Below are 66,937 nucleotides of genomic sequence, written 5' to 3' on the forward strand. Positions count from 1 at the left end.
GGGAAAGGAGGCTTCGATGCCTTGTGATAGGAGACTGTTGTGTTCTGCTAAGCTCCTACTAAAGAAGAATGAAGGGTTGCAAAACCCAAATCATCATAAAAAGTCATGGGGACCTTAGGGACACAGCCCAACATCCCCAACAGATGGTTGTGCTATCGGGGAAATAAATGTAACTTTCAAACTGCAGAGGTCAGATAGACTAAGTTCATATGCCTCAAAATCATAGAGTGAATTCTAAGGAACAATGAGGTTAAGAGTAGGAAAACTTTATTGAGAGAGAGAGAGAGCTCCCAAGAGGCTAGAGGAGACCCAAAAGTGGGTTGCTATAGACCGCACTTTGCGGAGAAAGTTTTATGAAGCAAAATGATGCGATGGGTATGAAATCAGGAGGTGAGTACAACTTGGATCAAAACTATGATCAACCAAAGAGATTATAAGGGTGGCCGCTTAGTTATTAATGATCCAGTGAGGAAGCAGGTCACACAGGAAGTCTGGGAAGAAGAAGAACCATTTTAGGAAAAGATGAATCAGGAGGTCTTGCTTACCAACCTGGGTGACCAATGGCTATCCAGGATTTATTAGGCCATGTATTGCCAGTTATAGCACATTGTATATTCCTTGGGGAGGCATGTAGTCCTGGTCATTCCGACTTTTACTTGAGGCTTGGCCTTCAACATATGTGCCTCTAGCCACTGCTGTGATGTGTTTTCATCCTCAGCATGGAGTCCCTCAAGGGCCTGGCCTTATCTGTCTGCCTATACTTTTTTAAAATCAAACTTAGTTGTCTGTAATAGTTGTAACCTGAATAAATCCTGGGACTCCAGGTGGTTCTGAAGTAGGATAGGAAAAAAAACACAGTGTCTTGATCATGTTGTTTGTCACTGAGACAATACCTAACACTGACAGCTTAAACGAGGAGAGGTTTGTTCTGGCTTGCATTTTCAGTCTGAGGAAGGAGGCATGCAGAAGGGTCTGGGCAGCAGGAAGCTGCACAGGTCACAAGAGAAGGGATGAACCAAAGAGGGTGCTATGCCTTTTTCATCCACACCCCAGTGACGCCTCTTCCAATAGGACCCCAACTCCTAAGGGAAAGTCAGCTACAATGCCCCTAAGATTCCAGACGTTCTGCCTATGAGTGCAAGAGGCCTTTGGGGAAAATTCTTGAACTAAACTGTAATAGAGAAGTAGAAAGAAGACAAAAAAAATCATAATATTAAAATTGTACTTTTAAGAAAACTACGCTTCAGGCTGTTCATTCCAGAATTCCTAAGAGTATGCAACAACACAGTGAACCATGAACCGAGCCCGTGTTTTTCTTCTGACACTATAAGTTCACAAATTCCACAGACTGCCACCCCTAAGCAAATGGCACTATTAATCCAAGCCTCACACAGATACAAACAGCTTGAGTCCTCACCTAGTTCATTGATGGGTTAACTAGCAGACACTAGGAATACACATGTCTTAGGACACCCTAAGATCTCATAAAAACCCTCAATCCCAGGCCATAATACACCACACCCCTTGAGCTAAAGAAATCAAAGCAATTTATACGCCCATTCACAGGAAATTAGTTAATTTGTGCTCTATCCACAAAATGATATGCTATTTAGCTCTCAAAAATAGTAAGAGTTGGTCATGGTGGTGCTTTTCTGTAATGCCAGCATCATTGGATATTCGTGCATGAAGACTGCAAGTTCCGGCCCAGCTTTTGCAATTTGGCAATGCAGTAAGACAAAGCCTCAAGAATAAAAATTAGAGGGAAAATGGATGAAGATGCAAATCCGTGGGGAGACCTAGCTAAATCTTAAAAGGAGCTTAATGCCTATCAGTAAATGAATACATAAAGAAAATGTGATATTTACACGTAATGGAGAATTACTCAGCCATAAAGAAGCATAAATTTGAGGCATTTGTTAAAACCATGGATGCACCTTGAGACTACAATGCTAAATCTTTAGCAAACAGGAAGGGGATTTAGAGATGAAAGGGGAGGGGAGAAAAAAGAAGAAAAGAAAGGAAGGTGAAATGAATTAATATGTGTTATATGCATGTACCAACCCATTATGTATGGCAAATATGTACAAATAATTTTGTTTTAAATTCTCTTCTCTGAAATTCTGTCATAATACACATGACAATAAAGCTACTCTTTTTACTATTTTTCTCCTGAAATCTCCTACACACCCTGAAGAGTTGGTCATGAGGGTGCCTTTCTGTAATCTCAGAGCGTTCTGCTCTGACTCCTGCTGGCTGGCACCAGTTTTCTTCACCTCACCAAGCCTGCCGCCAGTGTTGCCTATGAGCCAGCACATTGTTAGAAGCATGCATATTATAAACCCTAAAGCATTAGAATATAAAACAAAAAGCCGTGACTTATAAGCCAACAAAGAAGATAAACTCCTATAATGGCTTTTTGATGTGTTACCTTTGCTCTACTAAAACTGTGAGCCCAGTACACACTCCTTAGCAATCTGGAAGAAAGGGTTAGGAGCAGCAGATACTTTGTAGCATACGTCTCCCAGTTATTTTGATCAACCAATAATTGGGTGGCCTCTGTGAGATTTTTCTCATGCAGCTAAAATCCCTAGCCAGTCAATTTATAAGTATCAGAAATTATGGTGGTGGTCCTAACCTAATCAGTAGAAGCATTCTAAAACAAGTTTAGGCATTCCTTGAGCCACACCCGGAATAGTATTTGGATCTACATTTGCTCTCACTTATGGGATCATTTACTCTGACTGCCTACAGGCAGAGTCTCTGAGGTTCTAGCCTGTTCATGATCTCCCCTTGACTGACAGACCTATAGATTTCACACTGGCTTGGTAACCTCCACACTCATGTAAGCCGATTGCTTAGGTCTTCCTTTTCTCCACCTATCTTATTCATCTACTGGTATGTACATATATCTCCTACCTTATTTCTGTAGCTTAACCTTGAATGATATAAACAGAATCATTAAAAATACCCAATCCAAAAAGGAGAAAAGTAATTTGGCAGGACCGGAGTGCTGAAGAGCAGCTTGACACACTGCAGAGCAGGCAGCGATTAATACTAATAAATTGGCCCAAAAATAAACTAGCTAGGCCTACCAGACTTGTGGCGAGACCCATGCTGGCTTATGGACAGGTTAATCTTCAAGCCAACGGCCCGAATTGGGACTAGCAAGTGGTCTGGGAAGCTCTAGTGCCTTTTTTAAAGCAAGACAATATGCAGCTGTGGGTGTGACTCAGGCAAATTCCTTCTAGCTCAGTAGTCATAGTTAGCAGGCAGTCAATTACTAGTTAACCATGATCTGTTCCTGTGTGCTTTTCCAAAACTCTATTATTGCTCAGTCCTTGAACCTTGACTGCATCAGCAGCTCACTTACATCGTTTTCTGTAGCCCACGAGCACAGCCCCCAATCAAGCTGTGCAGCTAACAAAGGCCAAGGATGCCAGGCTTTGGGGTCTTAGTCTTTATTGAGCTTTGACCGCCCAGTGCCCCTTCTAACTAACAAACTAACTAACTGACTAACTTCTTGCCTTTTTTCTTCTGCTGTCATTCCCCTGAACAGGATATCAGAGAGCCCTAACCAGGGCCCTGTTACAGTTGATTGAATGAAGGGCCTTTATATTCAGCTACAAATCCACCTTTTTAAAAATAGATTTTATTTTGAGTCGAGGTCTCACTAAGTTGCTAGATTACCTAGACCAAACTTGAGTTCGTGATCCTCCTGCCTCAGCTTGCCAAAGGGCTAGATTGCCAACACACCCAGCTGAAAATATTTTTTTTCTTAAAAGCTCAGGCATGTGGATCATACAACTGTATTCCACTCTGACATGGTAGTGTTACAGAAACCATAGACAATACATAAGCAAATAAATGAGGCTGAATACCAACCAAAATTTATACACAAAACAAGTAGGTGACCAAGGCCATGGTTTAACAACCCTTGCTTTACAGAAATCTACTGAAAAAAAAAGATAAATTACCAATGTAAAGAATGAGGAAAGCGAAAATGTGTCCACATTCTGCAGAAAATAAAAGTAAAGTGAGGTGCTATTAAAAACAAATTTATAGGGCTGGGGATTTAGCTCAGCGGCATAAGCGCCTGCCTTGCAAGTGCATGGTCGTGAGTTTGATCCCTGGTACCGGTTTTAAAAAAAGAAACAAATTTATATGTGTATTAACATGAAGTGGGAAAGTTCTCTAAAACACGATCAAAAGGCACTGGAAAAGAAATATGGAGACATGGCAGTTTGCTATGGTCTAAGTGTGAAGTGTGCACCGTAGAGTCTGTATGGAGGCTTGCTGACCGGATGGGTGTGAGGAGGCTGGGAACAACTGGAGGAATCAGAACCTCAGCACCCCTGAGAGGTGTGGCCACCCCGGTCACTTCCTCCCTCTCTGACTCTCCTCCTGCTCCCTCTGCCTCCAGCATGCTGTGACCCGAGTAGCTTTCCTGTGGCACATCCTTCTGCCGGGACATTTTACCGTAAAGCCAGCCAAACATGGGCTGAGACCCCTGAAACTGAGCGAAAATAAACCTTTTCTCTTTTATGTGTGGCAAGTACAGGAATAGAAAAGCTCACTAACACACAGCTCTGTGAATATTTTAAGAAATTAAATTCATTGTTTGAAACATTCTCCTAACAATAGGTTCAAAAGTCTTCAATGTTTAACCTGTCAGAGTTCACAAAGGGTGAGATGTGGTGGCACATACCTGGCATCCCAGCACTCAGGAGGCTGAGACAGGAGGGTCAGTGTAAGTACAAGTCCAGCTTGGACTGTGTGGTAAGGAAAGCCATCCTTAGCTACATATTGAGATTCTGTCTCAAAAAGGAAAGGAAAGAAAATCACAGAGGAAGAAATATTTCTGAATTCTTACCTTGAGGGCAAGCATTATTCAGCTATAAAAACCTAAACCATTATAAGAAAACTATATACCGATGTTCCTTACAATCATAGATGTAAAAACTGTAAATAAACTTTCAACAAATCAAATCCAATAATATAGACCAAAAAGATACATCATGATGAGATAGCACTAATTCTAAAAATGTGGGATTGGTTTAATGCTCATACAATAAACACTGTCACTCTTCATAGTAACAAACTAAAACCAAACAATATTGTCATCTTGATAGTTGTTTGGTTTTGACAAAATCACTATGAATTCCTTATTATATATAAATATACATAATTATATCAGCTATAAATATATAAAATATGGATACCTATAATTATAGCCTCATATATAAAAATATACACACATACACTCTCAGCAAAGCAAAAAGTGGAAGAAATTTCAACAGCTTAATTCAAGAAAAATGTATAGTAAATGCTAAAATTAATGGTGAAAGACAAAATAGTTTTGTACTGTGATTCAGAGTGAGCCAAGGGTATATATCCTCGCCGCTGCTGTTCAACACTGAATTAAAGGTTCTAGCCAGTGCAACAAGACCAGAAAAAGAAATAAGGATCAGGGCTTGAAGTCAAGAAGTAACAATGTTTATTTATGGATGACATGATCGTCCCCATAAAAAACACGATAGACTCAAAAAAAGTTAACTAAATTTATTAGTGAGTTAAAGTTACAGAGTACAAGATCAAAATACTAAATTTGTAGTTTCATGTGGTAGGAACTTAGAAAATAAAAATTTTAAAATGCCTCTGTAAGAATATCAGAAATGCAAAATATTTAGGGATAAATCCGATAAAATATAGGAAGATCTGTACAATGAAAACTCAAAACATCAATCAGTGAGGGAAAATGAGAAACCTAAATAAATAATGAGATGTCCTTGTTTATGAATCAAGAGACTCAACTTTATCAAGATAAGAATGTCCCCAAATTTTGTTAGTCATAATTAAAATTCCAGGAATAGTGGTAGGAACTGGCAAGGTAATTCTAAATGTCAAAGAAACACAAAGGGCATTGAACAGCAAACCAAACTGTGAACCTGTAACACAGAGTTGGAAGAATTGTCATTTCCTGATTTCATGACTTACTATAAGTCTGTCATAAAACTGTGTGTTTGGGCACTAGAATAGATAAATAGACCTGAAGAAAACAATGAGTGGCTAGAAATAAACCTAAACATAAATGAACACTTGACAGTTGCAAAAATAGAAAGGAAATTTACAGAAAATTGTTACACACACACACACACACACACACACACACACACTCTGATCCATGTCTCACATCATACACAAAACTCAGATCGAAATGAACTACAGATCTAAATGTAAGACCAAAATCTTCAAGTTCTAGGAGAGAACATAGGAGAAAGTTTTTATGATTTTGAACTGGGTAAAGATTTCTTAAATGCAAACACCAAAAAACATAATTTATGCAATTTTTAAAAAACATTGGTCAATTTGGCTTCACTGAAATTAAAATCCTCTGCTTTTTGAAAGACACTGTTGGAGAAACTGAAAGACAAGCAGAGTGGGAAAAATATTTGTAAGTGTTCAAAAATGGGCTTGAATCCACAATAGATAAATGAAGCTCAAAACACTCAGTTAAGAAATGAGCTGACCAAAAAAAAAGGGAAGAAACAAGAAAGAGCCGGAGGATTTAGCTCAGCAACATATGCACCTGCCTGGCAAGCACAAGGTTGTGAGTTCGATCCCCCATACAAAAAAAAGGAAAAAATAAAACAGAAGTGAGCTCAATGTTGTAGTCTTTTGCTATAATTCCAGCTACTCAACAAGCTAAAATAGGAGGTTCACGAGTTCGAGGCCAGCCTGCACAGTTTAGTAAGAATAGCCTCAGAACAAAAACAGAGAGAACAAAAGAGCATTTTCCTTGGCATGCTTGAGGGCCTAGGTTCAGTCCTCAGGGAAAATACAAAAAAAAGGAAATATTCAAATTGATAATTCACCAAAGATATACTGGTTGCAGATAAAAATACTGAAAACGTTCAACGAAATTGGTCACTCAGGGATACAAATTGTAACCACAATGATGCTCTGTTATAAATATATTAGAATCACTAAAATTGAAGACTGACCAAATACTGGCAAGACTGATACACTGCTGGTGAGGATAATTAATAGTGCAACCACTTCAGAAAACAATGTGACAGTTTTCTAGAAAGTTAAACTAACACCTGCTGTAGGAGTCAAGATTTTATTCCTAAGTATTTCCTAAAAGAAAAAGAAATATATACCCACGGAAAGACTTCTGTACCAAAATTTATGCAAACTAGAAGCAACCGTGGCACTTATTAATAGATGAATGGGCAATGCGGTACGTGACCCATGCAACGGAATGCTGCTCATTAATTAAACGAAATAGTAATGGTACAGAGTGGAGAGTGAGACCACCTCTGCCTCCGGCTCTCACAGCCACTGCAGTCCACTGAGCTTCAGGGAGACAGCACCGGGGCAAGTGAGAGCCAGATGGGCACTAGGTGACTGACTCTGTACCTGCCTGAGGCAAGCGAGTAAACATGGGCAAAGGGGATCCTAAGAAAACAACAGTTAAAGATTGCATTCTTGGTGCAGAGTTGCAGAGAGGGGCACAAGAAGCACCCCATGCTTCCCTGAACTTCTCCGAGTTTGCTAAGAAAGGGCTTAGAGAGGTGTAAGACCATGTCTGCTAAAGAGACAGGGAAATCTGAAGACATGGTGTCGTGGTTTATGTCTGTGGTCCCCAGGCCTCATGAATTTGCATTGTGCATTTGTGATTGGTTCATTGTCTAGTGCTTGGATTGATGGTGTCAGTGCTCCACCCACAAAGGGGTGGAGCCAGGATGTGATGTGATGGCAGGAAGAAGGCGTGTCTTGCTCTTTGCTGGTTCCTGCTTGCTGTTTGCAGAGCTGTGACCCAGCCACGCTCGCCTGTCTTGGATCCAACTGAGTGTGGACTGAAACCTCCCAAAACCGTAAGAAATAAACCTTTCCTTTCCCAACTTGGGCTTCAGGTATTTTGTCTCAGCAACGAGTAAAAAGTAACTAAGACACATGGAAAAGGTAGACAGAGCCCATTAAGAAAGAAAAATGAAATTGTATATCCTTCCTAAAGGAGAAACAAAAAGAAACCCAAGGATCCCACCGTGCTCAAGGGAGCTCCTTCGTCCTTCTTGTTCTGTTCTGAGTATCATCCAAAACGTCAAAGGAGAACACCCTGGCCTCTCCACTGGGGATGTCGCCAAGAAACCTGGAGAAGAATGGAATGGTACAGCAGCAGGTGGCAAGCCCCGAGCGAGAAGAAGGCTGCCAACCCGAGGAAAAGTATACAAAGGACTCTGCTACCTACAGAGCTAAAGAAAAACCTGATGCAGGATGAAGAGGATGGTGATGAATAAGTTGGATCTAGCATGGTTTTCTTCTTGGCTATCAAGCATTTAACCCCCGTGTATAACTCAGTCTTTTTAAAGAAAAAAACTGAAATGTAAAGCTGTAAAGATTTATTTTTGAACTGTACAGTGTCTTTTTTTTGGTATAGTTAACACACTACCAAATGTGTCTCTGGCTAGCTCTATCCTGGTGGTATTTTCAATGGTCCCTAACTTTCCCTGGTATAGTACAGGGGTTGTAAATTGGAATGGAAATTTAAAGCAGGTTCTGGTTGGCGCACAGCACAAATTAGTTATATGGGGACAGTAGATTTTAATCTTTAGTTGTCTCTGACGCAGCTTATATGACATAATCACTGTGTTAACTGAATACCACTCTGCAAGTGCAGAAAAAAAAGGGGCAGCTATTTTATTGACATTCTGAATGCTTCCAAGTAAACACAATTTTTAACTTTAAAAAATGAAATAAAAGATTGGTAGGCTCCACAAATTTATTTTGAAACAATAAAACACATGGAATGAATTTTAAAAATATATTTCATTTAGCCCAATAGATGTAAAATATTTTCGTTTTGACACACACTAAGCAAAATTACTGTATTTAAATCGAATGTAAATTAGTAGTAACTGAAGTTGAAAACTTCCTCATTCACCTGAGCCACTTTGCACAACAGCCACATGTGACTGGTGGCCACTGTGTGGGAAAGAGCAAGACCACACTGCTGAACTGACCATGAAGATTCCCTGGGGTCTGCATTTATACAAAAAGCAAAGGTCAACCAATTCCACCAAATACTTGCAAGCCACCTACCACAGACCACTAGAGTGTCCATAGATAGCAACCAAAAGGGAGACAGTCCTCTCTTTTCTCCTTTCCATGTCTTAACACTTCATTTTAGAAAGAGATTACCAGTGGCATTTAGGAAACAGCTGGGTTGCACTCAAGCAATCCTAGTTCTTTGGACCCATTCTCCCTGGCCACTAGAAAGCCCCAGAACTCCCTCAGAATAGTCATTTATGCCTGTAATCTCAGATTCCTCAGTCTAAAACGCATCTCCCCTGCATCGTGTGAATTTGCAATCTTAGAGCAGCCTTCCCACCTCCATTCCAAGGTAGTTGTCAGCAAAAAGCTCCCCAGACCTCCCCAGCTCTTCTTGAGAACCCTTTTTACTCTCTGTAATGCAGACCTCTGAAACTTCCTCTAGCCGAAGGATAGATTAGGTAAGATTAATAAGAAAAAGGAAAAGAACAATGGAAAAGGAGGTTTATAGCAAGAAATTTCCTTTCGTAGGGTGAAAAGTGACTGTGATTGTCTAAAGAAGTCCAACAACCAGAAGCCAGTGTTAGATAACTGATTCATCCCAGGGCTAATGGATTAAAACTTGAAGTTTGTTCTTTGGAGTTAAGCTCATTTCTTTAGTTTGTATTGGATGAGTAGTTATATTATTATTACTGCACATACCCTGATTGAGAATCTTTCCCTCTCCTATTTTCTAAAATAAAATAAAATAAAATGTTGCCAGGCACAGTGGCACATACCTGTAGTCCCAACATTCTGGGAGATTGAGACCGGAGGGTGACAAAAGTCCAGTTTGGGTAATTTAGCAATTTAGCAAGATCCCATCTCAACATGCAAAAATAAAATAAAATAAAATAAAATAAAATAAAATAAAATAAAATAAAGGGCTGAGGACATAGCTCAAAACAAAGGCTCACTACAAAAGTGAAAACTTTCTAGTGCTTTGAAGTAGAGAAAGAAATCATTGTAATTAGATCCTGACTTGCTGTCTGGGTTATGGGAACCACCTCTGTGGAGTTCATTTTCTAGGAATTTTTTTTTTAGTACTGAGGAGGAACCCAGGATGTTACTTTTATTTTGAGACAAGATCTCGCACTCAATCACCAAATCTCATTGCTTGGTATTCTGTTGACCGTGACAGAATTAAATGTATAAATACCAAGGGCCTTTTCTCCCAACTCAGACTAATCAATGAGAAGCCACTTCCCCTTTTTTCCTAAGACAAGTCTCTGGGTGCTCCCTGGGGACTAGACGAGGCTAAGGGCGTGACTTCATTGCCAGCCTGTGCCAGCCTTAGTGCCCATCCTTAATGAAGATCAGTCCTTCTCTGTACTGGTCTGTGCCTCCCTCTCAAACAGCAGGAAACAGAGAAGGCTGTGGGTGACAGCCACTCAAGGCTGTGACGATCCACCTGCTGTGAATGGCCAGCTTCTCACTGCAAAATATGGACAGTGGGGCAGTCAGCCTCCAAGACAGACAGGAGGAATCCCAAATTCCTGGGTGCCTTCAGGTCAGCTACCAGGCACCAAGGTCAGGGACAGAATTCAGGGATCCTCCTGCTCTGGGGTCTGGAAACAGAACACATTTATTTTGTATATTTTGACCAAAAAAGAAAAATATCTTGTGTTTAGTACACAAATAAAGCTGGCAGTAGAAAACTTAAGAAAATAAATTCTGTTCAAAATATCCTTCATTTATTAGTTTTAAGTTACATAAAATAAGGGAATAAAGCATCCCTCCATTCTGTTGCCCAAACAAGGGCTCCCCCAGCTGGAAATGTTTCTTGAAACGTACGTTGTAAGTAACGCTTTCCCAATTACTTATTTTGTAGTGGAAAAAGAAAAAATCTATAATTTAAACTTTTAAGACTGATATTACCTAACTGCATAGGTAATAAAAGTTTTTATTTCAATGCTTCTAAAGCTAACAAATGAAAATAAATAAATGCTTTTGGATAATCAGTATGAATATAGATGATGCTTCATGTCTCGTAAAAATGCTTTTCACTGTTGTTCTTATTAGTCTGAATTTTGAAGAGTCATAGAATTATCCTGGGAAACATCTAAAGGAGTTCAAAACAGCAAAAGAGTAAAGGGAATAATTCTTCAGCCCCATGATGCATAGTTAGGAAGTGTCTCTTGGCTGAAATCTACCTGAGATGTGAGATTTAGCATCTAACTGATCATGCAGATGCCAAAGGTGATTCTCAGACCTCTGCAACTCTTAAACTTACACATCTTTATCAATATGATTGAAAGGATTTTGCCCTAGATAGGACACTACAGCAGTGAGAGGCGGGACCAAGGGATGTTTACCTTGAGGTCATTTTCCCCACCCCTAGGCCCAAAATGAATTCCAATGGGCTGCTTGTGCATCAGCAATGCCCCTTGGGCACCACTCCAGTCCAAAGCTCTATGTATGCCCCCCATACCACGTGTCCAGTAGAAAAAGCCAGACCCCCAGTGGTCATGGGGTTCTCTCCACATTCTTAAGACCACCTTTACTTTATATTTCCTGTCTTCTAATTGTACCAAAAATCCTATCAGTTGACCGGGAACAGCAGGCAAGTGACTCCTGGGGTCTTCCCAGTGTGAATTCCCCTGCCGATTCATGGTGTGGACCACATCCTGGGTTAATTCCTCATTTCTCAACATGCAGGTGCTGCTCAGCTTATCGCTGCTGGTCTGCAAACAACATCAGCCTAATTCATTTACTGCAGGTGAGCCAACCTCTGTCCAAGGGTTACTCCATGATTGTGGGCCGGGCCCACACTGGATCTTGCTATTTCCATCCCTGGACTGGGGTAGCGGTTCTCACGTTCCTTGGGCAGCCCCAGAGCCATTCTGCTGGGACTCCACCAGTGCCTTTTGGTGATGGCCAGAGGGCACGAGTTGGAACCGATTAACCATGGGTCCAACAGATTAGGTGATGACCTTCTTCTGGTTAGCCAAGTCCAGTTTTGGCTCATCTTAATTTAATTCGATCATGGAAAATACTTTTTCCTCTCCTCCAAAAAATACACCTCTGGGGTACCTGATTTGTAACCTTGGTACACTTGGCCTAAAGAAAACCGTAAGAATTAAACAATTAATCTTTTACTGCCAGGAGGCTTGGCCAACCTACGAACTTAATGGCAGCCCGTGGCCTAAAGAGGGGATGTTTGATCCCTGTATTCTCAAAAATTTATATGACTTTTGTTATACTGGTGACAAGTTAGCAGAAATTCCTATGTACAGGCTTTCCTTACCCTAAGAACATGCTCTTCTCTCATTTCCTGTCTGCTAATTGCACTAAAAATCCTATCAATGATAAGGATTTTACATTCTAAATTTGTGTTGTAATAATAAAACTCGGGCACTTAATATTTTTATATTACCTTAGAATTTTTTAAAAAGAGGGAACAGTGTAAACCCTAAACAGCATCATTTGAAACATTGAACTTGGATATTTGCAGGTTGTAATCCACAGATTAGACTGTAAGTAATACAATCTAAAAGACTGTCAGTAATGTCACATCACTACAGCAATCCCCTGTGACAAGTCATACAGGCTAAAAATTGCCAGGTAGATAAAAAGTGCCTCTTCCCACACAGTGGTCAGCAAAACAAACTGACATTTTCTCCCCACTATTAGAGTCTGAGTACACACCAAATATCCACGTTCAGTATGTGAACGTGTGTGCACACACATACTAACATCACTCGTGTAGTCTAACCAGCTAAGAAGCTTGAGCATCAAAACAAGGATTCAACACTCACAAGTACTTTCTGAGGACTCTATGTAAGGCATGAAAAAGGCAACACATGTAAAAGATGATAAAAGGAAAGAGTGTAGTATGTTCCTGAACTCTCTGAGTTTATTATGAACTTCACTCATTTTCACAATGAACTGGAGATCCATGGCTCTACTAACACTTAGAGTTCTCTTTTAGTGGTGTGAACTCCCTCACAGAGAAGGTAACCTGTTCATTGATGGATCCACCAAAGCCCACCAGTACTGTAGATAGCAAAAGTACACTAAGTTGAAATGTAAAGTGTATTGAATCACTGTTTCATGGCATGCACTTTTATTTTACTATGCACTGTAGTTATACATTTCAATTTTGATAAATATTATACAACCTGTTTTTGAGACAAGATCTCACTAAGTAGCCTAGGCTGGCCTCAAACCTGTCACCCTCCTAGGTCAGCTGCCCAAGTACTGGGATCATCAAGTGTCATGGCTTATGTCTGTGGCCCCCAGGCCTCATGAGTTTGCATTGTACATTAGTGATTGGTTCATTGTCTAGCGCTTGGATTGATGGTGTCAGTGCTCCACCCACAAAGGGGTGGAGCCAGGATGTGATGTAATGGCAGGAAGAAGGTGTGTCTTGCTCTTTGCTGGTTCCTGCTTGCTGTTTGCAGCCTCCATGGACTGCGGCCCAGCCATGCCACCCTGCCTTGGAGCCAACTGAGTATGGACTGAAACCTCCAAAAACTATAAGAAATAAACCTTTCCTTTCCCAACTTTGGGCATCAGGTGTTTTGTCTCAGCAATAAGTAAAAAGTAACTAAGACACCAGGCTTGCACAATCATATCTAACATGGGACTCTACTATATTTTTATGGTTGCCTTGTATTCTATTTATGAATGAATCATTTATTTAATCTTTTATTATTGTTTCTAAATCTGAGCAAATCTGAAATGAATCTATTCAAGTCAACTAAACTTTGTAGGTGGCTTTAGTTATTTCTTAAGAGTAAGATCTCAAAGGTAGAATTGTTAGGTCAAAAGATATTTTCATATTTAATAATTTTGATACATATTAACCAAGAAACTATGTAAACTTATAATCCTATACTAATATCTACTCCAATTGGTAAACGAAAAAGAATCTCGTTTTTAAATATGTATTTAGCATGTTTTTAAAGTCTTTATTTGCAAAGTGGCTGTTGATGTTACCTGTTTTTCAGCTAGTATGTTCACTACTTCTAACTGATTGGCAAGAAACCTGTATATACAGTATTAAAGATGCAACTCAGTGATAATGTTTTTGAAATATTTGCCCATCCAAGTATGTAGCAAATATTTGTCAAATGTATGGAGTAAACTCAGTGAAATCACCGTTCTGAGTTCATGGCCTCAGTTGTGTCCCGATTTTTCCTTAGAGCCTAACTAATAATTGTCCTCAGAAACCCCTTCAATATCTCAGAAGCCTTCAATACCCTCTACAACTGTTTTATTTATTTATTTATTGGTGGGCAGGGTGATTTGCCCACCCAAGAGTATTACTCAGCTCTCCTTGCTGCTGATTGGCTGTTTCCTTGTAACCCATCTTGGCATTCCCACATCCTAGCAAGTTGATCTACCGTATGTAGTGATCTCGAGGATTCTGTTTTGTTCTTCTTAAAGTCCTAAGATTCCTCAAATGCAACCAAAACTTCTTGCATCTTCCAGCAATGAACCTTAGTACCAGAAGAGCTTCAAGACACTCCAGAAGAAGGTTGAATCACTGTACAGGACTTTTATTACACTAAGTTATTACAAGACTGGGTGTAGTATTTTAGTAAATTACATTATATGACTGCAAAAATACATCATATATTTAAGGCTTAAATGAGAAAAACAGGCATTTATAGGAATTGTTCTGGCCATATCTGAAATTTGTGTATTTTTCACAATTCATAGGTGTTGGAGGAACATAACTTCCATGAATTTTGGGATCCGCTATACTACATAAAGATATATAGTAAACTCCATAAGCATAGCTGGGGAAAAAATGAGGTAATTTTTGAAAAAACAAAAATATAACCAGACTGAGCACCAAAAAGTGATAAATCACCCAGCATTTCAAAGAGGAGAGTTGTGAGTCAAGTATTTTATATCCAACCAACTTATGTATTCAAGATACAATGGCCATTCTACTTATTTGAAGACCCAGAAAACACTACATCCATATTTTCTTGAAAAATTGGCTGCAAGTATCTTCCAACAAACAAAAAACAAAGAAGAAATGGAGGAGAAAAACAATAGGTGAGCCTGGGGGTGTGGATTAGTGGGGGAGCACTGAGAAAGAGAACAAGAAAATTGGGGGCAAATAAAGAGACAGAGACAGTGACTGAGAAAGACAGAGAGAAAACAGAAGGAAAGAAGGGAGGGAAAGACAGAGGAAGAGAGAGAGTGAGGGAGTTGAGGGGAGGGAGAGAGAGAAAGAGGGAGGAGGGCACAAGGTAATCTGAGAGCCAGAAAACAGCCCCAGTAAACTATTTGCTGGTACAGTTACAAACTTATAGAATGATTGTAAATGTTAAAACCTATTTCTAAATTATCCCTATGTGATAGGGTGAAGGAGATGGTACCCCCAAATATGTCACCTCAGCATACTGAGAATTATACAATGAAGGAAACAGAGAAGCCTACAGACACAGGAAAGTCTCTCTGACTTCTTGAGGAGTCTCAGGTGACAAGTGCCCTTGGCCCTAGTCAGAGGGAAAGAGTCACCTTAGAGAGGCCATGAAGAATCTGAACAACCACCCTTGTAAGTTTCCCTAACTGTATCAGAATGAGATCACACCCCTTTTTCTCAAATCATACTTCTGCACCAACATTCCTTCTCCATCAAATCTCAGAATAAAAATATAGTTTTCCCTAGGTCTTTAGATTTTCATTTCTGAAGGTTTCTGTGTCATGTAAACTTAGGTTAAATAAATTTTCCATGCTTTTCTCTCATTAATCTGTCTTTGTTATAGGTGTATCAGTCATAAATCTTGCAATAGATAAGAATATGAACAATGCGTATATGAAAAGATGATACAAATTTTTTAAAATCCAGTCCCTCTTAAATAGCTTTTAGGGGAAGAGAAGTGAGAACAAAGTGAAAGCATATATGACACTGTTTTATTTCACAGAAATATGAAGATTAAATAAATACATATTTAAGAACTTAAAAAAATCCACATGCATTAACTGACAAAAGTACCCTAAAAACAAATATATATTAGAAGTAAAGACATGGGCACACAAACAATGCTATTGAAGAAAAGAAATGAGATGCAGTATCACACTGAAACAAAACAAAATCCAGTGGAATAAACATTGATTAGGACAAAGAGGGCCATATCACAGCCTCAGAGATACAAGCAAATATAACTATAATCACAGAAATTCTTTATATAATAAATATAATTATCAATACTAAAAATGCAAGAAACACTGAGAGGTCAGTGAATGAACAGGCAAAAATTAGTAAACTAAATGGAAGTAAGAAAGAAAAATAATAATGCTAATCAATTGGCAAAAGATATGAAAATAAATCTATCTTTAATAAAACAAGAGAAATAGCTAAGATTAATTTAAAAAGCTTAAAATGAGAAAACGCAGTTGCACAAAATAAACAACAAAAACACTGATTCTAGGGATTTAGAATAACTTTTAGAAATGCCTGTATAACTTTGAAAATAATTTGAAAGTGTGTAAAAATTCCTAGAAAATATGTAAACTATCAAAATAAATTAAGAGTTCAAATGCTTACATAAGACACAAATCATCAGACAAGTATTTGGAAAAAATGTCAGCATGGTGTTCTTTAGTTGGAGATTAGGTAAATCTCCAAGAGTTTTTTTTTACTTGCTGATTTCTATCAAATCATCAAAAACACAGATAATGCCCATGCTATTCATTTCCCAATTGATATTTAGTATAATTGTTTCAAAACACAAACTGAATTTTTATCTTCAAAATGCAAGGTCCTTACGGCCCCATGACTTACAGCAGATAAATTCATCTGGTTATCAGAAAATCAGGATACAACCTCCAAAACAATCAAAACACCTCATTTGAAAGCTTTGGAGGAAGATAAAGACGAAGAAAATCACTGATATGAACCCCAGATTCCCCTCACAGGAGCCTCTCAAATGTCTCCTTGAGGAATTTGCCCATTAGTATATAGCAGGATGAAATTTTGTCAGATAAAATTATGCTGAAGGCATACAGGGTCAGCTGTTCTATGCAACTCAAGAGATGGAGAGAATATTGAAGCTCAAAGCTACTAGGATTCTGAAGGACACAAGATTGTAGGTTAACATCCCAGCAGCTACTTCCCTGGGTACCTTTGTCATTTTGTGAAGAAAACCCTCCCAGAGGGGGAGACAGAGCCCAGTGCGGCTGCTCAGCGGGCAGTTGCTAATAAAAACTCCATCTCTATAAAATTCCTAAGATTGAAATATTTCTCAGAAGTGCTCAAGGATGGAAACTAAATGTCATCAAAACCATCCTTTGGGAAAACCCAAGATTCTCTTAGCGAAGAAATATATTAACTGTTCACTGCCAATAAATATCCTGTTTTGGTTTAACCACTCAGAGGACTAAAATAGCATCCTTTAAAAACTAAAAACCCAAACCACAGAAATAAAAAAGCATGCTTGTTTTAAACTTGATAGAACACAGTTAATGAGAAAACTGGGAACAGCTGGAACCAACACCTGTTTCTTTTTGTAACAGCTTTGCAGAGATAAATTCTCACCACAAATAGCGTGAGAATAAAGTTGGTTTTCTTAGGATATTCGCCTTTGTACAAAGATATGTAACTATCACTATAGTCCGTTTCAGAACTTTGTCATCATGTCTAAAGTAGCATCATCTTCCTTAGCTAGGACACTCTTATCCCATCTCCCAGCTTTAAATGACCACTAATCTAACTTTGGTCTCCAGAATACTCTGTTCTGGGCTTTCCTGCATGTAAGTAGCCTTTGTAACTGGGTTTTTTCAGTTAGCATCACACTTTGAGGGTCCACCCATGTTGCAGCATGCAGCAGTGAAGCATTCTTTTATAGCCAAAATATTCTAATGCATGGACATAGTACATTTCTCTCATTCATCACTTGATATACACTTGTGTGTTGTTTCTACCTCTGTGTTATTATGAAAGATGTTACTATAATATTGTTGTACAAGCTTTTGTCTAGACATACATGTTCTTTTTCTCTTGGATTTATATCAAGGACAGGAATTGCTGGATCATACGATAACTCTAATTTTTTGAGGAATTGCCAGGACTTTTTGCTAAGTGAACCCATGGTTTACATTCCCATCACTAATGGTAAAGGCTCTAGTTCCTTTATATCCTTACCAAAGTGAGTTACTGTCAGTTTTAGATTCTAACTGGCCCACTGGGTGCACAGTAATATCTCACTGTGGTTTTGATTTGATTTTCCTTGATGTCTAATAATGTCAAGCACTTTTTCATGTGATTATGTGCCATTTGGAAAAATGTTTATCCAGCTATTGTCCCATTTTTAATTGGATTGTCTCTTTATCATTGAGTTGTAAGAGTTCATTATAGATCTTAGCTACAAATCCTTCATCAAATGTATGATTTGCAAATATTTTCTCTTATTCAGTGAGTTGTCTTTTCACTTTCTTGCTGATATCTGAAAGACAATAAATATTTTTGTCTTGATAAAATTCAAATTTGTTGATGTTTTTCTTTTGTTGTTTGGGCATTGTATCTAAGAAGTCTTTAGCAAATCCAAGTCATAAAGATTTACCCCTATATTATCTTCTACAAGTATTATAGTTTTAGTCTTTATGTTTAGATTTTTTATTGAGTTAATTTTTGTGTATAGTGTTAGATAAGAATCTAATTTCATCATTTTGCATGTAGATATACAATCATCCCAGCACTGCTTGTTGAAAGATTATTCTTTCTACACTGGAATGGTCAAAATCAGAGTAAGACAGAGTTATATAATGGCAATTAGTGTTCAAAGTGTGGGTACAAAGTACCTCTGTGAAACTGCCCCAAAGTGGGAGTTCTGTAACAATCATATCTGAGTGAACTGGGAGCAGATACACTGTTTGTAGGTCATTGTTTTTACTTTAAAGCTCCTGTGTTCTTTCTGGACCCATAAGCCACACAGAGAAGGTAAGGCTCAGTGTAGTTGGGGATGTGGCTCTGTGGTACAGTGTTTGTCTAGCACACACGATGGCCCAGAACCGCACATACAGTAAAGCTCAACTGTAGAGTTAATGTGATTTTTCAAAGGACTAAGCGGGAAATACAAATTAAATTTCTGTAGGAAAAATAGATGTACCTGGTAAACGTAATGTCAAGTGAAATAAACTAGACCCACAAGCTTTAATACTGTATGGCATCTCTCAGTCGAGTGAGGCAAAGAACAAAGAAAATGACAAAGGACGGATAGAAAAGCACAAGATGGAGCTCTTGCAATAGAGAAGTGGTCCAAGGGAACAAGGATGAGGGGTGAGGAGAAGGGGAAGAGGAAATAAGAATAAAAATGTGCCATGCACAGGGACCTCATAATCCAATTAACATAAGCATTATAGATCATCACATGAGCAAAGGCAAACAATATCAAGAAGCAGGACAAATGAGCTAGAGGAACTGGAGGAGGGTAGGAGGGGATTAAAAAGAAAGAAACATGCTGTCATATGTACTCGTGACCGTGCCCCCAAGAGGCTTGTAAACTACATGAACCGCAAACATGTACAAAGAAAATTTTAAATTTTTTAAAAATAAGGCAAGGAATTTTTAAAAATTAAATTCCTAAACATATGCATTCTTTTTGTCCTGATAACATCTTTGCCAGGAATTTACCACTTAGGCATGTTTTAAAAATTCACAAATATCCATGACTAACCGAGTCCACTGAAATATTTTGGGTAAAAATAAAAATCAGGACACAAACTAAATTATCAGTGGGAGGTCGGGTAAATCACGGTTTTAAAGCTACCCAGATAAAACACTATGCCGAATTTTGAAAGAATGAAACAGATCTCATTTAAAAGAATGAAGTAGATGCTAAAACAAGAATGATCTCAAGCTTTTATTAGAAAACAAGATACAGAACAGAAGAGCAATCTGATTATTGTGAGGCTTTTAAAAATACATACATGAGTGTGTATGTATGAACACTGCTTTAATTCTTAGAAGAAATAAACAATGTCTCCTATTATATTTGGCAAAACTATAAGGCATAAATGAGTCATTTAGGTATGGTTAGGATGCTATAATCCTAAATATATATATATATATATATATATATATATATTTAAATTCCAGCAGGGTCACCTAAGTGGCCAGATTTGTAGTCTTATTTTTTTCTTCTTTTTATTATCTATGTTTTAAAAAAGTCACAGAAAGTCTAGGATACAACTGTATGTGTGCCCAAGCAAGTGTGTGAAATTCCTAATTTTTCAGTCATGCACTTTCACAGGCATCATGGCCACCTACACTACTCTAACTTTCCTGAATAAAAAAAAGCACAGCAGCTGGTCACTATTGAAAGCTCCAGATGGGACAGGTGGGACTGGCTCTTGGGTCACTGATGTTCAGGCACGAGAGCTTCAGGTGCCTTCAGGTGGTTTTTTCATGTCTCTTGTTCCTGAAAGCAACAACCATGGTCCATGGAGGGACCACTTTCAGCACCTCTTGAACACTAACTGGAAATGCACAATCCCAGGACTCACTCGGATCTGTGAGCCAGAATCTGCATTTTCCAGAGTTCCTTGGTAACAAGGAGCACATTAAAATCTGAAAAGCCCCAAATGAGCTGGGAGGTTTCAGCCATGGTTGCATTCTGTCATCACAATCATGGACACATGAAATCCAAATCTCCAGTCACCTCTTGAGTGAGAGATGCCAATGGGCAACCGGATATTGAAAACTTCCATAAGCAATCCGGTATCTTTTTCTTCTGTGCTCCCTCAAACTTTACTCTTCTATCCTTACAGAATTGTGTCACTCTTTCTTGGCTTTTCATTCCAACTTTGACTTATCAAAGTAGAAACTCCATAACTATTAAAGAATTTTAAGTGCATCATTACCCTCACTTATCACAGATGCACAATACAAAGTTGATGAGTAAAAATTACGACTCAGACACAGTCTGGAAACCTAGAGCTGGAAAACATACAATTGGTCTTTTCTCTCTTTCTGTGTTTGCAGGGAGAGGTGAAAAGCTTAGACCTTTCACATTATACTGCAAGGTTATATGTCTCTGCTGTTTGTGACAATTCTCTATATGAAAGCAGCTCATGTCATGCTTAGACATTCCTCACTACGGTCATCAGAGAGTATACCACAAGACAGAGGTTGAGCTAAATGAACACTCAAGTTCCTTCCAGTCAACTGACAGCCTCCATTTCAGCTACCATTCCTAGCTGTCTCTAGCTAACAGACATGTACAGAGACAACTGAAGGCATCATATGCTCCCTTTAACTTGTAAATAAGTGCAACTGGGCCCTTAACACCATACTTCAATCCCTAACACCAACTCAATCTCGCTTCCTATTGTAGCTCTTCAATTGACCCTAACATGTGCATTGTCCCCACACCCGCGTCCCACAAAAATCAAAGAGAGCTCAGTGAGTTACTCTGATGTTTATTTTAATGCATCTTAGTTCACACAGTTGGTATAAAATCAGAAAAAGCTAAGCAAAAAATGAAGGTCTGGAGTCTTAGCATCGAAAGGGCACCATATATACATCTACAGTTGGTGGCCGATACAAGTCATTGCCAGACAGTCCTTGGAGGCACAGAACATTCTAGACCCACCTAAGCCCTGGGCACTCACGGTCCCAAGGGTCTAGACACTTGTCCTGATGCTCTGACCATAAGAAAAATGTGGGAGTGATGAAGACTTTAAGATTTATTTATTATTGTAACAACAGCAGCCTTAGCTAGGTACAAAAGCAGTTATAAACCGTTTATATTACACAAAATTATCTAGGACTCCATTCTACCTTATGTCAGAAACTTGTTAATTGAATTTCCAGTGAGTCGTTTAGGTGATTAGTGATAATATAAGGAATGGTAAATCCATAGCACCATTTCACAGATTTGCTGTCATCGATTTTTCATTTAGACACGTGACCGAGATACTCTACCTGTGAGAGCAGGTTTTCCAATGCCTCAACCATGTTTTTGCTGAGGGCTCCAGTCTGGGCGTTTTACCTGTGTTTGCCTACGGCTTCACACAGAGGTTTAGGCAGTAGAAATTTCAGGTGGATACATTAGCTCACCCACAACTTAAGGGCTCTTAGCCAGTTGGGGTTTTGCCCCCACACTTTGGTTTTCTAGGAATGAGAGGGAGGTATCCTGTTTCAAATGAAGTGGACGGGGCTCTATCAAGTTATTTTATTTTGGGGAAAACCCAAAGATTAAGAAACAAAACAAAAACACTAAGCTTGATTATACTGTTAGGATGTAAAGTCCCTTAGCTACTTCTTTAAGGTTCAACACGAGGCTGATGGTCAACATAAAAAGCAAACAATACTATGTACATATATGTAAAAAGTGTTATAAATAGGTTTTATAAACCATAGATATTATATACATCTTCGATCAACAGCAATCCCCCCCCTCAACTGCTTTCTGTTTGGTTTGGCTGGAGTTTGGGTGTTTGGCTAGCTCTTTTTGTTGGTTTGGTTTCTCTCTTCCTATTTTCTTGGTTCCTTCCTCCCTTCCCCGCGTACACTCAAGAGCCTCAGACAGACGGTCAAGGCGCCTCATTCACGTTTCCGCAAGATCACATAGATGACACCACTGAGCAGGGCCAGGGGGAAGGCCACCCAGGCCAGGATGTAGGCGAAGCCGTAGGAGTACTCAGAGTTGGAATGCCACTCGGGGTGCCGCACCGTGTAGATGGCCGCCGCGCTCATCACGCATAGACCTGGGAACGAGAGGGATGAGTTGGTGAGACAGAGTTCATGGTGAGGTCCTCCTTGTCTGCCACTCCGGACACCTTGCGTACTGTGCAGGAAGTATAGGTTTAAGTCTGGAAGCAATCTTCTCACTGGACCAAAGCTGGGAGGAGGCAAGTGGTTGACATGGCAACAAGGCAAATGAATAGCTCTCCGCCTCTATATCCATCAACCTGTGATCTCTGAGGGTCCTCAATGCATTTTCTGCTCCATTTTTTTTTACTATCAATAATTCCCAGGCCACACAAAGTGACCAATTAATATTTAAGATGCAAGATAAGCCTGTCTATCTCTTTCTCAACAGGGTTGGGTGTAAAAGCTCCTGGGTTGCAGCCCTGAGAAGACAAGAAGACAGTGGGTTATAGGCAGGCCCCAGAGGATGGGGCCCCCTAGGGACCAACCCTCCGAGGCCAGCAGTGTTGTAACAGGGGGCTATGTGCAAGCTGTGGGTGGGGTGCTTTCTCTACAGAAAGGCAGATGCATGACCAGAAAGCAGTAGAAAAAAAGTGTGCATTGCTGGACTCACAGTACAGCAAAGGTCTTGGGTCCTGCAGTAAGAGATCCACCACAAAAGCAGGCAATAGCCATAGGCATTGCTAGGCAGACAAGGGACAGCACGAAGAGGTAACAAGGAAATGAGGAGGAGGAAGACATTCCAGGTGGGAACAAAGCTGTAGAGGAGACCATCAAGGGCCAGCTCTATCCTGATTGGTTCTCCAGGACTGGATCTGAAGCCCAAAGACAGGTAAAAAGGACATCTAACACCTACATACGTCATGCTGTCCTCCCTGGCCTGGAAAGGCAGCTCTTGGGTGGAAAGACCTCTACCTTGGGCCCTATGAGGCATTTAATTCAATACCAACAGACTATACCCATGTGACAATCAGTGTCCCTCCACAGAGAGGGGTTATGATGTCAGCAGCCCTGCCTGGAGCTGCACAAAGCCCGGTCTGTTTCCTCCTGAAAACAGGGTCTTTGAGAAACGCTGAGTGACTCTATTATAAACCCAGCATGCCGTGTGGGATTCATGTGGTTCCAAAGCTCCCCATGCCCTGAACCACCTACATCTAACCTCACTGCTATTTGAGCTGCTATCTTGGTAGACACTGCAACTTTGTTCGAACAAAGTGCAGAAGTGGGACTATGTCACGGTAACCACCCTGGTGAGACTGTCCTTTTGTAACTCAGGCAAGAAAATCACCCACTCCATTGGACCCCATCAAGAAAGCCACACAATAAAACTAGAACTACAGTGGGATGGAATCCAGGACCTGTTTCTACGTACAGAAAGTTCAGGAGACAGAGAAGGTGTCTATGTCAAAGGGAAACCACAGCTGAGGATTGTTACTCAAGAACAGGAACAGTTTTCATCTGTGGGAATGTATCTAATTTGCTTTAAGGTCCAGGGTCCTCAGTGTCTTATCCCACTGATCCCTGGGACCTCTCCAAAGGGCTTATTCTTGTCTTTTAAGCAACGTTGAAATTATCTTGTGCTGCATGTGACTTATCTAATAATGGTAGTGCTCTAAGGAGACAAAGATGTCCCTAAAAGACAACAACGTATTAACTGAAGACAAAGAGGACAGTACAATGCTTGTGTGAGCTTCTTTACAGGGCGTCTAACCCGCTGGTGGTATGAAAATTTGCCTTGGTGATCGTGTGAATGAGCTACATTCAGATTTCATTGGCAAAAAGAAAGAGCAGGTTCCATCCTTGACCAAGAGGGACCAGAAAAGGCAGAATTCACATGTACAGTAACTAACTAGGTGACTAGTACACCCTAACAGAACCTCAGAAATGAATGAAGTTAAGCTTCACTTTAAAAGCAATAAGCTTAGATATTTACAAACCCAAGTGATGATACATAACTTTGTTGTTGTTAGGAGGCTGCTGTTTTACCAAATACATTACTATCATTAGGCTCTGAGATACAGAAAGAAATGACTCTTGGACTGAGTGCCCTTTGTCTGCATCCCAAAGCATTAACATAACACAATAGCAATCCTCAAAAGTCAAACATTCTTCTTAAAAAGTGGATGTGATTAGCTTTCTCAGCAACCTGCAGATGGAGATGTGTCATCAAGGTCCCTATGAGTCAGTGAGGTCCTGAACAGAGTCAGGTGCTCTGCGGTCCTCACAGATTAGCAACCCATGCTTTGGCAGTGACTAAGACTTCTTGGGAGTGTCCCAATTACAGGAACGCAGGTCAGCTCTAAGTGGAAGGACAGGACAGTGACTCCATGCAGACATTAAGCTGCTGGGGATTCAGATTTCTACTTGTCTCAGGATACCTGGCTGTAACAAATGACTCAGCTTTGTCCCTAAAACCCTTCAAGCCACAGCAACCTCAGGTAAGTGACTGGAGCCAAGAATGTCTGGAAGGGGCCACCATGGACCAATACCAAAGGGCGCAACCCAGGGAACTCTCCATATTTACACAACATTTCCATGCCTCTGGGTTTACTAAACACAGAATGCTGTATGGAGGCTACATTCTAGATGCTGAGAGCACCACAATAAATAAAACGATGCTCTCATTTTCAAGGGTTGCCTGTGCAGGAGACATACCCATAGCCAGTTCTAATAAGGTGTAATATAATTTAGAGGGCAAGACATGCCCCAGATGCCTTAAGAACTCAGATGAGCCCTGAGTCCACATGCGTGGGAGCAGGGACACAAGCCTGGGGGAGATGGTATTTGAGCTGCATGAATAAGCACTGGCCAGGTGAAGAGAGGCAGAAATGCATGCCACATAAAAGGAAGAACAGGAGTGAAACTAATCCCTGAGAACACATGGTGACAACTACCTCACATGTTAGAGAGGCTACCTTAGAGCTCCCTGAGATCCATGAAGGAGAGCAGCTTGAAGGCACATGCAGGAGGCTGTGGCAGGAAGCACCAGGGGGCGCTTCAGCACGGGAGAAAGATGATCACATGCATGCCTCAGAAAGATTACAGCCACAGACAGGCAAGAAATGGATTTAGTGTCAGGTACAAGCAGCAGTCCAGAAGCAGCGTGAGGAAGCTTTTGTACAGCTGCACTGATGTCAGAGAGTAAAGAGAAAAGAAATAGGAAAGGCATCTTTAGAGCATGATACACAATGGGCATGCTTGGTGGACTGGACCCGGAGCAAGGGAGAGAAAAGACCCGAGTGGACTCCCACCCAGTGAGCATAGGCAGCAGAGAACACACGATGGCCAGAGAATTCAGTTTCAAGGAAGGAACAGTCAACAGTGTGGAAAGGAGAGCCATGGACAAGCCAGTTACAGACTCCAGTGTCCCTTGAGGACCTTGCACTTCTATTTGAAACACGGGTGGTAGCCAGAATGAGGTTTTCTAGAAAGGAAGGACCTGGAAAGACCACCAGAATGGTGGATGAGAGACACACACAGTCCTGAGGTGGTTTGATGAGTGTTTCTGCCTCACCCCAGCCTCATTCTCCAGGACAGGGCACCAGGTGGGCCTTGTGGCTGCTCAAACACCTGTCTCTTTGATAGCACAAGCTGGCGGGGCTACCTGTTACCTACATGGAGGTTTCTCTGTGCTCTGGCCCTACATCCATATCCAGTATCCAGCTGACCACCTCTGCCTAGAGGGTCACCTTTTGCACTACTGGACTCTTATCTGGGCACAGCCAGGGGAATTCCCTCCAGAGCAGGATTTCTAAACATGGTCTCTGACTCAAACAGCTAGGACAGAAAGACTCATAATGCTTTCATGAATCTCTACCCAAACTCTTTTGTTCTAAATGTCCTACATCTATAGCAATTTATTAAAATCAAGGCAACAAAACAAATGGAAAAGATTATATTCACTCAGGATTCTCTTTCTAGTATCTTATTGTTGTTCTTAATCACAGTGACTGTACATCTGACCTGAGCTGGATTTCACCATGGCAACACAATTATTTAATCATCCAACAAATAGTTATCCAAATAATCTTATTATGTGCCTGTATAGAGCTATTTTCTGGGTATAAGTAGGCAAATAAATCAGAACGTGCAAATCCTTCTTTCTAGGGCTATGAATTTCTGTAAGTTTTCCCATATAGTATGCAATCTTTCTGTAGTATGCAACCAAACAGAGTAAAGACAAGAATAATTACTCTCGCAGAACAGATGGCTACAGTTCTGAAAAATGAGTGACTCCAATAGCCAGGAAAAAGATCAAGATGCTGCTCCTCTGATGAAGCGATTTAGAGGAATCCACGGCTATGAATGGAACTAGCTGTCTGTGCGGAAATGAGCTAGACGTCCTTACAGAGAGACTGGGAACAATCCAATGACTCCATGAATAGTTCCCAAGCCTGGATGCACATCAGAGTCACCCAGGAACCAGCCCTGTCTCAAAGCATTGAAATGAAACTCTCCACGAACAAGGCCTGAATGCTGGCATATTTTTAAAATAGCACCCCAGCTGATTCTGATGTACAACTAAGGCTGACAAACTCTGAACTAGAAGGAGATGCCTTTAATAAGCCTCTGGAAGCAGGCAGCCTACGATATATGTAAGCAGCAAGATAGTAAATGTGAGACCTGTAGCTTAGTATGTCCTGGAGAAACAATTAATGACGCAAAGAGGACAGTTGTAATCACACAAAGATCTGTAATGCTACAGAAGGCAGAGATAATCCCACGCTAGCCTAGGAGTCCCCGTTCACCTCTAGTAAAGAGGTGCAACCTGGTGTGTGTGACTGATCCATATAGACCACAGCTGGTCTTACAGAGGGAAGCTGTACAGGCAGCCTACTCTGTAACAACATCTTCAGAAACCCAACATGGATTCTGGAAGTTTCCACTTAAGATGCTTCATTGCTTTGAGGAGGATTTGCCACGCAAGGAACATAGCTGCCGTGGAATTTTGCACGTGGAATTTGAGACACTCAAATTTTGCACCCCACCATCATAAGCTACTTTTCCCTTCCTCTTCTGCTCATTATCCCTCCTTCTTTTTTTCTCTTCTCTATTTTTTCTTTCTCCCTCCCTTCTTCTCTCTCCTGTGTCCTATTTTTGATACTACCTTTTTTTTTTTTTTTTTGGTCTTTTTCGTTTTTATCGGTACCAGGGATCGAACTCACGGCCTTCTTAATAGGTTATAAATTGGGAAGAAATGAGACAAGGTTGATTCAGAATCGCTACAGGCTTGAGAAGTCCAAAAATCTCCAAGTAGGGTACTTGACTCTCAGTTCTGAGCTACTGTGGGAAGACTCTACCATAATTTCAAATGAACATTTGGGAGATCCCTGCTTCCTCAGAGAACAACCTTCAGATCGTTGGCCGTAGCCGTAGCATAGGCATAGGAAATCCTTACGACATGGAAACTGCTATTTTAGTTCAATATTTCTTACTCCAGATAACTCCAGATTTAAAGATGGGCCATTTGACTGACCAACTGTTAACGGAAAATGAGGTCTCATGAGAGATAAGCAGCTAGATTCAAAGGAATAAAGGAAAAGTAAATAACGTGTTTTAAATTCAGAGAGATTTATGGCAGAACAGTGATGAAGCAAGTACAGATTAGTAAACACACTGGGGAAATAGAACATCTCCAGCTCCAAGACCTCCGGGCTGCCCTGAAATACAGTCCTTTAGGACACAGCATGGTTACACGTGTGGCCTAATGGTTTCTATCTCTGAACTTCTGAGCTTTGATCTACAGTGACAGTTGCCAGCAAGACATTGTGGATATTATCTAAAGCAGAGCTTTCTCAGAGGAAAGAGTTAAGAAGATCCTACCTATTATAAAAAGCCCTTTCCACACTGAGTTAGGTGCTCTTAGTAAAATATGTTTATCTTGACTTGTTCTGATGGTGTCAGCTCATGCTCACACAGATATATGAGAATTTGGGCGGGGGGAATCAGAGTCATGCCTTGGATTTTTTTGTTCTTTAAAATTGTTGAAGGATTCTGTATTTTGTAATATAAAGACAAGTAGCTTATGATTGTGGGGTGCAAAATGATCCATCTTTAAATAGGAAGGAATATCAGCATTCAAAGATCCTGCCATGAGCTGGCTGACCTTCATTTACCCTCTTTTCATGTTATTCATCAATAAAATAGTAAGCTTGTACATATTAAAATATTTTATAAAACTTTTAGTTCCTAAGCTTACTTCAATTTTTCCTTAGGATACATCCACTGGTGCAATGTATATGGTCATCATCTGATTTGATATCAAACTGTCACTAGTGAGTAAAAAAAGAAACCCTAGATTCCGGCATGTTGGTGTCCACCTGTAATCCCAGCACTCTGAAAGGCTGTGCAGGAGAACCACAAGTTTGAGTCCAATATGGACAATTTGGCAACTTATGGAGACTATCTCAAAAAATTTTTAAAAAGTGGTGTTGTAGCTTGTTGTAAAGGCCCTGGGTTCAATCCCCAGCACTGCAAAAAACAAACAAAAAAAAATCAAGCAGCTTCTATATTATGTCTGGAAATGAAATGAATGTCACTTTTTGCTTTTATCTTATCTATAAGTGGTATTTTAATGCATAGTCATTTAACAAGCTGGAAATAATCTAGGCGCTTTGTCTAAAATAATAAAACCAGTGCAAGCAGTAAAGCCTTACTTGGCCTAAAAGTCCTAAAATCTAGACTGTTGAAATGTTGTACTTATGTGCTTGGTGAAAAAGGGCTCTTCGGTTTACTTCCTTGTTCCAGGAAAGGAGAACTCTCTGGTACACAGAAAAGGTCATGAACATTCACCTCAAGCTGTGTCTCTGTACAACCATGCACCATCCAGTCCTCAAAGACATATGAGTCTCTCCAACCCTCCAATGACTGCTCACTGCATGCACTTAAGGGTGCTCCAACCACCAATTAAAACCTGAGATTCTCTATCCTTGGTTATGCAGAGGGCCAAAACTGAGAATATCTCACAGTACCCAGGCATAATCTGGTACGTACAGAGTTTATGGCCTATGAACCTGAGCTATGGGATCCACAGTTCTATCTGCCTCTAATTTTCTCCAATGCCCTGAAAGTTCTGCCAGTTGACAGAAAGCCAGCAGATAGAAAGATAGGAATCCATGAAGCAAGACGCTGGCCAGCGTCTAGAGATAACGGTGCATGATATCACTCTCTGTAATAGAAGTTTCTAGGATTCTGCACACTGTGACAAAGAGCAAGTTCTTGAACCCAGAGCAAGGAAAGAGATGAAAGAGACCTCTCCTGGGTTTTCATGTGTTGTCACTGTCCAATATGTAGCTAAGGTGGCATGTCACACAGGGGTATCAAATGAAGATAATTATGCAATCCTAAGCACAAGTCCAGTGGAATCTAGGAGCTGGAGAAAGGAGGGTGAAATTTTGTCAGTGTGATTTTACCACTACTTACAAGTTGAAGACACACCTGAGAACAACCTTGTATCTAAGAACAACAGCCCTCAGTATCTCACACTTGTCGTCTAAGTGTCAGTGATTTCTTAGGACATAGTGTAACCACAGAATAAAACCCTCAAGACTGGCCTTGGCTAGACTGATATCCTCAGAGTTCATGTCTGATGATGTGTAACTTCATTCCGGGTGTTAGGTCTGGCCAAGCTGATGGTATTCCTATCACAGCCTCTAAGTCCTCTTCCATATACACCTCATTCCATGGAGAAGTAGAGAACTCCCAAATTCAAGGACACACGTATACATGCATGCATATGTACACACTCACACATGTACACACACGTACTCACATACATACACACCTGTACTTTATGAAAAGTATAAATCAGACTCACAAACATCTGTCATTCTGGGGCCACATCCTTGGCCGGACAGGCTCAACTTCCACGTGGACTTTACTGCCCACAACTTACCAGCGAGGATTTGGAAGATTCCAGTGATGTAAAAGCGGCCTCCCTTGGTGAGGGTGAAAAGCTGGCAGAAGAACAGGAACAGAGAGAGGACGCTGAAAATGACGGACAGGATCATGGTGGCCTGGACAGACTGCAGCCATTCTGGGGGGGAAAAGACACGTGGTTAGAAGGGCCACTTAGAGACCTGCCGAGATGTGCGTGGAGCCCAGGGAGCTCAGACTGCTGAGAGACACTGTGCCCCTGGCAAGAACCAGTGTTTTTCTCAGTAGAACTCAGGCAACCTGCTTCATGCCTCAAAGTGACATCTCATTTTACAATTTCTTTCCTGATTAACTGTGGCCATTTGGACAAAGAGCTCTAAAGAAATCATAGCCCTGCCAGAAGGAGTTAACCTCAATTTAGAATGCATTGGCTTCCTTCCAAGGTTGTTGCTAAATATATTTCTTGAGTAAACAGATGACCTCTGTCTTACCATGCCTTGACAAAGAGGTTTTCGACTTTCTAGTGGTGTAAAAGAGACATACAGTCAATAAAAATAGTACATCAAATTCATTTTTTGAGCTCATGCTATGCAGGGTGGGTCCGTCCCACAAGGCTGGGTAGTGACAAGAGCCGTGGGTCTCAGTCACAGTCACGGGTGGAAATGACCAACACTCCAGCACTGTGTTGCTAAGTGGGATGCTCAGTAGGTTGGATCTAAAAATCAAACACATTTTTGATTTACAATTTTGTCAACTTAGGTTTATTGGGACACAACCTCAATGCGATGCAACCTCATCTTTGTTGAATCTCCAAATTTTCATCAAAGTTCTAAGCTTCCAAATCAAATTCAGGCAAGGAAAAGGATGCCTTCTGTGCTTTCTCCAGTTCACTGTCTAAAGCAAACCAATGTCCTTTCGGGAGGGAAGGGAGATAAGGAAATGCCCTGAGGTCAGTCTAATTGGGGGAAGCCCACTGTGTCCTCTTTGGTTGCATTTAGCCTTGCCTTAGGTGTGTACCGAGCCAGCCCCTGCCTTCAGTGGGGAAGGCCAACTGCAGCAGAGAGGATTTTATGCTCAGATCATTACCTGGCTGATGGCCAATGCTTAACAATGTGCCTATCAGCACTATTACACAATAGTCTAAATGGAATGTGAAGGATTTATACAACTGAGCATCCCTAACTCAAAATCCGAAATGCAAAAATGACTTAAAAGTCCAAGATTTTTTGACTCAACACAAAGTCACACATGAAATGTTCTATGCAAAAAATTACCAAGCGTATTCTATAAAAAGTATCTCCAGGCTCTGTGTGTAAGTTGTATATGAAACAAGTGAATTTTACGTCTATGCTTAGGCCACATCTACAAGAAATACCTCTGCATGAGCAGATTTCCAACATCTTAAAAGAAATCCTAAATCTAAAATACTTTAGTGTCAAGTATTTTGGATACAAGATACCTAAGTAATTAATAACTGAAAAAGATAAACCCGTTATGGGTTGTGAATAGCTGAAGGAAGACTTTAAACTGTGCAGATTAGGTTAACTATTACTGGAATTTTAAGTAAGACTTTTTAACTCGGAGTAGAATTATTTTAGAGTCAAAAGAAATTTAACAGATCAACTAATCCAACCTTTGACACTGAAAAAAATTTCCAGACATGTTTATAAACATAGCCAAGTTGAAGAGGCCCTTGATTTCGGTCCAGTACTCTTTTCATTATAACAAACATATATCTCATCTCTTTTTCCAAAATTATATCTGATGGGTTGTAAGCCATCCTGACTTCATTTTATACAATTTTCATTAACTGCTTATCTTTGCTCATCAGCATGGCTTTGCTACAAGAACACTTTGCACTAAAGCTAATGTTGCCATAACATTATTTTAAAAATTACCCAACACTCTGGTAAATGCAGCTGGAAACCAAGAAATATGAGACCCAAATTTGTGCAAAAACAGTGACTCACTTTGGCTGAGAAATTCCTGCTCTGTGCATTCTAATAAAGAGTGAGGCTAACGGAGATGAGACCTTGAATTTTTTCTCCAGTTCTAAGATCTTTACCTTCATCTCTATCTGCACTATCATTAGCAGCATAAACTATTACTGAATCTCATATAGAAAGAAAATGTAAAATATTTACATGTTAAATTTACACAAATACGCAGAGTACCATAGAGATAATAATGCACTCAAATCCTTCTTGAAATCTCTTTGACCAGTAATTTGAACTCTAGATCCAACACCATTACAACAGTGTTCTTGCCCTAAATTCTTCCGGAAGTAGGGGATGATGGAAGCTTTTACTCAATGAGCATTTGATCAATACCTAGTACTTGAGACAAGTCTTCCAGTTGGCTCTGGAGGTACAAGATGAAAGGGATGTTTTTCAACCACACATAATAAATAAAATGTAAATTAAGATTGAAACTCTCACCGTATCGCCAATATAATATATGGGAAATGGTTTCATTATAAGATGTGAAATAACACCTGTAACTGAGCCATTCTAGGTATATTCTGATATAAGAGCTACATCTGAACAAATATCGGTTGAAAATAATCTGCATGAAGCCCCAGCCAAATACTAGTAAAAAGAAAGAAAACACAGTACCAATCACATCTGAAAAAACAGAATATAAATTGAAAACATAAAACTAGCCAAAGGCAAATATTTTAGAGGAAAGATTCAGTGTACTTGATCTAAGACTGAAGAAATAACAGTCATAAACTTCTATGTCTATAGCAAGCCCCAGAGAAACTATAAAGCAAATATATGAAGAAATTTATAATAACTCTATCACAGTAGAAGACTTTAGTTTCTTCCTTCAGAACCTATAAATCAGAAGACTAAAAAGTAAGGAAGAATCTAGAATATTTACAGAACAGAATTAGTAAATTCTACAGAAAACAACAGAGACTGGAAATTATTTTCAAACACACAATGGACAGGATTGAAAACTATGAATTAGCGAAAAAAAGATCTCAAATCTCAAAGAAAGCAGAAAAAAATATAGGCACAATGATACAGGCCAAACCTATGGGCTACGACTAAAAGAGTTATTGAGAAAATTTATATACTAAAAAAGCATGGAAAAAGAATGAATTAAAACTTTCAAAGCTAGAAACTAGAAAAGCAAGAATGAAATAAAAAAAACATGAGTTTACAATACAGATGAAAGCAGAAGTTAATAGAAAAGCAGGACAATATACAGAATAAAAACATCTAGTTCTGGGGGGCATCAATAAGGTAGACAGAGCCAGAGATATAGCTCAGTGGCACAAGACCTGCCTGACAAGCGTGAGGTCATGAGTTCGATACCTAGTACCCCAAAAATATAAAAAATAAAATAAGGTAGATAAACATTAAAGAATATAAAAGAAGTTCAGAAGCAGAAACTCACTATGTTCCTCGATAGAAGCACTCAAAGTTGTAAAAATGACAATATTATCCAAAATAATCCACAAATTGAATGCTACTCTAATCAGTATCTCACCTAGGAACTTGACAAAGTGATTCAAAAATTCCTGTAAGTGAGTGATAGTAGCCAAGAAAAATATTGCACTGAACACAATAGTAACAAAACCAAATAACAATAAAGCTAAAAACCAAATAACAACAAATAAATAGCCAGAAAATCAAACAAAACCAACAAGACATCATATCGTCTACCAGATATCTGTGGTTTCTATTATATGTTAGATGAAATTCATAACTAGTTAATAAAATTATATCTTTATAATACATAATCACTAAATTAGCTGAAATATTTTTGTAAATATATAAAGTTTATGTTATAGTTATATAATGTTTTGGGGGGCAGAGGATATAACTCAGCAGCACAAGCATCTGCCTGTAAGCACAAGGTCCTGAGTTCAGTTCCCACTCAAAAAAAAAAAAACATATATATAACTACATAATATTTTAGTAGTGAAAACAATGATATCTTAGTTATATAAGTAACAGTGGGACAGAACTGAGATTTTGAGGGTGTCATAGTTATTTTACTCATCAATGGGACTAAATACACAACACCCACAATTTTCTTTTTTTGTCTTTTTGAAACAGGGTCTCGCTATGCGGTTTAGGCTAGCCTTGAGCTCACTTTGTAGCCCAGGCTGGTCTCGAACTTGCAACGATCCTCCTGCCTCAGCCTCCCGAGTGCTGGGATTACAGGCATGAGCCACCACACCCGGCTCACAACACCCACAATTTAAAGGGGGAGAAATGCATTTTAGTTCATGCTCACAGCACATGGCCCAATGGCCTAACCACAGAAAACAACATGGCGGAAGGGCATGGGCAGTGGAGAGCTACTCACACCATGGAAGCCATGGTGGCCAGGAAGCAGGGGCAGGGAGTCACACACTTTCAGGTCACACCCTTAAACCATGTCTCCTGACCAGACCCGGTCTCCTAATAGCAAGTCAGCTATCACAATGGTTCAATCACCTTCTCAAAGCCTTGCCTATGAGCACGTGAGGCCTTTGTTTTTTTTTTTTTTTTATTTAAGAGGAAAAAGAGAAAAACACAAAACAAACCAAAGCGGCGTAAGGGTACACGCAATACAGAACTACAAAACAAAACAAAACAAAACAAAACAAAAAACCATAACAGTAAGAAATTACCTGCTAGTAGATTACACACTATTTTCTTGAAAATAGTTCCTCAAATCACAGTATCAAAGAACACAAGGTGGACATTCAAACAGGGAGACTGCAAACAGCTGTGTTCAATGTTCCAAAAACATTGATAAAGTCAGCTATTTAACACCCCCAAACACACTTGCTGTTATATCCGTTAGAGCTCCTTTTCTTTTTTTTTTTTTCCCTCTCTTTTTTACAACAAAATTTACACATCTTGGATTTTATTACTCCTTAGTGCTTATTACTTTCTTTGGGGGGGGGAAGAATACAGTCAAATATGGCAAAACAAAGCTGTCAGTCAATACCAAGGATAGACGTAGCACATGGTGTAGAACAGAGTACAAGGTTATCAACAATGGTTATCAACGTTGTCCCTTGTTTCCTTAAAAAGAATTGTCTATCTCATTAGATATTATAAAGTTGGACAAAACAGTAGAGAACAAGACCAATAAAACTTAGGCGTTGTAAACATTACAGGACTTCCAAAGAAGACAATAGTCAAACCAGAATGGGTATCTTAGTGAATCTTATTGTCTTCAAAGTAGTTGCCTATGTCTTCAAACTTGATACTATCATATAGAATGGAACAGAGTCTAATCAGTCAAAACAAGATCGAGCACGTGAGGCCTTTGGAGGACATCTTCCATCTAAACCACAACAGACACACACATACAAATTTAGTGTATAAAAATATGCAAAATTAAAGATCAATTCAATAAGGAAACAAAAGAGATAAGGGACATGGGCAATCTGTTGGATAAAAAATAAAATTAGCTCTCTAGCTCACATCATTCACAAAATTCTAGAGAGATCAAAGAGCTAAATGTACAATCAAAAAGCCATATGAATGTGTGGCTTACAAAAGAAAGATGTGAATAGCCAGAAAATGTATTGAAAAAGAGTCCTACATCACTACCTATTGGAGAAATGCAAGTATTAAAATCCATGAAGAATGTGTTATTGATTTTAATCCATCAAGTCGACAAAAATAAAAAAAAATTGACAATGACAGTAGAGTACAAGAAAATACTTGCATATTTATTCATAGGAATAATAATACTATAATCCTTTTGTAACCACCAATTTGGCAGAATATATTTAGACTTTTCAATGCTTACAACACAATAACAATTGAATCACTATGTTCTAGATTAAATACTTGAACATATCCTTAAAGACAAATTAATGTTTGTTCACTATAGTGTCATCCCTATCAGGGAAAATAAATTAGCAAAGTATGTTTCAGGATAAAAAAAAAAAAAACACCCCACTAGAAGATGAACAGCTTTCTCAAGGAGTAGTGGCAGACACCTATAATTCCAGCACTCAGGAGGCTGACACAGGAGAATAGCCATTACTTGGAGGCCAGCCTGTACTAGCTAGTAAGACCCTGTCTCAAAACAAAACAACAAAACCCCAAATGCAAACATAAAAACTAGAGAACTAATAGCTTCCAAAAGACCTACATGTACACACAGCATAATGCCATTACGTAAAGATCATCCAACATTGATATATGAATATACACACATTTGCACACACATCAATATTCATAGAGAAGACAAGCAAAGATGTTTCACCCATGGGAAACCCAGGAACGGGAGTTGGAATGAAGAAGAATTTGGTTAAAACAGTCTTTCATTTTATTTATATCCTGTGCTTTCTTTGTAAGGAGGAGACTGCTATCATGGAACAGTGAACCTTCTATATATTGGTGTGTTTCATGGCCACAGATCTAACCAAACCCAGAATGAAATTATTTGGACAATGAAAACTCCCCCTGTACTGAAAGTCATTATTTTCTAAACAATAGCATATATGAACTACTCAGTAGTATTTACTTCGTATTAGGTACTCTGAGAAATAAGATGGTTTGAAGCACACAGGGGGACTGCATAGATTATATGTAAACCACACTGTTTTCTATAATGGACTTGTGCATCTGAGGAATTGCTGTATCTCTGCACAGGGAGGAGACACAAGGCCAGGAACCACGCTTTTTCCATATCAGCAAACAACTTTACATACATTACTGGAACATTTAAAACCAATCCAAAAGATTACAAGTTCAAGGAAATGTGGTGTCAAATCTAGGTTACCTTTCTAAAACTCAAATAACTGCAAACTCCTAAGCAAACTGGGTTCCTGCATGCAAAGAATTAGGAGATTTCTTTCATCACATGTCATCTGGCAGCTGCTAATTATGGACAGTAAGTTTGAAAGAGAACCAAGCCCAGCAAAAGCCACCTCCATCGCAGCCCTCAGTGGCTGGCTGAAGAAGATTCAGGACCCCTTGCTATCATTGTCCAAAGGGAAGCCTACAATGCCCCGAGGAGATCCTCAAGCTCCTACGACACACTGCTTCCAGGCAGAGTCGTTCTGGAATACACAGACAGAAAGAGAAGATATCATACACTCCACAAAGGACAGGTGTTTGATCCCGAGAGAGAATGGGATCTCAGGCAAGGGTATGCACACCTGAACTCCACCCAGTAGCTGTGTGTGCGTGCACTGGTTAGAACAACCCAGGGCACGGCTCTGTTGTCTGGTCCTGCTTGCTGATCAACTGCTTATTTCGCCGTTCACCTGCTTAGGGTCTTGTATGCCTCCTCCCAACCGGAGGCTCTAGCATACAGCTCACAGAGCTGTAAGAAGCAAACAGAAGAGTTGTTTAAAAAGTTCTTTTAAAGGCTAGCATTAAGGCACTGCTGTAGCTCAGTGGTATAACATATGCCTAGCATGTGTGAAGTCTTGAGTTCAATCTCCAGCACTGCAGAGTGGGAGGGAAGGATAGTAAAAATAACCCCACTAACAAGTGTAAATAACCCCACTTAACTTGACAGACAGGGTAGCAAAGCATTTATAGACTGTTTAGAAGTTTAACTGTTAAGCAGTTTCTGGGGCATCTCCATCCAGATATTACCAAGCAACATTATAGTGGGAACCACAGTGTTCATACAAATCAGATTAGGGTATCCAGCAGAACTCCAAAAAGTATTTTAGCCTGACTTTGAGATCACTTTATATCTCCTCTCTAGCATAGGGATGCCATAAAGAACCACAGAGCAAAACTTGTGCCAACAGCAAACTATCTGTGAAGAGTCCACTGGCAAATAGTTCAGGTTTTGGAGGTCGTGGGATCTCTGTAGGAACTATTTAACGCTCCCTTTGTAACACATTATCAACCAATATGTAAACACATGAGCATGGTCCATTCATCCAATGGCCACTCATTCCATAAAAACATACTTGGGTTAGGTTTGGCTTGTGGGCTATAGTTTCCCTATATTTGCTACAGCAAAACAAATCTGTTGTAAAAGAAATAATTACTAAAATTGAGAGAAATATACTGCAAAAGAGAAAGCTGTTGGTTACAAATCTGTTTTCTGCAGGCTGAACCCAACAAAAAGCCAACAGTTTGCATGGCAAACCTGTGGATTTCTACACAAGCTATAGTGCACCCATACTCTTTCCCCCACAAACTGCAAGTCTGCTATCATTTAGCAGTGCCCATGCTGAGCTCCTCCTAATACCCTCCAGGTCTCTCTCCCTGCCTGGCTCAGCATGGATATCTGGTAAATATTTGCCCAATGCCCAGTGGCCGTGTTTGAAGCCAATCTCCAACCTTGATGCTGGGCACTGAAATCTAAAGCCTTAAATCTCTCTGCAGATCTACTGTTCCACTGAGTGCTGGGGACAGAGGTTGCTGACAGCTTCCTGATGCAGGCTGTGGCTGCAGTCAGGCCCAGCTCACCCCAGCAGCTTAGGGGAAGCTTGAGTTGCACCATCATCAAAGCTCCGGCCAAGGTCAGATTCCTGCCCAGGGGCAGCTGAGCAGTGAAGGAAATACATCAGCCCCCTCAGCTGTATTCTTAGTTGAGGACCTATAATCTGGTTGGTTAAGGCTCAGAAAGCATGAACAGTGTCATCTGTTTCTTTCTTATCGGTACAGAGCAAGTGGCCCAACCCTATGTCTGCTCAACTTCCAGTACCACGCTGGGCAATTCAAAAGTACTTCTGACTCAAGAGAATAAGTTGTATTCAAAGTCAAAGGAAGGATGTTTGTAAGAGAGTGAAAATAAACCTGAGAAGCCTTGAAAAAAGACCATCACAGGAGTGGATCACAAAGACAAAAGTTAATACCGCCTATTTAATAGTGTTATGTTGTTTTAAGAAATACATGGCTGCCCAAGACCAGGTCCCCCACCCCAAACCTCCCAACCCACTTCCATCACACAGAGCCTCATTTTCCTTATTTCTTAGTATGAATGCCATTCCAGAAATAGCTGCATTTCCAAGAGGCCCCCATCCTAAACAATGTGGCCTTTGCCCTGACACTTCGCCCACCAGCTGGGCATTCCCAGAGCCCAGCAAGGGACCTATTCCAGCACCTCAGCTTCTTGCCCATGCAGACCAGCTGGCAGGTTTGAAATGGTTCTAGACCTCAAGCCAACTTTGCCAGTGATCCACATGAAAATCTAACTGAAGGGCAAAGCCTCCTGTGAGATTTTATAAGAAGAAAATACGCACTAGACTTTATGTGATAAGTCATGGTCAAAATGCAAATACTCTAAAATACTGCATATAATTACCTTCAGTCAAAAAACTTATCTTCAACCTGTACATATAAGGCATAATGAATCTTGTGTTTAGGTTTAGTTCCAATCCCCAAGGTATCTTCATTATGTATGCCCAGATATTCTAAAATCTGGGAGAAACAAATCACAAACTCATACACTCCTATATCAAGCATTTTGGTTAAAAGCAATTTGCACAGTTGTTCAGTGAGCTACACCCCTAATTTAGAGGCACTTGAACTAGTTTCTCAGGTTTTTTGGTTGTTTTGTTTTTTATCTTGTTGATACCATTTTTTTGTTCTACTAACCAGTTCCTGGACTTGAATATCATGCAGATATCTGAACATGGGAAAACTACTGGGAACTTTTCACATCTTATTGAAAAGCTATAGGATCAGGAGGATCGTGGAAGGTTTGCTTCTCAAAGAATTGTTCTTGAGAGACCTAGTCCACAGGTGACACAAGCAGAGGGTTGTGAGTTCCAGGACCAGGAATTTTAACCTCTCTCCTCGCATATGCACAATATACAAGGAGTTATTAAAGGCCACCAGAAGTCTTTTCATTAAACAAGTCTGCTTAACTTTTAAAGGTTAGTGTTTCTAAACCAAATAGTGCATTTGAAAACACCGAATTTAGCCAGGCATGGTGGCATGCACCTGTAATCCCAGCACTCAGGAGACCGAGGCAAGAGGATCTTTGCAAGTTTGAGACCAGCCTGGGCTACAAAGTGAGCTCAAGGCCAGCCTGAACTGCACAGCAAGTCATTGTCTCAAAAAAAATAGAACAAAACACTGAATTTGACCATATAAATTGACTATAGATAGAAAGGCCATTTCGGTACCATAATCACAAGCAGCACAAGTGGGAAACAGACAAGGGTAACTGAATTACATCAAGATATGTGGGTTTAAAAGGAAGTCTGTTTAAAAAATAAACAAATAAAAACCTCAGCATGATGGTACATGCTTGCAGTCCCAGCAATCCAGGAGGCTGAAACAGGAAAATCACAAGTTTGAGCCCAGCCTGTGCAATTTAGTGACTTAGTGAGACCTAAATCAAAATTAAAAAAATAAAAAAGCAATGCAGATGTAGCTCAGTGTCAATTCAATCCCCAGTACCATGAAAATAAAACAAGATCGTTTCTTTTCCCCAAAAGTATGCAAAAAGACCACGTATCACGGATATCAAGCCCTAGAAACAACAAAATCCCCACCTCCGCCACGCGCAGAACACCACCCACCCTCCCCCAAGCACAAAGACTTTCTCTGCTCTCCATGCCCACTGAAATTCCACCCATCTCCAACACTCAGCCCAAAGGCCACCTCCATGTTGAGTCTCCCTGGGCCATATCCTGAATGTGCACAGAGGTCCTGGAATTCAGGCAATGAGAGGGTTCTGGCTCTAGGACCTAGCTCAGTGCCCATGCTGCTATTAGCCTCAGTTTACCCAACTTGACAGAAGTAGACATGGTGAAGAACAAGGATTCCTAGTGTTCGATCTACCATACACTGTGGTATAGGAAGTCAAAATGTTTGAATTTAATGAACTTAATGATCCTACCACTGAGGAAGGAGGGACAATATTGTGAAAGGAGAAAGCTTCTTATTTTTCACTCATCAATCTCATAAGACAAACCACAGCCCAAGCTCGGAGGAGCTGAAGAGATCCATGCTATGGTCATCCAACCACACTTATAGAGCTGGGACTCGGGAGGAACCTCACCAGCACCAGAGAAGCCACAGTAAGAAGCAGGGCAGCATTACTAGGAGAAGAGAAGATGAAACTTGGGCTCTTCAAATGTAGTATTTGAAGAGACATCACAAGGAGAAGAGACTGTAGTCACCCCGTGCTGGTCCAGGGACCACTATGGAGGTTTAAGTCCATTGAGTAACATTGCAAATCCGAAGCACACCAGCCACTAATGAAGGTAACCAGAAAAGACTGGACATGTCAAAGAAGAGACAGACTTGGGTTTGACAAAGGATGCGACCTTATGGCATTCTTTCAGAGCTCTGGTTTCTCCTTGTCTGTCTCTCCTTGTTCCTGGACCCACTGTGACCACTACCCAATCCTCAGCTTCAGACTGTGTGGACTTCCTTCTATCTCTCTTCTCAACCACTCCCCAAATAATGTTACTCATCACCAAGACCAGAAACCAGAATTGGGGATCATACAGTCTGGCCCAGTGACAATAAAAGTGACTAGTTAATAGGAATTTCCAGATTCAAATAAAAGTCCTGCCTGGACCCCTCTCTTGAACTACATATAGACTTCTAAGTCAAAGAAATGTTTCGCTGACCTCTTTGTTGACCAAAACTGAAGTCCTGATTTCTGTCCCCCTAAACCCTGTTCCACTTCTGATGCATCTAGATTAGTCTAAGCCTCCATTTCAGACCCAGTTATTAAGGCCCAAGCCTAGAAGTCACTTTTAATCACTCTTCTTCCAACCTCTTTCATCTAATGGGCAGCAAAACATGTCACCAGCCCTGTCTCCTTGTCTACTCTGCCCCTCTAGCCAAACCAACACCTACTCTCTACAGTTCTTAGAAAGATTAAGTGCATTATCCTTAGAAGAATGCCTGAACATATGTGTTATAATCAGAGGTTGCAAGAGAACAATTACATACAGGACACATAATTTGTGGAATTATTTATAATGGCACCCAAGGAGTCAAGTACAAAGAAAGTGCAGGAAATCTGTCCACAACACTAAAGACCTAGAAACTCCAGCCAAGAGCTTGGATCCCATGGCAATAACCTGCAAGAGTTCAGCAGAGAACCTAGAGCCCACAACAATGCCCCATGCAAGTCTATCCAATGGATCTGCACTGGGAAGGCCCAAAGGAAGCTAGAAAATCTGTGCCAGTGGGGTAAAGGATCTGTGCCAGTAGACTGAGGGTTCTCAATGGAGCCAAAAGCAACCCTCAAGTAAGGACCAGGGATCCCCCAAAAAGTATGACACTCATCTTCAGTGACAAGGTCCCAAACTCCTCCACTGATGAAAACAGCCAAGTTCATATCAGGAACCCAGTGTGACAGGTTTCTCCTGGAGATTAAAGAGCTCACATCTTCCCCTCCAAGTGTCAGGAAACTTTGCTCAAAGTAAGGACCAAAGCTCCACAAAAGTGAACAGCAGCTATCCTCAGCAGCAAGGTCCCAAGCTCCTCCGATGATGACAACAGCCAAGTTCTTTCCTCATCCTCTTTCCTGTCTCACCGTCCTTCGGTTCATGCACTGAGTTACACCAAACTCTCTCCCAGGGGCCTTAGGGCTTTGGCTTTCTTTTTATCTTCAGGAAGTCCCTTCCCACAGATCTTCAGAAGAATGGTGTCCCCAACCTCACCGTGAGTTCTGCAGAGCAGGGACCCAGGCTTTCTTTTTCATCTCTGTATGCCTCATTTCTGGAACAGAGCCTAGTACCTAGGATGAGCTCAGTATATTCAATGAATAAATGAATGGATGTCACTGCTATCTCTGCAAACATGAAAAGAGCTCTTTTGAAAGAGAGAGGGTCTCATGTCGGCAGGATGAACAAACTGTGGACACACACCAGGCTAGACAGGGTGGGGAGTAGACACTCAGAAGGATTTGCTCCAGACATTCCAAGCACCAAATCAACATCTACCATCTCCAGTCAATCATTTTCTGCTCCTGTAATACAGGGATGTTTTCCTAGCTCTAGGGAAATCCCAGAGATGCAGTTAAAAAGGTTTTTGCTTTTGTTTTTGAGACAAGGTCTCCCTGTGTTCCAAAGGATGGTCTCAAACTCCTAGGCTCAAGTGATCTTTCTTGGGCTTTTTTAAAAGCAAAGATTATGAGTCTGAGATGAAAGGTGATTTAAAAGCAAAGAATATGAGCTTCCAGAGACATACAGTGCAGACACAGGCTGGAATAAACATCTTGTGTTAACTCTTTGCATCTCATGAAAAATGTTAAGGGTTAAAACGCCAGAATTTTGTCACCATATTTCCTGTTCTATTCTTCTTTTCCCTCACCAAGCCCTTGGTATCCCACAGGGGCCTATAAAATCAAGGCCCATGACACAAGTAGAAATTATGGGTTGGCCCATGGAGCCACAAGACCTTAAAATGCAATACATGAGCCCATGAACGGAGAGGGCTTCTGTGTTTTCTCAAATTTGATCCAAAGCTGAGCCACAGACAAGGAAATGGTCTGGTGCTCTTGGCAGAGAAACAATGCCATCAAACAGAGGAGCAAGATAAAGCCTGAAGTCGTGTTGATGAGACAGAGGAAGGAAACTACCACAAGCTCATGTTGAAAGCTAGTAAGACTGCCAAGACTACCTTCTCTACGTTTTAATCCAAAGCATTGATCTAATGCCACACTCAACCTATTAAATGACACGAATTGGTTGTTGTTATCATCACCATTTTTTAGGAAAAGGCAGGCATGGAACAGCTGTCTTCTCATCTCTGGTCTGGGCTCCAGTACAGACACTGTGGCTAAGCACACATGCCTATTATCAACAAGAAATAAGGGGGTGCCATTGCGGGGCAGAGTTGGGGTACAGGGGTAGTTCTCTTATACACTGGAGGGGCAAAAGATGCTTTGGACACAGACTAGTGGAGGGCCCAATTATTCTTTTCATGCTTTGAAGTTGAGCATGGCTTTGGATCTAGAAATGAAAATGATTTTTATGCCTAACTCTGTAGTATGAAAAAGTTTATCATCCCTCTTTTCTTTTAAAATAAGAGAGGACTTTGTAAGCAGAAACAGGTACTAGGAGCCAGGTTTTACCAAAGACAAACTCTATCTCTGCCCCACCTCCGTTGCTTCTCTGAAGCTAATGAAGGCCAGGAGAAGGGACCAGGAAAATTCCTCTGGGATTCCAGGCACCCAAGTAGTCTGTGGCCTGATAGTCATGATCTGACCCATTCTACCACCCATCAAGTCCATACAGAGGGAACAAGGAATGGAAGAGTGCTCACATGAACTAGGAATTAATATTTGCATAAACAGAAGAATTCAAAACAAAAAGCACTCGCCCAGCTCACTCAACAGCAAGGTCAATGTTTGCCTGGCCTGCCTGGGTCAGTAGATTTTATACTCAACCACAGGGACTTGGAGAGGAGGCTCAGTATGGCCCCAGCCCAAACCAGAGTTTCCCAGATCTGACCAGTTTGAAAACCAAGACTCCATTTGGTCTTATTTGTCTCTGTCTCATTTTTCTTGTGTAGCTGTCAGCCCATTTCCCTGTCTGCCATGCCCTGGGGCTCCTTTTCTTAACCAAGAGAGACAGAAAGTTATTTTCTAGCATAAAATCATGTCTGTAACTATCTTCTGATCTTAAAACTAAAGGTCTTACTACGGAAAAGACATAGGGCAGGAAAGGCACTGAAATCACTTGCAGTTCGCAAAATTTCTGATATATTCTGCTTTATGACAGCTTCTGGGCTGTAACTTCCACTTGGAACAAAGGAGACCACCGAGCTCTTCAAGTAGGTCTAAATGAAATCACCCAAATTAAAAATGCATCCATACATATCAGACTCCTCCCTAGTGGCTACAGGAACCTTTGGGACAAGCTAATCCTGTTCCCACTGCTCTGGCCCAGTCTCTGCTCCTCAACAATGCCATGCACTGCCCTCTCTGCCCATCTTGTACTTGATGTCACACTGCATAGAAGCTCCATGAGAGGCTCATCAGGTGCCCCCGGGTCATCTTTCTGTCTTTCTAGTTCCCAGCACTGTGCTCAGCTCATCTGTGCTCATGCACTGAGCTCTTGTTCACAACAGCATCTAGCAATGGGACGTGTTCAACAGATAATGCTGAAAAAAAGAGCAGAAGAGGGGGTTGGGGATTTAGCTCAGTGGCATAAGCGTCTGCCTTGCAAGCAGGCAGTCGTGAGTTCGATCCCTGGTACCAATAAAAAGGAAAAAGACAAAAAAAACTAAAAAGAGCAGAAGAAGGTGGAAGGCGGGAAAGAGGCTGGGGAGGAGACAGCAAAGAAAGAATCCTAAAAGTGGCAAGTTAGGGAACTAACAAAGTGCTAAGATTCAAAGATGAAGAGGAGGAGAGAGATGAGGTCTAAGGGAAACAGAAAACAGTCCTTAGGCTAAGTTCCTGTGGGCCTTGTTAAAGATTTTCATCTGGAAATGATGACCAATGAGAAGCCTCTGAAAGGCTGCAGAATCAGGAGTGATTCACTTTGGCTTTTGTTTTAAAAACATGACCCTGGACTCAACCTGAAACGGGAATCACAAAGGAGCAGGTAACACACAAAGCAGCTGGCCAGAGCCTCCATCAGAGGTTCGGACAGATGAGGAGATGGGGTGTCCACAGGTGTGGCCACAGATACCAAAATGATGGGATGACTTGTGGGACCTGTGATGATTCTGAGAAAGAAGAAAATGCATCCAGAAAGACTCTAGACATCTGATTTTCTGGCTGCGGGAGCCATGTTGAAAATACCAGACAGTGGTGGTTTGGAGGAAGCAGGTAAAGATTGACTTTGAAGATGCCGGCTGTGGGAGGAGCCTCTCCTACCTCCAATGGAACTGTCTAGTAGGTGGACGGAAGTCTGGAGACATTCCATTTAAAGGATGTATCCTTTCCTGCCTGCTTCCTTCATCACACTCCTTAAAGTACAGATGAAATGGGGAGAGCTCTAGTAGCCTTTGGTCCATGGGGTTGATGGCCAAACTCAAGAGATGCCAAAGAAATGAGCTATAAATTGCCTGAGTCTCTGACAATTTTACAAAACCACTATACCTCTCTTGGGTTGCCTATTTTCAGACTTCTTTTTAATGTGAGAGAAATGAACCCATTGAGGCCACTGCTTTTTGAAGGTGCTCTGTCCTGTGTACCTCTAATTCTATTCAGAATACTCACCATCTGGTCTACCATAGCCCAGCATTGCTATCTCATTGCTTTAGGTCATAGAACTGCCCAGACAGGGAATATCCTCCCCCTGCCTGTATTTACTTAAATCCTGTCCATCCTTTGAAGGATGGATCAAATTCCTCCTCCTACTGGAGATCTCCCTGCCGCTTCCTCCGCTGAACTCTGGTGCTGTCTGCCTGCCCCCACTCCTTGGGCACCTGATCTCATAGTGAGTGAGTCATTCCTCCATTCATTTCCACTCGTTCCCCCATGAGTGAGCCTGGACTCCTCAGTGAAGCTCACTACCCTCAAGGGCAAAGCCCATGAGTCTCAGGTCCTTCTATTTCCATGGCTTGCAAGATATTCAAACTCCCAGGAGCAGGCAGAGGCCAAAATGTACATAAATAAATTTAGGGGAAAAACATTGGAAGCAAGGAAGAGTTGAAGGCAGTTAATAAGAAATCTAAAACTACTTCTAGTATTAAAAGATACCTCAGGGGAAAGAGTTGAGACATTTCCTTCAAATTCTAAGGCATAGATGCTAAACTCCACATCAAAGCACAATACCAGGGGGGGATTATTTACACACGAAATAATGCAAGAAGTCATTCCTGCAGAGGTACAGAAGCTAGCTCTTTCAGGAAAAAAACAACAGCAAGTCACAGCTGGAGACAGAGCTACTCAGGGGGACTGAAGCAGGAGGATTGCCTGAGCACAAGTATTAGAGGCTAGCATGGGCAGTAAAGCAAGATCTTTCACAAAACAAAAGATGAAGCCAAGCCACGCCAACCAAGGTATTTTCACATAATAGACTTGCAATAGATTATTTGCAAATGAAGACCAATTTAAAAATCACTTTGGATTACTTTTTTAAAGTATGTTTCAAGCACTCTAGGAGCAAAGTAAATGATTTGGAACAAATTTAGCTGATCTGTAAAAAGCAGTCTAATGCTCTAAAAGTTTTATGCATTTTCGCCATAGGACTTGAAATCGTTTACTCCGATGGAAAAGGCCAAAGAGACCTCCAGCAGAGCTTGTGACACAGGCTGACACAGCAGGAAGATGACAACAAACATAATTACTATGGGGAGGAAGGGGCGAGCAATGGAAACTTCTAATTTACAATAAGTCTCGGTGGAAACACGCCCAGGCTGTTTAGGGGCATGTCCAGATTGCTCAAAATTAAATTACCATGGGAGCCCATAAGAGAGATATGGAGGCGATCAGACATTCCTGTCCCCACTGAGAGCAATGGGGCACATTTGGAACCCACAGAAGTCACTGCACATGGGCTCATGAAGAACCTGGCAACAGAAGGATCAAGTTGAGACGTAAGAAATTTCCTGCTTAAAATAACACCAGTGCCTGCCTCTCTGAGATCTGCTTCCAGTGCCAAAGTCACAGCTGTTTACAGGTTTGCAAAGTCATCAGCTGCTCTGGGCCCTATAGGCTGTCTGGCCTGAGCGATTGACTACTATTTAGCATTTCCTTTGCTGCCTCGTTTCTACTGAAACTCAGCCTGGCTTTAACATGCCTGCCAAAACTGCCGCCTTCCGGTTCCAAGAGTCCCGGAGTTTGTGCCAACCCCGCGTGGCCAGATGCCTCTTGGGGACAGCGCCTGCGGACACAGAGACCCGGAGCCTCAGAGAAATCCTACCCTCCCCAGCTGAGTCACCACTTGTGACCGACAGGTGGCAGAAGCGAGTAAGGAGCGTCCTTAACTGAGTCTTTAGGGAACTTGTGACCCTGCAGGGGGAGGAAACGGATGCTGTCTGTGGTTTGGGGGACAAGCAGCCCTACGGTCACATTCACAGTAGTGCTGAATGTTTCCTTTACTTGGTTGTCAACTGGCCTTGTCAACTCAGCATATGATCTCCAGGCTGGTTTTAATTCAAATCTCTCTCACATTCAAGAGAAGATTAAGCCCCACCCACTTCAGTAGGACCAGGGTATTTCACCCATCTCCTTCCCCAAGGAGGGGGAAACATAAACCTGAGTTTTCTATCCGTATTTATTGGCCCCATATATGTTGCCCCAAGAATGTGTTAACAGTTTCTATTGATAACGAATGTTCTAGGTATTCGGTTCACAATGCTACAGCAACATGCCTCAGTGTTTCTGTGTGCAGCAAAGAGAACAGAGAATCCAGCAAGGGTACTGAATTACACAAAGTCAGAACCAAGGGCCACTCCATGGCCAGCTTTACTGAGCTGGATCCAAACTGATCTCACTGGATGTGACATCCCCAACATCAATATTAGATCATGAGCACTGTAGGGAAGCCTACAGCACTGCACTTCCTTCTTACAGGCTGAAGACACAACCTTTGGAACACAACACCATGGTGAGCCAGGCCTTCTGGCCCTTGAGTGCCTAGTGCTACGGTTTACCAGCCAACACACAGTACATTCCATCACCTCTGCACCTGCATGTCCAAAGATACAAGACTTCCTGCCTAGCCTTCCCCTCTGTGCATATGGGGGCTCCACTGAGTACTCCTCTGACCACCATCCCTTTAAATAAGTACTCAGAAGGTTTCAGTGCTATGTGGCACAGCTGAGTCGTAAGACCTGAAAAGGTGGTCTTGTTACACCAAAGCTGGCCCAGTCGTCCCTGGAACAGCCCACTTGCAAATGCAGCAGGAAGACAGGCACCAGAGGCAGAGGCACCCACCAGACAGAAGACTTCCCCTTAGATCACATGTCCCAGTGGGATGTGGTTATGCTTTAGTTTTTAGGCCACCTTTATTGCTTACCTGTATCCACATTCCTTGACTCATTAAAAGCATTTTACAAAGCTCCCAGGAGAAAACTCAAGGGCATTGCTCTAAGCAGAGGGAATTACGATCATCCCCAGGATCTTGGCTTCCCCAAAGAGGCAAAGGCCCCCTTTCTCTGGTCTGTGTCACATCCCATTTCACCACGGCAACAGCCTTCTAGGTGATACCTTCTGAGGCTAAGTATTTCCAGGTCTACACTAAGAAACTGACACTTGAGCACAAGTTTGCGGAGCAGAAAGCCAGTCTCACCGTTGACAGATGATAGGGAACAGTGCTGTACATTTCCGGAGGAGGACGTGCTACAGTTCTGCCAGAGGTCAGTTGAGTGTCCATTGCCCACGATCCATTGCTAGAAAGAATCAGATACGTAGAGTCAGGTGAAGGGAGCAGGCCAAGAGATGGCAAATAGCAGCAGCCCCACCCACCTGGCTGCCAGGCTGAGCCCTGCCGTGCCCTGCCCTGCCCACGACACACATTAGTAAAATTCAGTCATGACCCAGAATAAGAGAGTGGCAGGCTGGTATATATGGAGGCAGACACCATTTCTGTGAGTGAAAAGCACTTTATAAATGGAAAAATACCCCCCCACACACATATACACATCTACACTATTATGTGCAGTGTTGTGTAAGGAGTCAAAAAAAAATACTACACACTCACTATTTATGTGCAGTGGGGTAGAAAGTGCTATGGGCTCACACCAGAACTCCGTTTAATTATATCTCCTCTCCTCCCCTTCTAGGATTTACTCCCCAGATCACCACCTCTCTAAGCCCATTTCCTTACTTGTAATTCCTATTAATCTGACGAGATTAACTTTAGAATAACTAAGGTTTTGTGAAGATGCTCTTAAATAATAAAGCAATATGCAAATTTCCAAAAGAATAATTTTTCAGACCAGGAAATCATGCTTACAACTTGCCTTACACTAAGATGTTAAAGCCACAGACACTTAACTCCCTGAGTTGGGTTTCATCTTCACAGTAAAAAAAAAATACTGATATCTGATAGCTTTGTAGCCAAAGGTATTCTGCTGACCTGTTTATATCAGTGGAGATTTGACTAACAAGACACTGAGGTCACATCATAGAGCAAACCTCCTTTTCTAATTTTAAGTCCTAAAATGTTTTACAAGTTAAGCCAGTCATGGGAATTTTGGCTTGGAAAAAACAATTTCACAAATTCTCCAGTTCTTCAGTCAGACTGCATCAAGAAAACAGTGCTAGACAAACTTAATCAAAATAAAAGGTGAAGCTGCTCCTTAAGTGGGCCCTGAAATTATACGGTTTAAACAGAGGCCTGAACAGCCAGCTAACCAAATAGAGTGCCGGCTTGCTAACTACCCCTGACTCTGCTGGTTTTCTCAAAACAACTGAAAAGAGGCAGCTTGCCAGACACTGTTAAAAGCACTCTGAGGCATCTCAGACTATGTTGTGTGCAAACCACCCCGTGCTTATCCAGGGGGTGCACGGGCTGGGAACCCAGAAGAGGGGTCACCCACAGCCCGCCCCAGGAGTGTCTCCCGCCCCAGCCGCGCACTCACGCTGACGATCGTGGAGACGAACAGCAACACTAGCACAACGACGTGGAGGACGATGATTCCCAGCAACAGGAGGAGCATTCTGGCAGCGAAGTGTGCTCAGCGGAGGTCCTTCCTGCTCCAAGAGAGAGCCCAAGCGGGCGTGAGGGCACGCACTGCACCGAGAGCTGCGCGGGCCGGGCGAGCGAGGGAGGCGCGCGGAGGGAGGGTCCCGCGCCAGCGGAATGCCCTGCCTGGCACCGCGGCGCTGCCCGCTGGCCCGCCCGCCCACGCCGGGGAGCGCGCCCTGCAGCCGCGCGCGGGGCCGCCGGGAGGGGGCGGCAGCTCCCAGCCGGATCCACGCCCAGCGACCGCAGGGCCAGGCTGCCACCGAACATCTTTTGCATTTTGAACCAAACAGACAGTGTGAACATCTAAATCCCCCTGGAGGAGAGGAGTTTCCAGAATGATTCGGGGAGGCCACTTCAGGCACCCCTCGACCTGGCACCTTCCCGGGGACTTGGGATAGAAAAGAGACCACCCTCTCCTAGAACCGGGATCTGATGACAAATTGCCCCTGGAGCAGAGGGAAACTTGGGGTCACCAGAGGCCTGCTGTGATCCCGAGGGGATGCTGCAGGAGTCGGCTTTCCCAAATCTCAGTGCGCACTGCAATCCGTTACTTTTTCCCCAAAGTTCCCACCCAGGTTAGGGGAGGAGTTCCCACCTTGCCAGCCAGAAAAGCAGTCCTGGCTCCAGCTTGGCCTGAGGGCTCTGTCAGGCGCAGTCAGCCCGGGGAGTGTGGAAAGGGAAAAAAACGGTCTGGAAGGGTTTTCGGAACACCAAGAGCTCTGCTAGGCTGTCCAGCGAGACTTGGAGTAGAGGGACAGGGGATGTCCAGCTCCTGGGTGAGATCTACGTGCCTCTGCTTGCAGGGTTAATCTATGCCCTCAAGCACATAGACCCCAGACGCAGACCAGGTCCAGCCTGAGACCCGGTCTGGGCGCGGCAGACAGGAGCCCAAGATAATCTGGCGCGACACAGAGAATCGTGCTGATTTGGGAACGAGGAAAATTCCAGCCCATCAGGGCCGGTGGTCCACCTTCCATCTGATGCCCTGTGGTCCCCACCTAGTTTTACAGACTTCGAGGGAACTGAAAGGTTATGATGACCAGAGGACAAGGACAGTTTTGGAAGACCAGCTGCGTCCCTAAGGACTAGTTAAGTGCAGAGGCTTGGGCCGGGAAACGGGTTCAATCAGTTTGTAAAAGTAGCCAATCTGAGAAGCCTTCGTTTCTCTCCATGAATAACACACTCACAGAAACCTTGGATTACACAGAAGAAATAAGCAAAAAGTTTTCTGTTCTTCCAGAGGTCCAGGACCCGGCCCGGGATGTAACGTTGGGGTTTGTTTTACCATTGCATTTTGGAGCCAACGCCCCTCCAGCAAGGCTTACAACACCGCCCTTAGGAGTCTTCTATCCAGACAGCAAACCTTGTCTTGTGGGGTCTACAGACAGAAACACACTTCTCGCTACATATAACCCAGGGGGTAGAAAGGAAACAGAAGCGAGGCTCGCAGGGGTCTCCGCGCTCCAGACTGAAGATTTAGGGACCTGGCCAGAGCCCGCGCCTATCCCGGGCGTTCTGGCACACCACGACGGATGGCGCCCAAGTTTCTCCTCCAACTTTCCCCGCAAAATTACTTACAGCCCCAAGGAATAGCTGTCCCAGATCAGGTTGGCCTCAGGCACAAAGTCGGTGCGTTCCCAAGATTGCCGGAGTCCCCAAAGACAGCTGTGCTGCGGGGCTGCGCGCGCGGAGCAAGGGGGTTAGTGGGAGGCTCCTGGCGTTCCCCTTTAACGGGAACAACGCCCCGTTTACGTCGCTGCAGTAGGGTGTGTCCCGGGTCAGCGTGTGCGGGAGGGCGGGACTCGGGGAGGAGAGGGGGCAGGAGGGAGGGAGGCCGGGAGACGGTTACTTAGCTCTAAATGCGCCTCCGGGGGAAAAAGCCGATCTCTGCAAAACTGCAGAGACTTCAAACTAGAGGCCGCCGAGTTGCGCACCTCCCACCTACTCCGGCTCCGCTGTGCTCATGGAAATTCTTTGTTAACCGATTCTCTGGCCCTGGGTTCCCCTCATTCCGTTTGGGGGAAGCCTGCCCGAAGTTGTCCCCCGGGTGCCAAGCGCTAGGCTTAAGGGCGCATTGAAGCTGAATACGCTCACTCGGGGCTCTGGCTGAAGTTGTCGACCACCCACAAAGGCTGGGATGGGGGCTGGCGCTTAAGGAAGGAAGGCATCCTTGTCTTCTGGGGTCCTGGCGCGGTTGGCCTGCCTGGCGTCTTAGCTGGAGTCTGCTGTACCACGCCCGTCTCCGCTAACAATGTCTCTGCACCTCGGAAGAGCGCTGGCTTCCTGGGATTCCAAGAGACCGACCTAAGTAAGGGTTCTGCTTGGATGAGAGTGGAGGACTGGGGAAGAGAGACAGCGCCCTGAAATGCAGGCTCCTCCTAGCTTAGGCAAAACCAGGCTACAAGTTTGCCTGCCTGCGGCAGTCTGGTTTGGCTGCCGGCCTTAGCCAGGATCCGGGCCACGGGGTAAGGAAGTGAGGGAAGTGACCATTTGAGGTGGGGGAAAAGCAACCAGGGAAATCAGCTGACTCACACCCGCTGGAGTGTGTTTCCCCATCGTCTTAGAAAATCTAGCTCTTCTTGGCTCAGCGCAGGTGCGCCCGAGGAACCCTGCAGGCTGGCCAACCCAAGGAAGCACTGAAGGCCAAAAGTGGTGTTAAAAGCCCAGTGCAACACACACACACACACACACACACACACACACACACACACACACACACACACAGCAAGTTAGTGTACTGTGTCCTAAAATCTTACTACCCCAAGTGACCCCAATAATTTCCTATTATGTTACTATTTAAGCGTGGCTAATTGTATCCTCTTACTCTTTAAGTAAAAATAAATTTGAAGCGTTGCTCGAAGAATGGCCTTTTTAAAAAAACCTCTTAGGTTCAAAAGAATATTTGCCAATTATTTATTCGATGCCCGTTATTCACCTGGATAGTGAGGGTATGGGGCAGGGTGCAATGGTTCAGAGCTCAGGCAAGGCTGATCACTTTGCATATTCCTGTTGGGAATTTGGGCAGCTTCTGAAGTTTGCTGAGCTTTTCTGATCCATAGACAGGGCTATTATCGTCTCAAAGGTACATGATGATAATTAAAGGAGACGGTATATGCAAACAGGTTAGAGTAGTATCTGGAGTAAGATACGAGCTCAGTCCCCAAGTTCTGAAGAAGATTATTATACATTTGCCCTTCTCATCCGACCCTTCAAGGCAGACTTTACTATTTCTGCACTAAAATGACCTGTAATGTCCAGAGTTACAGATACCTGAGAGACATATACAAGTGAAGGATTAAAGAAATCAAAGCATTTTTCTCTACATTTTGGGTCATTTATTGATCAGATGTGTCCTAAAATGCTTACCTTGTTTCCTGTAATTCTTTTATTTATGTAATCAATATTTATGTCACTACATGCTTAGTACTGTTTTAAACTTTTTACAAATATTAGCATATTTCATTCACAATTTTCTTCCCTTTGTTTTTCTAGTAAAATATTATTACACATCTAGCAAGGTGCATGCATTAAGTCTATACACTACTCAATTCTTCCTTTCTTTTGAATTCAGTATTTTAATCAATAAATACCTAAGTCACAGCCACACCATAAGCCACTAGACAGGCGAACCCGTCAGTCCCTTGTTGCCTCCTGCTTTCTGCCTGGTCCGCGATGGGAAGGAGGAAATGCTACTCAGTGCAGTGTGTGTCCTGCTGTGCCACACCCAGAGCTCACTTCAGAGCCACTAGTGGAAGGGTCTTCCTAATCTGCTTAGCACTTGCCAGCTGTATGCCACAGTTGTCCATCATGCATGACCCCTCTCGCCCTTGCCATCTGATATCATAGCTTCTGGTTGCTCTCAGATGACTCTCTGCCATTCCAGCCACAGTCTACGTGCAGTTCTTAAACAGGGTTGTAAAAGCCCCTCTGACTTCACAGTCAGTTCCCACACAAGCATACAGTCCCCAGCGCAATCCTTTCCTTCTGCTGTTTTGCAGGGGGTGGGGACTGGGTTGCTCTCTGTAAATCACACACCACCAAGAGGCACAATTTGCCAATAAAACTCACCAGGCCAAACAGCGTAATCCCTTCCTCCACACGGATATCTTTGCAAAGGGAGGCCCTTCCCACAGGGCAGCCAGAGACCTACAGCTGGTAGACTCTAAGCCGTGCTGCCTCCAGCCAGGCTGTCCGAGATGCTCCCTGGTGGTGCTCCCTGTAACTGAAGCTAGACCAGGCTTCATTCCAGTTTATTCAGGGGCTGGTCCAATGCTGAGATATGTCATGGTGGCCTGAGAGGTTCTCAGCCTCTACTATTTAAAGAGACAGTGCCCAGTTTTGTGTAGCATCTGTAACAGGGTGATCCCAAAAGGTCCTTCAGAAAATGAAGAGTCTGGAATTAACTCAGAGAAGAGCTATGAGTATGTCTGAAACCTGGACGGCCAAGGTGTTTTCCCCAAAGTCCTGTTGCTGTATAGCAGAAAGGACCAGGTGATCGCAGCACCTTTTCCTCAGTTCAGTGAATTCCACAGTGATGAAATCTATTGCATGGAAGGTCTCTGCATGTAATGTTACATGTGTGCCAGATATGTTTCATTTTAAATCGACAGTGTCCTCTTACAAAGCTCCCACACTGCATGCTCACAGTGTACCAGGGAAATGAGCCTTCCAGCTCTGTGTTTATAAGCCCTTCATCAAGTCATCATTAAACATCAACTCTCAGGAGACAAATAAACAAACTCCCACCAAAAATGTTCCAATGCGTCAGGCAGGACAGGCAAGAAGACCAATTGGAAAGTGGTACAGAAGGTGGCAAATGAAGGCATATTGGTGTTCTGGTTTTTTAAAGCCTGCACCTACTCCTTCAAGCTCTCAAAACTATTCCCCCATCTCTAGCAGCTGCTCCTATGTGGATGCTCAAAAAAAGGGGACGTGATTTCATTGGATGAGCTTCCTGGGATTCTGGTGACTTTCCCACCTCTTATATTAGCGATCCCCAATCTGGAGTGACCCATAGAATTTGGGGAGGTCCTTATCTGCCACAGAAACTTTATGTGCTGCTACTCTCCCCAGTCAAGAGCAGATCTCAATGGTCTTCAGTTATTCTGCTTGCAGCCAGCATCTTTCCAATCCATACAAAACAGTTTCACTTTCGCCATTGGCATAAGCCATTTTTATTTTTCCCAGTAGTGGTTCCCAGCCCTGACTGCTCATTAGAATAGTCACTTGCCAATAACTTAATCTTAACCTACACCCAGAGATGCAGATACCAGTGTTAGGGGAAAGAGCTCAGGTATGTGTCATTTGTAATGTTCTCCTGGCCTGGAATGTTCTGTTGTGCATCAGGTTGTCTGGAGTTGGTACACCCATATTTACCTTCCTTCCTCTTTTGCAGTGGAATCCAAATTGAGTGTGAGCAACTTGCATACTGCTATACAAGTTGTAATTTAGTGTTGCCAGGTTATCCTGATGGGGGGTGAGAGAGAGAGAGAGAGAGAGAGAGAGAGAGAGAGAGAGAGAGAGACAAATAGGAACCTCTCCCTCACCCTTTCTCTAGCATGATCTATACATGACTGGAAAAGCATCAGCGTGAATTTTTGTCTTCTCCAAAGAGCCCCTTTGTCAAAAAATAAAAGCATCGTAGGACTTCAGAGTAAGACGATACAGCTCTGTTTAGCTACAGAGCTTAGCTACAGAGCTAAATCAGCTCTTACTATTCTAATGTTTTCTTTTCTTTAAAATAGCTGTTTATACTATCACAGATAATAAAATCAAACAAACTAGGATAAAACCATTCCAACTAATGAATGCAGACATTATAAGGCTTCAGAGCAATGTAATGGGGTTGTCTTGTGGTGAAATGCTGTGTTGCGTGCATTGTTGTGATCTGATCTGATCTGCTTTGTTATGTCCTCTTTTGTCTTAATCTCTTTAAAATAAAAAAAAAATTAAAAAAACAAAGAGCCCCTTCTCGGTGCCTCCATGATTAAATTGCCTTGATGCCAGAATTAAACACAGACAAACTAAGGAGATCGTGTCTAAGTCAGGAGCTAAGGACTCAGAGGAAAACGACGGAGCAGGATGAGGGACGAGATATAAATTTTGCTTTTGACTGCAATGGATGAAGCTGATTATCCAGCCCGCTGTCTCTTTATGAGCCTCTCTTGTTAGGACGTGCTTTCCTGTCTGTCCATCTCCTTTTGTTTGTCCATTCCCAGTAGTGAATTCCTGCAGGACCTGCTGGCTAGGGAACTAGTTCTGGCTGCAGATAAATTCCACCAGCCCCCATTACCAGGTACCATGGCTCCTGCCTCCATACCTCTGGACTGGGCTCTGTGCCTCCCTAGGAAGCTAACAAAGAAAAAACTTTTCTGGGCTTTTCCCACTCTATGTATCTCCTTCCACAGCCAGATAGAACCTCTACCCAAGAATGTATACTGAACAGTGAGTTTTTAGAGCCATGGCCAATATTCCACTGGGACACAGAATCCAAGTGTGGTGGCACACACCTGTAACCCCATCACTCGGAAGGCAGAGGCAGGAGGATCACCAGGAGTTCGAGGCCAGCCTGGGATACATAGTTAGACTCAAAAAGCAAAATGAAACAAAATAATCACACAAGATAGTCACCCAATTACATTTATCAACATTACTATTATATTATCCTTTCTATTTTATGCATAAGGAAAATAAGAATTGTGAAACTTCCCTGAGGAAATACAGTTAAATTCCAAAAGACTGTTTAACTCCAATACCTGAGCTTTCCTGCTGTACCATTCACCAGCAGCTTAACTCTATCAAATCATCTAGAAGCAACTGACTAAATAATGGCCCAAATGTACTTGTCGCTCACTAAGAGCCAGACTTGTCCCAGAACACTTTATATGAATCAAATCATTTAACCCATAACAGCAAAACATCAAGTGACTTTCCCAAGATGCTCTGTTATGAGCTCGTGCCTGATGTCCTGTGCTGCATACATCCTACCTGGTTCCTGGTTGTATCCAACATCTCCCTAGTGTATTTGCAATTTTTTATTGTGCTTCCATAGATACTATAATTTAATTTCCTTATTTCATGAAGGTTGCTGCATTCACATTTCTTTTTCTATTAAAAGGCAAGAAAATGTCCGAAAACATCCACCCACTGCACCTGCCACTTCAGGTGTCACCAGTCAGGTGTGACCAACAAAGCCATGCACTTGTATGAGGACAGCCATATCTGCACAGCACCAGCACTGGGACAAAAGCTTGCCCATAGGTGGCAGTTGGTTTCATAAGACTATCGTTGTTATGGGTGAGGAATGGAACCCAAGATGACTCTAGAGGAGGAAAACACTCTTTCTGCACTTTGTAGCCAGTTGAATGTCTATTGCATCTAGTGTCATGTGAGTGGGAATCACTGCTAACCACTTTCATGAAAAAAACTGAGGCTTGAAGAGCCTACAGCGTTTTCTCCAGGGGCCAGCTAGCAAAGGTCAGGGGAGAAACTTAAGCTAGTTCTCCTGATTCCCTGACCTCTGATTTTTCCATCCTGCAGACTCCTCAAAGAGCAACGAGCGGTAAGTCTGAATTCAGCGTTTGTCCAGGTGATGAAGTGGCCATTGAAGCATCTATCTCACCAGGAGCTCAGTCAATATCTGGACAGTGTTTATGCTACAAATGAAGCCTTTCCTGTCTCACTGCAGCCAGCAAGCTGTGTGGGAGTTCTTGGCCAGGCCTGGCTTGCAGCTGTCTGAAAGAGACCTCAGAAGTCAGGTTACTGCTTCATCTGGACTCAGTTAGCGTGTCCTGACCTTGGCTGAGACCAAAAAAAGAGGAGGAAAAGGAATAAAGCAAGAGACGAAGGAGAGAAGGAAGGAAAGAAAGAAGAGGAGGAAAAGGAGCAGAAGGAAGAAAAGAAGGAACAGAAGGAGCCAGTTTGATTTCCTTGACAAACAAGGATCATGCACAAAACAAGTTCAAACTTATGTCCAGATCCCTGGAAGATTGTCCCTGTAAGCAGAGACCCAGACTGCAAAGGCAGTCTGATGCTATGCTCAGTTTCACATTCCTTAAGTGGCATCCTTAAATTCACAACTTCATCTCGGGATAAATTGCATCTTTCATTCCTTCACCTGTAAGAGAGAAAAAGTACACAATAATTATGTTGAGCAGTGAAAAAAATACAAAGTACAAGGGATTCTTTGTTCCCAGATGCAGTGTTGCTTAGGGAAGCCAGATTCCTGAGATGCAAGTGGAGGGGGAGAGAACAGTTTTTTCTCTGACATCATATGAGCTAGCAGAGAAAGGATTCAGGGGTAATTTAAGTTAAAAGAGGCTCAGAAATGGATTTCTACCTGGGATTGCAAACTCTGAAATTTTTCTATGACTCTTGCTCCTAAGAAATAGGCTTCTGCTCCAACAGAGGTGGGGAAACTGACTGGTCTTGCCGTATAGAAATGGATGAAATAGGAGAACCATGAATGAATATTCGAGGCTTTTGCAGATGAGCATGGGCCTGCTGAGAAAGGCAGCTTGATCTTTGAGGGAAGTGAGCAGAAAAGGCCGCTGTAGCCCAGGGAATGCTTGGTTCGCGCATGCCAAAAAGTGGGCATTCATCTTCTGCAAGAAGCACAAGGTGACCACAAACAGTCCCAGTTGGGAATCGGGGATGACAACCCCATCACTGTCCCCACAGCATGTCCTGGGTGAACCCCAGAGCTTGAGGAATAGCAGTTGTCCTTAGAATGAACTTGAGGCAAATGTTTTCCTCATCACCATCACCAAGTCTCTGAGCCACTTCTCAAGTGTGAAACCTCGGCTATATCAGGGAAGGCCGCAGGCAAAGGTCAAATACTTTCAAGAGGTTCAAAGAAAAACTGGGCAAAGCACCAAGCATGTTTCCTCCCCATTGTTAAAGCCTAAGAAATATGTAATTCAGGGGGCTTTAGGGGTGTGCTCAGGCCTCACGTGGCAATTATTTTAAAAATTGGGGCTTGGAAATTGAAGTCTTACAGCTTCACCTCAGAAAAGTCATGGATATGCAAAAATTTATTGGAAAAAATATTTCTTGTAAACACTTTTCATAATGTATAAAAACATGTACTTCCTAAACCTCCAACCATAGTATGACTAGGTAAATTTTTGAACGATTATGGAATTCTTAAAAATAGTATCCAGGAAGAATATGCAGTCAAATGAGGAGACAGCTCTGTTGTATGCAAAATAAACCTATAATTTATTGCACATTTACTGTGTGCCAGGAGGTATGTTAAACCTCTCCTGTAAGGCGTACAACAATCCCAAGAGAGGGGAACTTGGATGACTCCTGAGGCAGCCACACAAATGGCAGTGTAAACTAAAGTCACCCACCTCTATCCAATGTACAGTCTTAGGTTTCACCCAAAAGACTGAAGATCTAGGAGAACGCAGTGCAAGAGTTGTCTTAGTTCTGTGCATTATGGTTTGGATTCTTAACGTCCCCAGAGGGCCATGTGCTGGACACCCACACTAGATCATCAGCCTGTGGCCTTACTGGGAGGCAGAATGGAAGCTTTAAGAGCTGAGGCCAAGTGGAAGGTAGGTCACTGGGGTTGTGCTCTTGAAGTAGATATTAGGATCTCAGCTCCTTCCACTATATTTTTCCTTCCTAACAACCATGAAGTGAGCAGCTTTCCTTCACCGTGTGCTGACTGCCCTGATGCTCCTCCTCGCCACAGGCACAAAAGCAACAGAACCATCCAGCCATGGGCTGACCCTGCTGCAACCATGAGCCAAATAAACCTTTCCTCCTTATGAGTTACTGAAAACAGATACTTTGTCAGAGTCACAGAAGGCTAATTAACACCTCAGGTTCCTAAATTCTAGTATAAAGTGGGGAAAGAAACTTTACACAGAGTTGAATAAATAAAAGGGCTAATTGTGTTAAATAATTATTTGCCTCATCCTTGAGTGTCCGTCATTAATGAGTCTGTGATGTTCTGTCGTAAGTGGAGGAAATGGTCAGTGGACCTGCTCCAGCTAAGTCCAGAAGGGCTGCGGGGCAGGTCTTACTGCATCTTTTCCACCACCTCCAAATGAAATCACATCCAGGCACACAGGGGGGCATGAGAGTGCTGAATTGAACCCGGTTTCTCAATGTTGTAAGTTACAAGCATTTACATGGACTTGGGTTTGGATACGCTTACTGTATTCTTTTTAAAATGCATCAAGACACTCAGAAAAAGGAAGTAACCATGAATCTTTCTTTTGAGAGACATTGACATGCCAGAAGCTCATCAGTTTAGATATGTGCTTTTGAATGAAAGAGTCTACATAACTCTTTCAAAATAAAAGAGGACACACAGTTCAGATGAATAAAAATGGACTGAAAATTTTAGTCAGTATAGGTATGGTGAAAATACCATGTATTTTTTTTTCTATTATACCATGTATAATTTTCTATAGTCTGTCAGCCACTACAATGCTGTCTTCTTCCTCTGAATTAATATCTCCTTCTCACTCTCTGTCTCTGTCTCTGTCTCTGTCTCTGGCTCTGGCTCTGTCTCTCTCTTTTCCTTCATTCTGTTTCTCCACAACTTCACAGTGTGCACCCATGTTGGGAGCCGCAGCCCCGAGCCCGGTCGCCTCACTTGGCGGACGTGAGGCCTGTAGTAAAGAGCAAAGCCTGAGGTAGATTACCCCTCCCATCGAGCACGTTAGTTTCCTGCTTACCGCGTAAGCAACCCGCTCAACAATATAGTCTGCCTGGCAACTGATGATGTTAGCCAATCAGCTTGCCTTGCTTACTTTAACATGATTGGACACTGTATCCGTATATATACTGGTGCCACCCCTGGGGGGGAAGAGGAAGCCCGGTAGAAGCCCGGAAGTAGAAGCCCAAAAGGAGCCGCGGAGAGCGGACCGGTAGAGGCTTCGGAGCGAAGCCCAGAAGGAGCCGCGGGGAGCGGACCAGAGGAGGCTTCGGCTGGGAGCGATCCCAGGGCAGGCTGTACGGAGAAGGAAAATAAAAGAAAAGGTTGTCCACTGCCAGACTTTGTCGTGTGTCCTTCCTGCCGGCCGGGAGCGGACATCGACATTTGGAGGCCCGCACGGGGACTGATCACCCCCGAGACGTGACAGCGGACAACGCTCCAGTACAGAGCTGCGAGACAGGTGAGTTGGGGATAAGCCTGGGCTCTGGGTGGCGCGCACCTACAGGGCTTTTAGACTCCCCTCAGGCTCACGCGTAAGTGGCGGATTCCTTGGGCCTCACGCGGTGAGTAACATATTAAAAGATGGGAAACATGCTAGGTAGCAACACTAAGAGCGAGGGTGGTTGTGGAGAAAGCTCTCAAGAGCTTACAAAAGTACGCAGGGTATTTGAGCAGGCCCAGTCAGGGAGCTCCCGAGAGGGGCCCGTCAAGGGGAACAAAGATGCTAAGGAGAAGGACGGGGCTCTAGCCTCCGAGTCGTCTGACTCCGAGGACGAGGGAAAGTTGAATGGCAAGGAGGCCAAAGAGACCAGCTGTCAGGAGCCTAAGTCGCTCGATAAGGAGTCGCAGGGTTCTTTCCCAGTAATTCAGGGTACCACAGAGCCATTTGTTGACTTTGTGGCCCGAATGCAAGATGCTGCCGATAAGATATTTTCTGATCCGGGAGTGGCTCGACCGCTGGTAAGGCAGCTGATTTTTGAGCAATGTACAAAGGAGTGCAAGGCAGCGATAGCTCCTCATAAGAACAAGGACCTCAACGCCTGGATTAGGATATGTAGAGAGATAGGGGGGCCGCTCTCCAACTCGGGAGTGGCTGCTCTCCTGGCCGCGGCTGTACAGCAGAGGGGACCTCGCGGGTTAGAAGGGGAATGTAAGGCTAAAGGGTGTTTTGCCTGCGGGGAGCCAGGACACATTAAACGTCATTGCCCAAACAATGCAGATGCTAGGCCTCGCCCTAGGAATGAAGAACCATATGTTTGTGGGCGATGCAAGAGGGGATCACACAAAGCTGAGGAGTGTAGGTCGGTCTTTGATGCTCAGGGCAACCGTATTTGTGGACGAGATGTTAGAGGGCCAAAAAACGGCCAGAGGGGGCCCCCTTCACAGGCGGGCCCCCGCCCCAGAGACAGGACAGCTCAGGATGGCAGCCTTCAACAAGGGCCACCCCTGGGTCAGCAGGTGTGGACCTCAGTGTCGCCTCCAGACTTATATTAGTGCCTGATATGGGTGTTCAAGTGGTTGAAACCACCTTTAAGGGACCGTTACCCGAAAATTCCGTGGGTCTGGTGATCGGGAGATCCTCCACGGCCCTTCGGGGTCTCATAGTAGTCCCGGGGGTCATAGACTCAGACTACACAGGACACATTAAAATTATGGTTCAATCTCTTGTGGATACTATGGTAATCAATAAAGGAGACAAGATAGCGCAGCTCTTGCTGCTCCCCAGTCTCCACAAGAGATTCCCCTCAAAGCAGAAAATTAGAGAAAGTCAAGGTTTCGGTTCCTCAGGGGAAGTCTTCGAGGGACTCCATATAATACTTGATAAAAGGCCCATGCTCTCACTTAAGGTCAATGGCAAGAATATAACAGGGCTCCTAGACACAGGAGCTGACCGTTCCATTATCTCTAGAAAGGATTGGCCCTCCAACTGGCCCACCAACACTGCAGATAACACGCTGCAGGGCCTGGGGATGGTGTCAGCTCCTCAGGTTAGTGCTTCAACCCTGTTCTGGTGCGATGAGGAGGGTCATCAGGGCCATTCCCAACCATTTGTGTTGCAGTTGCCAGTGTCTCTATGGGGAAGGGACATCCTCACTCAGATGGATGTCACGCTTACGTCAAACTGCTCCCCCCAGGCTAAGGATATACTCAGGAACCAGGGATATACCCCCGGCAAAGGCTTGGGCAATGCCCTACAGGGTCGGACATCCCCAATACCAGTAGAGAACAAAAAAGGTAGGCAAGGGCTGGGTTTTTCTTAGGGGCCGCTGAAGAAGCTCTCCTACCCACTTCGATCAAAATCACCTGGAGGTCAACTGATCCGGTTTGGGTACCTCAGTGGCCCCTGCCTAAGGAGAAGCTATTAGCCTTGTCAAAAATAGTCAGTACACAACTTAGATTAGGACACATTAAGCCGTCAACCTCCCCATGGAACACCCCCATTTTTATAATTAAGAAAAAGTCTGGCAAATGGAGGCTGCTCCATGATCTAAGGGCGGTCAACGCGCAGATGCAGTCCCTGGGGGCGGTCCAGAGGGGGCTGCCAGCTCTCTCAGTCATCCCTCAGTCCTGGCCAGTTTATGTTATAGATCTTAGAGACTGTTTCTTCTCAATTCCCCTGCATCCAGAGGACACTCATAGGTTCGCCTTTACTTTACCCACCATTAACCAAGAAAGCCCTGATCTCAGATACGAGTGGATAACGCTGCCCCAAGGTATGGCCAACAGTCCCACTATGTGTCAGATTTACCTTGATTCCCTACTGGCCCCCCTACGGAAATCCTTTCCCAAGATAAGATGTGTACATTACATAGACGACCTTTTGCTCAGCGGCAGGGACCCAGACATGCTAAATAATATGCTCGGCCAGTTGGTCGAGGCCCTGAGACAAGCTAATCTGCATGTTGCCCCCGACAAGATTCAGGGAGGAGAAATGGTGACCTACTTAGGCACGAAAATCTCCCCTATGCTAGTCTCTCCACAGAAGGTCACCATTAGGACGGATGGCGTTAGGACCCTAAATGACATGCAAAAGCTATTGGGAGACATTAATTGGATTAGGCCATATTTACATATACCAAATTCAGATCTCAAACCCCTGTTCGACCTTCTGAAGGGAGACCCAGATATAGCCTCCCACAGGAGGCTCACTCCTGAGGCAAGAGCTGCCTTACAGAGAGTGGAAAAAGCCTTAGGAGGGGCTACCTTACACAGAATTGAACCAGGGCGACCCTTTGATGTCTGTTTGCTACAGACTAGTCTACAGCCCACAGCGGTGATTTGGCAGAAAGGACCATTACTGTGGATACACCCTAAGGTCTCACCTGCAAAAGTCATAGAGCATTACCCGGAGGCAGTCGCTTCATTGGCCCTTGAAGCGCATGATAGAGCTGTCCAACATTTTGGCTCAGGACCACAAGCCATCCGAGTACCCTATACCGCCAGCCAGATCAAGACCCTGGCTGCCTGCATAGATACATGGGCCATTCTGAGATGTGTTTTCCATGGGGATATAAACAATCAATACCCTAAAGACCCTATCTTGTCATTTGTCACTCAGCACCCTATAATTTTTCCAAAGGTTACTGCCTCTGAGCCATTAGTCCCAGCAACTACAATATACACAGATGGCTCCAAGACGGGGATAGGCGCCTATGTGATCCTAGGCAAGCCCCCAGTTACCATACAATTTGAACCAGATCAGCCTCAGGTGGTGGAACTGCAGATCGTTAAAATGATTCTTGAACGGTTCTCAGAAGCCATTAATATTGTCTCCGATTCTAGGTATGTGGTCAATGCTATGCAAGTGCTTGAGACTGCCGGTTTAATTAGATCCACTTCCACAGTGGCTGGACTGTTCCTGTCTATCCAGACATTGCTTCAAAACAGACACCATAAGGTCTTCACCACCCACATAAGAGCACATACATCCCTGCCGGGGCCCATGGCACAGGGGAATGCGGCTGCTGATACTGCCACTCGCCCGTTATGGATTTTTACCTTACTAACACCAATCGAGCGAGCCCGTGCCTTCCATGATAAGTTTCATGTCAATGCCAGGACACTAGCAAACCATTTCCATGTTTCCAGAGCAGATGCACGAGATATCGTGCGACTATGTGACTCCTGTGCCACATACAAACCTGCCATACCGATGGGAGTAAACCCTCGAGGTTTGATCCCTGGTGATGTTTGGCAGATGGACATCACACATATACAGGAGTTTGGGACTCTTAAATATGTTCATGTTTCCACAGACACCTGTTCTCACGTCATATTTGCAACAGCAGAAACAGGTGAAAAAGTGTCTAATGTGATCAATCATTGCCTGGCGGCTTGGGCCGCATGGGGCAAACCAAAAATATTAAAAACTGATAATGGACCAGCCTATATAGGCAAAGCCTTCAATGAGTTCTGCAAAATGATGGAGGTTCAATTAAAACATGGTATCCCATACAATCCCCAAAGTCAAGGAATCATTGAAAGGGCTCATAGAAGCCTCAAAGAAATTTTACAAAAACAAAAAGGGGGAGTAGGCCAAGGCCTGGCCCCAAAGGCACGATTATCCATGGCACTATTCACACACAATTTTTTAAATTTAAATAATGATAATTGCTCCCCAGCTGTGGAGCACTGCAACCCTTCCCCCAACCATAAAGGGTGGGTGAAGTGGAAAGATGTCCTGACAGGACAATGGATGGGCCCGGATCCAGTGGTCAGCTGGAACCGAGGCGCGGTTTGTGTTTTCCCACAGGAATCGAGACAAAAACCACTGTGGGTACCGGAGAGACTGACACGGGCGACAAAGCCCTCGACTGAAGATCAGACCTGCCCTACCGGAGATCCATCACAGACCAACCAACAAGATGAATAAAAATAGCGGTAGCCCGAAATGGACAAGAAGATCCTCAGGCATATACATGGCTCGCTCGCCTAGCCTACGACCGAGTCTAGGGGCGGTGAGCTTCCCACACTCCTCCTCTAAAAAATTATGACATAGCTGGGTAGGAGAGTCAATGACGGGTAAGAGCGTACTCCCCCGGTGCAACTCAACCTAAGCCAGGCCCTACCCCATCCTGCACGTAAGCCGCTGGACTGTTAGATGCTGCCCAGGTCTAAATTTCTCTCCGAGGGGATTTCTTTACGGAGAGGAAATGAGTGCAAGCTTGTGTGCATCCAGGTTCCG

The 66,937-nt window shown here is 42.8% G+C and overlaps 1 protein-coding gene across 2 annotated transcripts; it reads right to left on the reverse strand.

Annotated features, from left to right (window-relative positions):
- Positions 1 to 21,455: 21,455 nt before the first annotated feature.
- Positions 21,456 to 55,303, reverse strand: Pmp22 (peripheral myelin protein 22). Of its 2 annotated transcripts, none has more exons than XM_003466209.5 (5): positions 55,146 to 55,303; positions 50,971 to 51,082; positions 49,677 to 49,776; positions 30,600 to 30,740; positions 21,456 to 22,761 (listed from the first exon to the last, which is right to left on the reverse strand). In XM_003466209.5, the coding sequence occupies exons 2-5, from the start codon at positions 51,046 to 51,048 to the stop codon at positions 22,598 to 22,600; spliced, it is 483 nt and encodes a 160-aa protein (XP_003466257.1). In that variant the 5' UTR covers positions 51,049 to 51,082; positions 55,146 to 55,303; the 3' UTR covers positions 21,456 to 22,597. The 2 variants fall into 2 exon arrangements, with proteins under 2 accessions (XP_003466257.1, XP_005002134.1); XM_005002077.4 differs by lacking the exon at positions 55,146 to 55,303 and adding an exon at positions 52,656 to 52,862.
- Positions 55,304 to 66,937: the final 11,634 nt, after the last annotated feature.

Source organism: Cavia porcellus, unplaced genomic scaffold (assembly GCF_034190915.1).
Source record: "Cavia porcellus strain 051 isolate PalLab524CR breed Dunkin Hartley unplaced genomic scaffold, mCavPor4.1 scaffold_32, whole genome shotgun sequence".
Taxonomy (NCBI): Eukaryota; Metazoa; Chordata; class Mammalia; order Rodentia; family Caviidae; genus Cavia; species Cavia porcellus.

Bases quoted from the DNA above. Each gene is read 5' to 3' on its own strand.
- Pmp22 (XM_003466209.5), bottom strand. From the start codon at position 51,048: ATGCTCCTCCTGTTGCTGGGAATCATCGTCCTCCACGTCGTTGTGCTA. The intron at 30,741-49,676 runs GTGAGACTGGCT...TTTCCCCCCCAG, and splicing joins TTCCCTATCATCTGTCAACG to AATGGCTGCAGTCTGTCCAG. The intron at 22,762-30,599 runs GTAAGTTGTGGG...TCTCGTTCCCAG, and splicing joins AATCTTCCAAATCCTCGCTG to GTCTATGCGTGATGAGCGCG.